Below are 61,890 nucleotides of genomic sequence, written 5' to 3' on the forward strand. Positions count from 1 at the left end.
TGTTTAGTCTTCCTAGTCCTCCTCACTGTAACAGACTTACATTACTGAAATTCAGTGCATTCTTTGAAGTTAATGGAAGTTTTGTTCTTAATTGAGTAAAGGGCAGTATAAAAACAGATTAAAATATTAAAATACTCTCAAAATGATTTTCGTAATCCATAGATTCATTTTTTAATGATGAAAAGTTTGCTAAAAAGACCTTGTTCTAGTAAAGTTATCTTAACCATAATATAAAAGATGGTTTTTCAGTTGCCACACACAAAAAAAATCATGGAGTGCTTCAGACTTCTAGAAGCACTCCATCTTCCAGGCTCAAGAAATCTTGTTTGCTACTATTATACATATAAAGGCCACATTTAAAAGCATTCTGATTACTTAAACGTTTTGGTTTAAAGCTTACTATTTAATGAATCATCATTCACTACATGCACTCAAGGTGTTAATGCAGCTCAAGATGAGTAATTTCTATTATGGGAAAGGTTACTATACAATTAGATAGTTTTTCATTTCTTTTTAAAAATTACTATTTAGTAATTAGTTACATCATTAGCTTTAAATTTTAAATGAGCTAAAAGTTAATTTTAAATGAAGTAATTTTAACATAAATAAAGAATAAGTGATTACTAAGAAACTTAGTCAAAATGTTTTGCCTAGAGCAAAAATTTTTACTATTTTTGGAATTTTTATCCATATTTTCCACAGTAATGTATAAAAAATAGGTCAGCTATTATATATATAAATGGATAAAGATATCTGGCTAAGGGTATACAGGTGTTTGGCAATCTTGTTTAAGAACTCAGATCTTTGCAGTCATTATTCGCTGTACTATGGTTTTATCACAAACAGCTTCTCTAAAATATAAAAATGATTTAACCCAAATTTAGAATTTTGTTGATTCCATCTGATTATATTTCCCCTTTCCTCACATTCCTCAACAACCAGCGATGTGCACATGCATGCTCATGTGAGTACATGTATGCAGGCATGTGTACACACACACACACACACACACACACACACACACACTCACACACTAACTCACCCCCCCCCCCCCGCCAAAGCATGGTAATCAAGATGTTAGGAGACCAGAGTGCTAGGCTTGCTTCTACTTATTCAAGTATTAAATTTTTGGGTTCTGCTTTCCCAATTGTTTCTCCTAGTTTCTTAATTCTGTTCTAAATCTTGGAACACATCAAATCCTTCAGCCTGAATAATTAGTCTCATCCAACATAAATATTATAAAGGGTGTCCACTGAAAGTTAAGTCACATTTTATGTTATAGCTGTTTAACTTTACAAGTAGGCACAGGTGACTATACTTTAAATTGCTGTTAGATACCTAGTAGTTGAGCTTATGCCATTTTGGACTGATGGAAAATTTTAAGATTTAAAACTGTAATAGTAAAAATAGTCTACTTCACATTTTGGGCGACAAATATTTCTCATCTGGTCAATTATGGTATGAATTCACTCATGTGAAATTAATTTAATAATATAAAAAAGTTGACAATGTAAATGTTTAAAATTTTATAGTGACATAATTTATATTCTTCTATTCATAAACACTATTGAAAATACTTACAAGAACCTAGAAAATGTACAAGTATTTGAAAATACAATTAAATATCCACTTCAAAGATACACAAAAAACACATTCAAATGTGACTTTTGATTGAATTAATTCTCTGGGGACTTCCTTCCCTATCATTTCTGCTTTGGAGGAATAGTGGTTCAGGGTAAAAGGGCAGAGGATAAGCTTCAACCAAGAAATCCCCCAGGTCCATGAAAACATGTACCTTCTTTTGCTCCTTCTGAACACACATGAAAGGAAAGATGATAAAAAACTCTCATCCACTGTAAATATACTGGTATGCCCATGAGCAGTCAACATCAACCTCACATTTGTGAATGCTTTCTCTATTTACAAGCTTTTTATTTTCATGATTCACTTGATTCTTAAAATAATTCCATGAAACTCAATAAATGAGGTTATTAGTCTTTTTTTTATGGTGTTGGGGATTAAACCCAGAGGCCCTTGACCACTGAGCTATATCCCTAGACCTTTTCATTTTTTATTTTGGGATAGGATCTCACTAAATTGCTTATGGCCTTGCTAAATTGCTGAGGCTGGGTTTGAACTTGTGATCCTCCTGCCTCAGCATCCCAAATTGCTGGGATTACAAGTGTGCACCAATATGCCCAGCACTAGCCTTGTTTTATAAATGAGAAAAATGATGCTTAAAGAGATCAAATGACTTCCTTATGGTCAAATATTGGTAAGCAAAGGCAAGTTTAGAACCAAGTTTTTCAATTTCTTGCTAAAATATTCTTTCTGTTATACTATTTTGATTTTCAAACAAATGAAGAAACTATAGTTCAGTGGTAAAAATTTTATGCTTCTAGAAAGGCAGCTTCATTTGGTAACTCTTTGTAATAAGAACAGTTTACAGAACAAAATGGACATGTATGTCATAAAAAATATTTGATAGTATGCTCAAAATGTCCTAAAAGAGAAAGTTTAATCAATAAATTCAAAATTAGAAAAGTTGAAAGTCATTTTACATTCTTAACTGATTCTCATCCATCTCATCTATCTTTACTTGTACTGGGGAGATTGTAAAATACAATTTGAATGCTAAATTTATCAAGCATCTAACCCATTTTCCTTGTCCAGAAAAGTCTTTTTTCTACACTTCTATTGTATTGAAATGGGAAAATTTGGAAATTTACTTGGACAAAAATGCTGTTACTAAAAACATTCTTGTGTCTATATGGAAAATTTTGAAAGTGGTTCAAAGTTAATTCCCTTTTTCATGGAAAATGTCAGTATATAAACAAATTTTGTATTTTCTTGTCTAAATCCAGACAGTATACTACAACATCAAAATATCTGCGATTTAGTGGTCCTTCATTTTTGTTTTTATAAATATTTGCTTAAAATATTTTGTCTGAGGGCTGGGGATGTGGCTCAAGCGATAGCACGCTCTCCTGGCATGCGTGCGGCCCGGGTTTATCCTCAGCATCACATACAAACAAAGATGTTGTCTGCCGAAAACTAAAAAATAAATATTAAAAAAAAATTCTCTCTCTCTCTCTCTCTTAAAAAAAAGTATATATATATTTTGTCTGAATCCTTATACATCTTATAAAATAAAATTTTCAAGAGCAATAAATCAAGCAAAAAATGGGTATAAAACTTATTTTCCCACTTTCAGGCAAAAATAAGGGAGGATAAGTACTCCTGAGAATCGTAAAAAATCTGGGATCTTAAACAAGGAACAGCTACTTTTGTCCTAGTCAATATTTTGAGGGCTGGGTTGTAGCTCAGTGGTAGAGTGCTTGTCTACCTTGGGTGAGGGAGGCCTTCCTGGGTTCAATCCTCAGCACCACACTAAAAAAAAAAAAAAAAAATTAAAAAAAGTTAAATTCTTAAAAAATACTTCCGAGACTGTTTACTTTGCAATTGAACAGCATACTTTTAAATGCACTTTATTATTCAATATTAATTAACTTAAGGTAATATAACTCCTAATAAAATCTTCAATCAGACAAAAAAATTCATTTTGGACTGTCAAGAAAAGTGCATAATACTGACATATCTGGACACTAAGGTCAGCTATATGCTAACAAGGTAAGAAGTAAGAATGGAGGGAATTATGTAGATACTCCAGTTTCAAAAAGTTGTCTGCCTCGCCTGATAATTTAGCAAAATACCCAATCTTGTAGTGTAACAAGCATAGTGCTCTGAATCAAATAGCTTACAAAATAGTGTTAGTATAGGCCTAACTTTTTAAAATGCTATCATTGCATCCTTCTGCCATTAATGTTATATTTATCCTGAAGTGACACCCAATCTGTTCTTGTTCTTTGGCATGTTTGAAGTCAGCAAAAGCACTCCTTCCTGGGCTTTACTGCTTCCTCAGAAGAATGCACAGTATTTGGAACAAAACCACTTTTAACTCCTTCCCAGCCATCCTGAATACAAATTTCTCCCTTTTTAATAAGTTCATATATGTCTCTTGTCAAGATTGTGAAGGATTCCTCTACATTTGTAGCATCTTTTGCTGAGGTTTCTATATACTTCATTCCACAGTCTGCTGACAATTTTTCAGCTTCTTCCCTTGTCACTTGACGTTGTGAAGCTAAATCACACTTATGTCCCACCAGTAGAAATACAATCTGAAATGGCTGTACGTGCATTTTTGCTTCTTCTAGCCAATCTTTTACATGTTCAAAAGATCGTCGGTTAGTAATGTCAAATACTAAAAATCCACCAACTGAGTTGCGGTAATAGGATCGAGTTATTGATCTGAAAAATAAAGAGAAAAGGGGTTGTATAAGACAATGTATTATCTTCTCTCCTTCAAACAATGTAATACCATAAATAAAATTTGAAGATATTTTAATGTGATTTAACTAGAATTTACAAATCAAATATAAGGTGTCTCAAGTGAACAAAAGTATTCTATAAGACTAACATGCAAACCTGTTTCATACACTGACAGAACATTAATATTTTTAGATGGATATGGTATGTTATCTCACATGATCTATGATTATGTTTTTAAATATCTGATAGCATAATTATTGCATCATTATAGGTAAAAACAGTCATATAAAAAGACTAGAGAGGGTTGGGGTTGTGGCTCAGTGCTTGCCTAGCTTGCATGAGACACTGGGTTCAATCCCAGGAACCACATAAAAATTAACAAATAAAATAAAGATATATATATAAGACTAGAGAAGGACAGAGGTTGCACAGCAAGGTGAATCCTAAGAATCTCAGCCTGTCATGTAATTCAACAACTCCCCCCACCAAAAGTTTAGAAAAAATAAAAAAGAGCAGTATTATGGACTGAATGTTGTGTTCCCTTCCCCCAATTTTTATGTTGAAATCCCAATCCTGATTGTGTTGATGTTAGGAGGTAGGCCTTTGGGATATAATTTAGGTTATGAGGAAGGGCCCTTATGAATGGGATCAATGCTCTTATAAAAGAGACCTCAAAACTCTCTAGTCTTCTTTCTACCATGTGAGGCTACCACAAAAAGATGGCTGTCTACAAGCCAGAAAAGAGTCATCACCAGAACCAGACCATGCTGGTACTCTGATCTTGGGCTTCTAGCCACCAAAACTGAGAAATACAATTCTGTTGGTCAAGCCTCCCATTCTATGGACACTTGTACTAAGACAGAAAACATGTTTCAATGTTAGCTACAAGTACATGCCTCTGCTATACCTATTCAAGAAACAGGAAGTTATTTGAACCTAGGATATGAATCTGAGATGTGCTAGTGATTCTCAGTTTGCCCCTCCAAGGACTCGTCTCTACTCTTTTCTCATCTTTAGGAATCTGGCCTTTGGAGAAAGCTCTCCAAAAGGAGGTCAGCCAATGGGGGATGCTAGATGGGGACTGGAGAGGAAAGGGAAATAAGGATATCTATTTCTTCCTTTGTCTCTGTTGGGCATGGCACAGCAGTGGTTGTATTCCTCTGCTTCTGGTCAAGGTTCCTTTTGGGTAGTCCCTTTCCCATGGCTACAGCTGTCACCAAGTTTTGATAGTACCATTCTATCAAATATTTCTTCCAGCCAGGTAATTAATGGCCTCACACTGTTGTATTCCCTAGATGCTTCAACATCCTTTGTTACTGCCCTTGACTTTGAAACTCTGGAAATAGTCACTTTATTCAGCTCTTTTCAGTTAACCTACTATTGTGCCACCTGTTTCCTGGTTGAATTATGAGGTAACGTGGCAAGACAGCACTGTTTTTATTTTTTGTTTGTTTGTTTCTTGCCCTTACCTATGTTATTTTCTCTACTTATCATGCCTTGTAGCCCTTTTCTGTCTAGCAAACTTCTATATCTCCTTCAATAGTCAGCTCAGGAATTATATCATCTGGAAGGCCTTCCCTGCCACTGACTCTTAGGCTCTGTCTTAGGCACTCCTTCTCTTATTTCCACTGAACTGTTGTTACCTCACTGCCCTCATGATTATATCAAATTCCACAATGTGCTGACTGGATTTGTTGGTATGTCTCCTACTCAATTCCAAGTTCCTTGAAGGTCAAAAAAAATAATTTTAAAAAATGTGTGTACCTAATAATCATGTTGCCTGGCAAATACAGATGTTATTAAATGTTTGTTATACTGGATTAGTGAATCATCTTGGAGAGGGAAAGAGCTAAGTGTTCTGAGTCAGGGATCCTGTGTGTGTGAGTGTGTATGTTTCCCAGTTGCCAATGCTTCTCATAAACCCACCTGACTACTTGCCTGAGGCACAAAGATTTTTATGAAGTGCCAGTGGATTGTATGGTGCTCTCCTATTCTCCACCTTTCATACATCTTCATTATCCTTATTGCTAAAGCTACAGCTCAGTTCAATGACCCAATACCACAAATACTTTTGTTGTCAGAATGTGAAGAAAGTATTTTACCTCGCTTTTCTACTTCTCCTGCCTCCCAGTTTCTCCTCATAATTCCTAATAGGTTCTTTTTTTTTTTTTTTAAAGAGAGAGGGAGAGAGAGAGAGAGAATTTTTTTAATATTTATTCTTCAGTATTTGGCGGACACAACATCTTTGTTGGTATGTGGTGCTGAGGATCGAACCCGGGCCGCACGCATGCCAAGCGAGCTCGCTACCGCTAGAGCCACATCCCCAGCCCCCTAATAGGTTCTTGAATGACTATTTCTAAAACACTATTCTTGAGAATTACATTACTGTACAGTAATTGCCAATAAGAAAAATCTCCCACAATCTTTAGCAGGCTATAAATAATGCCGTTCATTTAAGTTGTTGCTGTTTTTTTTTTTTTATTTTCACAGGATAGTTAATTTGTTATTGTTTTGCCACTTCATCTTTATATGTTTGAATTTAGGCAGATGTGCAGTGTCATAAGAGAAACTTAATTAAGGCTGTCTTGTTAGACTGAAAGCTTTAATTTATTCAGGCACCAAGTTTGCATTATTTTACACTCTCCCAAATTTAATTTGCCATTACTATAATTTTTTACAATTTGCCTTTTGTGGTTGAAAAGTCAATATTGAAATGCTTATGTAGTACACTGAGGCATGTCTTACACATGTAGGAAATACCATGTTTTCTAGTCCCTGGTATTTAAATTTGGAAATCAAATTTGGAATACAGTTGGAAGATCATCCTATAGCAAAGTATTTGTAATACACTCTACAAAACTATCCTTATTAATAGTTGGAATAAAGGTCTCAATATGACATCTGACATTTTCTATGTAATAACCTGATCTCCAAGTTCTGTGTGTGAGTCTAGATATTATGTTTAGAACTCTGACCTGTGAGAGCTGGAGATGTAGCTCAGGGGTCAAGTGCTTACCTAACCCAAATTCAATCTTCAATCCCCAGTACTGAAAAAAAAAAAAAAAAAGAAAAGAAAAGAAAAGAAAGAAAAAGAAAAAGAAAAGAAAGTATAATTCTGGCCTCATTAGGCTTGGCTTCAAATTTATATATAGTTGTCCATGGGATACGGTTTTTCCTGAAACAATAGGGCATCCCTGGTGTCAGTTAGGGAAAGGGCAGGCCTTCATATAGAAAACTTGAACTTGAAAGGGAGGTCTTGCAGGTAATGAGGTAATGAGGAAATTTTTTCTCTGGACCTTCCTCTTTTAGGTCTTTAGAAGTTTTTGAAGGTATTTTGAAGAGGTAGGGAACAGAACTCAAAAGAACTACATATGTGGTTCTCCCACTAAGGAACTTAAGAATTCATGATAAGTTCTTTAAAATATTTAAAATATTCATGATAAATTCTTTAAAAGCAACAAAACTTTTTTTTGCATATTACTTTATATTTATTTCCTTCTGGGCTTTGAAAGCCTCACTGAATGAATGGATGACTTAAAGGAAAAAAACAGAGGAAAGGCAAGAAGAACAGAAGGAAGAAAGGGAGAGAGTAATCCATAAATGGATTGTAAACTGTTCTCATGTGTATAAAGGTGGAATTAAGAGCTGTGAGACCATCCTCTGGCAAGAATGATAAAGGGGTTATAATGATGTGATACGATAGGAAAGGTGAGTTATAGAGCGCAGGGAGCAGGGCTACAAGCTCTTAGGAGCTCCTTGTCCTTCCCAAGATTTTTTTTTTTTCCTGGTTTTGGGAACTGAACCCAGGGTTTCACATGCTAAGCATACACTCTGCTATAGAGCCACACTACTATCCCCTGGTTTTGATTATAAAAGAAATCTGCTTGTTCTTTTATACTCTGAAGGCTGTACTATCAGCATATATTATTTCATTTCCCGAGGAACAGTTTCCTCAGAATGTTTTATCCAACTCCTGAAACTTGCTTTCTCTGCAGCACATTCCTGTTGCTTATTCTGTAGGATCAGGTGGTACTGGCTAATGTTTCCTCAATACCACATCCAGATAGTTATTCCCTCCCAACCCTTATTGTAAAAAAAAATCCTCCTCTCCTGAGAGGCTTACACCATCTGGCTTGTCATCTGCCAACTGCTTGGTCATTCTCCATGTATTCAAGATTTTAGCAGTTTACTTTGTTTTTCTTTCTCAGTTCCTGTCCTTTTGCCTACTGATTTCAACATCAATTTGTATGAGTTTTCCAATGTCATCTTCTAGTCTCTTGAATTCCACTCATAAACTTTCTCCTACATTCTTCCTTTCTTCTTTTATCATCAGCAGAAACATTCACCATCTCCAAGTCTGCAAATTCACAAAGTCCATTTGTGAATCAAACTCTCACTGCCTGCCTGCATATTTTTACCACAATAATTCTTTAATTTCTTTAAGATTTGTAATCCACTGACCAACTCTATCACTTTATGTCATTAATATCCACCTAGCTGTACCTTTTTCCATATATTAGATTCTGTCACCATCATCACTGTATGGAAACAGCTAAAATCCCAAGCCCTTCTCCCTCTAACATATTCATCTGGGAAAACTCTATTTCTTGATCAGTCCATCATGCAACTGAAAGTTTCTGGGGAATATCACTCAATCAGGCAGACTGGTGTCAGTATGAATTAATTATAGATAATCCCAAGTGGGTATTTGTCAGGAGCTGCCCTGGATGCAGATGCCTTTAAGTCCTGATGGACGGGGTTCTGAACAATTATTGCGTTCAGTCTGGTTCGATAGTGCCAGGTCTCAGTAACTTGGGTGTTACCCCAGCTTAGATAACAAGGCGTGACTCCAGGAATAGGTGTCACCTGCTGGGGTTGAGTTACACTCACCTGTTCCTTTGTAATCCTACACCTTTGCCCTTTTTGGGATAGAATATTCCATGGAACCTCCTCTTGTGTGTCCCCTATATAAGAATAAAGAATTACAGTGGCTCTCTCTATTTTCATGACCCTTAAGGTTGGAGAGCTGTCTCGGATTTTGAAAAGGTACTTCTATGTGTTTGAGTGCTTTCGTTGTTGTTTTCTTATGTTATTGGAATAGTCAGATTTTGTGAACCCAGCACAAAATTAGGTTGCCAGTTAGGATAGATGGCAATAGATTCAATACTGCTGAGGAATACTTCTAGAATTAAGAGAAATTCTTCTCCCTCTTTTCTCACATTTAGATTTCTACCCCAGGAAGAAATGGAATTTCCATTAAACTGTTCTTTACACAAAAGAGAACTGGAGGAACACTTTAGCCCTTTTATGAATTCCTCTATAGAAGGACAAATGGCTGCTCTGCTTGGTTAGAGTCTAATTCTCAGGTCAGGGGACAGGGTCAATGTGTGTTCAAAAACTTTCAACTGCATCATGGACTCTGGCAAAGCATCTTTTCTCCTTCCTTTCCATTTTCTGCAACCATGCTACTGGCTTCTTATGTGACAGGCATGCAGGTGCCATGTTTAGTTTGCTCACTGGTGAATACCCAGTGGTTTACAAGTGCCTGGTACATGAAGGGTACTCAATCTATCTTAGTGAGTTAATGAATAGTTGATTTCAGAGTCATATACATAGCTGTTGGGGAAATAGGAGAAATGACAGAGTAAGGAAATTTGAGGGAAAAGGCTAACAGCAGTGCAAAAAAGAAAATTGTTCAATAGTAGATCCATTAGTAGTGTGGTCTTATATTCTCACACCAAGGTCACTGAATTGCTATGAGAATATCATGTAAGAGGTAAATCAAATATTCAGAAACACACACCCCATGAAAATATACTAGCCAGCAATCTCTGCTGTTTCTTGAATGAAGGGGTTCTTTAATCAGGAACAGGTTGAAGAAAAGAAAAAGATAAGTTTAATATATTATGTTCCCTACAAGAAGAAAGGTACATAATACCTGGTGAATCTTTTTGAATTTTGGAGGTAATTTGTATAGTAAAATGTGCTTCTCTGACCCATTAAGTGGGCAACCCAAAAGGCTACCCACTTTAAGAGGACTGAAAATGAGAAGTTCCTTTGGTTGGTCTAAACTATACTGAAAGCAATTTGCCATTTGGGTCATGGGCCATCAGATCTAATGGTAGCTGTATAAAGTGCCTACAGCAGACTGGGATGTTCAATTAAGCCCAAGGAAACCTCTACTGGACAATTGTAGGAGTGGCATTTTGGAATAAAGTTATGCTTTTTGTCAAAGGCTATTATGCTTTGGAAAAATAGCTCTTGGTTTATAACCTGGCTTTGATAAAGAGTAAATGCCTGGCTACAGAACACCCAATGACCTTGCAATCTGAGTGCTCACCAGGAGCTGAGTGTTCTGTGATTCACCAGACTGGAGCTTCATCACCAAGCAGAAGTCATATATACAGGCAGGAGTATAGGGTGGGACCTGAACAAACCTGGAGCAACAAGACTTATACATCACCCTCTGAACCCACAGCCATATCTATATTTCCCTATATTTATTTATTTTTTTTTTTGAATTCATCATTTTATTTATTTATTTATTTTTATTGGTTATTCAAAACATTACAAAGATTGCAGAATCACATTGGTTACACATCCACATTTTTACATAATGCCATAATAGTAACTGTTGTATTCTGCTACCTTTCCTATCCTCTACTATCCCCCCTCCCCTCCCCTCCCATCTTCTCTCTCTACCCTATCTACTGTAATTCATTTCTCTCCTTATTTTTTTCCCATTCCCCTCACAAACTCTTATATGTAATTTTGTATAACAATGAGGGTCTCCTTCCATTTCCAAGCAATTTTCCTTTTCTCTCCCTTTCCCTCCCACTTCATGACTCTGCTTAATGTTAATCTTTTCCTCCTGCTCTTCCTCCCTGCTCTGTTCTTGGTTGCTCTCATTATATCAAAGAAGACATTTGGCATTTGTTTTTTAGGGATTGGCTAGCTTCACTTAGCATAATCTGCTCTAGTGCCATCCATTTCCCTGCAAATTCCATGATTTTGTCATTTTCAGTGCTGCGTAGTACTCCATTGTGTATAAATGCCACATTTTTTTTATCCATTCATCTATTGAGGGGCATCGGGGTTGGTTCCACAGTCTAGCTATTGTGAATTGTGCTGCTATGAACATCGATGTGGCAGTATCCCTGTAGTACGCTCTTTTGAGGTCTTCAGGGAATAGTCCGAGAAGGGCAATAGCTGGGTCAAATGGTGGTTCCATTCCCAGCTTTCCCAGGAATCTCCATACTGCTTTCCATATTGGCCGCACCAATTGGCAGTCCCACAAGCAATGTACAAGAGTACCCTTTTCCCCACATCCTCGCCAGCACTTGTTGTTGTTTGACTTCCTAATGGCTGCCAATCTTACTGGAGTGAGATGGTATCTTAGGGTGGTTTTGATTTGCATTTCTCTGACTGCTAGAGATGGTGAGCATTTTTTCATGTACTTGTTTGCTGGGAGCCACAGCCAATTAATATGATGCATGGCATTTTTGATTGAAAGGTGATGCCAGCTAGCCATTGAGATGATATGATTATGTTAAAAATTACATTCTTATGGATACCGGACTCCTGCTGTTTACCTTGGCCTGCTGCGGGACTCCTGGAGAGTTCCCATTGGTTGGGAAAGTGCAGTAGGAGGGAATTCCGGGGGAAGCGCTTGCCCTGGGGTTCCGGGAAGGGACCGGCAGAACGCCGCGTGGGTGGATCGGGAATCTTCCCGGGCACGAACGTGGTATTGGCGGTTATTTTAAATAAAGTTTGTTCCTGTGTGAGTGGCTCGTGATCCTGTGCCCAGCCAGACTGCGGCAACTGGTGGCCCTGTACGGGGAGCGCCTGAAACTTGGAGGTGAGTAAAACTGCTCGCCCCTGAGGGAAGGCGACAGAATGGGTGACCATTTCAAAAAACAATGTGTTCTTCTTTTGATTTATTTTGTTTTTGTTTCAAGCTGCCTATCCCTAGAATTTTCTCAGGCAAACTGGGAAAAATGGTTGGCTCAAGGCTTGAAGTTGTTTGGCCCTGAGAAAGAGAAAATTGATACAACTATTCTTTGCTCCGTTTTTGTTTCATTCTGTTTCGGTTTTGTTTTATGCTACCTTATTGGGTTGCGTTACCTTTATAGTAGATTAGAAACTAGTAAAAAACAAACCGAAAAACTGTTAAGTAAATTGTTAGAGGTCTAAACTGTGGTAGAAACCATGTCAGGTCAAGCAAAAGAGAAGGTCTCTCCAGCTAGTCAGACAGAGGAAAATTTGAAGAAAGAAAGCTTAGAGGAAAAACGACCATCAAGTGGGGAGTTACAACAGGAGGCTGCTACTAACTCCGTTCTATCACCAGAGGGTGTAATTCAACCAACAGCTCCACCTACAGCTGAGCGGCCCTCAACTCCCGTAGTTGATGCACAAAATCCTGAGGCAGGATCCCAAAGATTAGCATGCCCTGTACTTGAGCAGGCAGGAGGGCAACGAATTCATCGTGCTTTAGATTTCAAAACAGTAAAGCAATTAAAGGAGGCTGTAACAACCTATGGCCCGCAAGCACCCTTCACCATAAGTATGGTCGAATCTATTACCAACTTAGATATGACACCAGCAGATTGGGCTAACATGTGTCGATCTGTGCTAAATGGAGGACAATATTTGTTATGGAAGGTTGCCAATGAGGAATTCTGCATGGAGACAGCTAGGCGAAATGCAGCAGCCGGTTACCCTCAAAGAAATCTGGAGATGTTGTTAGGAAAGGGACCTTATGAGGGTCAACGGCAACAAATTGAATATGATCCTGGTGTATACGCACAAATTGCTGCAGATGCGGTTAGGGCATGGAAAACTTTACAGGGGCATGGAGATTTACAAGGACAGTTATCTAAGGTAATACAAGGAACTAACGAACCTTACGCTGAATTTGTAGATAGGCTTATTCAGACAGCTTCTAGAATATTTGGAGATGTAGAACAGGCAATGCCATTTATAAAACAACTGGCTTATGACCAAGCAAATCGTTGCTGCAGAGAGGTCATTAGACCATGGAAACATGAAGATTTAAACACATATATTAAATTATGTAGAGACATTAATGAACAAGGACAAGTCTTAGCAGCAGTACAACAGGCTTTAGATGCCAGGCCAAAAACATGCTACAATTGTGATCAAACAGGACATTTTAAAAGGAATTGTCCCATAGGAGGAGGGTTTAACAAAGCTAGGTATCAAAGGAATAGAATACCAGGTATTTGCCCACGATGCCGTAGAGGGAGACATTGGGCTAATGAATGCCGTTCTCAAACCACCATAGAGGGCACTCCGTTGTCAAAAAACAGACAAGGACCAAGTGTTTACCCACGATATCGTGGAGAAAGGCATCAGGCTCCATTGCCAAAAAACGGATTGGAGGGCCCAATGCTCCGGGGCCCAAAACCACAAATATACGGGGCAATGGAGGAACCCAGCAGCACCATCAAGGTAGTGCCCAGGACACATTATCCATTAAATCCCTCATCAGACAAACTAGAGGGAGCGCAGGGTTGGACATCTGCGCCTCTGCAAGAGCAGTACTAACTCCAGAGATGGGAATTCAAATCATTCCCACAGGAGTAAAAGGACCTCTTCCCCAAGGAACGGTAGGTTTATTATTGGGACGCAGTTCTTCTACACTAAAAGGACTTATGATAAGTCCCGGGGTAATTGATCCCGATTATGAAGGTGAAATAAAAATTATAGCTAGTTCTCCAAGAGGTATATCAGTAATCTCACCAGGGGATAGAGTAGCACAGTTACTAATAGTACCCAGCCTACATGATAAATTTTCCAGTCGTACTGTAGAAAGAGGTACCAGGGGATTGGGCTCCACAGGTGTAGATTGGGCTATGCTGTCTTTAAATTTAGATTCTCGCCCCATGCTAAAACTAAATATTCAAGGACACGACTTTAATGGGCTACTGGACACAGGTGCAGACCTTAGCATCATATCTAGTCAGGAATGGCCAAAACATTGGCCATTACAACAAGCCACTCAAATGCTTCGAGGCCTAGGAGTGGCTACTAATCCCCATAGAAGTGCAATGGTATTAGATTGGAAGGATCCTGAAGGATGTGAGGGAACTATACAGCCATATGTATTGGATCATCTTCCTATAAATTTATGGGGACGAGATGTCCTAGATCAATTAGGTTTGACGTTAACAAATAACATCAATCCTAATGCGCCCACTACTAGGGCTAAACAAGGTTTTAGAAAAGAAAAAAGATTAGGAAAACAAGGACAAGGTATAACAACACCAATGCAAATAGATCAAGGAACAGACAGACATGGGTTGGATTTTCAGAAAGGGCCACTGAGACAATAAAAATTAATTGGAAATCAGAAAGACCAGTGTGGGTTCCTCAGTGGCCCCTGACTAAAGAAAAGATACAAGTAGCCCATGATCTGGTCAAACAACAATTAGCGAAAGGACATATACAACCTTCCATATCTCCCCATAATACTCCCATTTTTGTCATTAAAAAAAAAATCTGGTAAATGGAGATTATTACAAGATTTAAGAGCCATTAATAATGAGATGGTTATTATGGGACCTGCTCAATTGAGCAGGGATTCCCCAATTGTCTGCTTTACCAAAAACCTGGTATGTTTTAGCTATAGATATTAAAGATTGTTTTTTTTCAATTCCAATTCATCCTGAGGATAGTCCACATTTTGCATTTACTATCCCTGCACTAAATCATGAAGGTCCTGATCAGAGATATGAATGGAAAGTACTCCCTCAGGGGATGGCTAATAGTCCAACTATGTGTCAAATTTATGTTAACAAAGCAATCCAACCACTTAGAAATCAAAATCCTGAACTACAAATATTTCACTATATGGATGATATGTTATTGGCACATAAAGATAAAAACACACTGCTAGAGTGTTATGCCACACTTACAAATTTATTAAAAGGTTATAATCTAGAGATAGCAATAGATAAAGTACAATTAAATCTTCCAATTAATTATCTAGGAGTTCTGTTATCCTCAACCATGGTCCGTCCACCAAAAATTCAAATACGAGTAGATCAACTCAAATCACTTAATGACTATCAAAAGTTATTGGGAGACATAAATTGGATAAGGCCTTATCTAGGCATACCAACAGGAGAGCTAGGACCTTTATTTGATATCCTAAAAGGTCCATCAGATCCAAATTCACCCCGCATGTTAACGCCTGAAGCAAGAAAGGCATTAAAAATCATTGAAACATATATGGAAAATATGCACTTGGATAGAATTGATATAAGTTTGCCTTTATTATTTATTGTACTACCAACAAAAAATATTCCTACAGGAGTATTTTGGCAAGAAGGTCCATTATTGTGGATACATTTATCTTATTCTCCTAACACTATTCTTACTAGGTATCCTGAGGCTGTAGGACAATTAATACTCAAAGGAATAAAAGCAGCAAAGGGAGTGTTTGGGATTTCTCCCAATAAAATTATTACTCCATATACTATGGATCAAATTGATGAGTTAGCCAATGAGTTAAATACTTGGGCAATAATCATGTGTAAATCTAATGTTTCATTTGATAATCACTTGCCATCTAATCCTTTGTTGTCTTTTTGGTCTAAGCATCCTGTAGTTTTTCCAAAAATGACAAGAAAGACCCCTATCATGAATGCTCCAAATATATTCACTGATGGGTCAAATAATGGTACAGCAGCAGTAGTTACCCCTGATCAAACTTTTACATTTTTAGTACCCAAACAATCAGCTCAAAAGGTAGAGCTTAATGCAGTATTACAAGCTTTTATGATGTTTAAAGATTCTGTATTTAATTTATTTTCTGATAGTCAATATGTAGTTAATGCTATAGTATCCCTTGAAGATGCTGGTAGGATTTCCCCTTCTTCTACTGTTTTCTCTTTGTTTTCCACTATACAAAGTCTAATCTGGGACAGAAAAAATCCATTCTTTATAGGACATATCAGGGCACATACAGGATTGCCTGGAGCCCTTAGTTTGGGCAATGAATTAGCAGATAAATCTACACATGACATACATATTTTCTCCACAATAAAAGAAGCTATAAATTTTCATAAAAGGTTCCATGTCAATGCTAATACTTTACAAAAGCGTTTTAAAATAACTAAAGAACAAGCCAGACATATAATAAAACAATGTCAAAATTGTGTGACATTTTTACCACAAGTTAATCTTGGAGTCAATCCTAGAGGACTGATACCTAACCATATTTGGCAGATGGACGTCACACACTTGCCAGAATTTGGAAAATTAAAATATTTGCATGTCACAGTTGATACTTCTTCCGGATTTTTGATGGGCTCCCTCCATGCCGGAGAAAAAACTAAAGATGTTATAGCTCATTGCTTACAAAATTTTGCCACTGTGGGCGTTCCAAAACAGTTAAAAACAGATAACGGTCCTGGTTATGCTTCTACCTCTTTTAAACAATTCTGCTCATCATTTGGCATTACTCACATAACAGGAATTCCATACAATCCACAGGGACAAGGCATAGTTGAAAGAGCTCATCAAACTATTAAAATGTACTTATTAAAACAAAAGGAGGGAATTGGAAAGGGGTATATATCCCCCAAAGATAAACTTAAAATAACCCTCTTTACTCTAAACTTTTTAAATTTGGATTCATCAGGACTTAGTGCTGCGGAAAGGCATATGTATCCAAAAAATGTGCATAAGCCTAAAGTTCTTTGGAAAGATATTCTAACAGGACAATGGAAAGGTCCTGACCCAGTAATTGTCTGGAGTCGGGGCTCTGTTTGCGTGTTTCCGCAGGGAGAACAGCAGCCGATTTGGATTCCAGAAAGACTAACCAAAACGATTTCTACAGATCAAAAAAAAAGATGATTTGACTCAAATCCATAACAGCTGATATCCAGAACTCCAGCTTGGCCATTCTTACATCTGCGACAGTGATTAACCAGGATGCTTTTTTCAATATCTATTTTATTATTGCTTTTTCCCACATCATAAAGTTCTATTTTATTTTTGAGCTCATACAGACCTAGGTTGATGTTTTTCTGATCAGTTTTATTTTTTGACTGTGGAGTTTTTAACATTGCAATGGAGATTTCACCTAGGTGAAACTACAAGGCCTTTACTATTGTCTTATGTGTTGTGTTATATGTGCACACTTCTGTTTTGTGTTATATGTCTATATGTGCGTATGTCCATAGATCATATATGAGGAGTGCTCATAAAAAAATGGATCCAAGTATTTTTTATTATTCACGTAATTTTAATGGTTTAATTTAAATTGGGTAAACAGCTGTTAAAAATTATTTTAATATGTGTACAAATAAGCAGGTTAACAGATCTGTTTGTTTATTTTCATCTTTCCTTTTCATTATATTTAATAATTCTGTTCAAGATAATGTAAATTGTTCTAAAAAAAAATGTTTTCTTAGTACCTGTTGAAATGTTACATTTTTTTTCTTTCTCTCTTTAACATCATTGTCAGAATTCCTATTTTTCATCCCAGTGCCGGTGAAGACAAAGATGAAACCAAACTACAACTTCTTCGATAATTATCACAACAAACTGTATAAACTGATACATCAATGAATAATAACTCAACAAGTAATGCTCAATTAATGAGTCGATTTATCTTGGGAGGAAATGGACATATTGATAGATTCCTCCACTTTGAACTGCTTACAAAACTTGCCTGGACTATGTATCACTTGTATGCACTGTGATCTATCTGTTGATGCAACAAATTATGGTAATGCTGGCGTATCTTTGCTGATGTGTCACCAGTGGTGCAATTTTCCCTAGGAGTCGTCAATTGATTTGGTGTCGTGGCATTTCTGTATCCTCCTCCCTTCTACTAGTGATGGTCTAACTTTGGGGGCCAACAGAGGTGAGGCAAAGAACCTCACCCCCCCACTGGCACCAAGGCCAAATCTGGGGGCCAACAGAGGTGAGGCAAAGAACCTCACCCCCCCCTGGTGCATAGGCCTATCCACAAGTATGGCTATATGCTGGACCGGTAGTCAGTGACGGGTATGATCCAATTGCAGTGGTATCAACCTAAGACAGGAGGCTGACGCCTAAAGGTCAGTTTTCCAATGACGGGTAAGAACCATATGTTGAATTGGACAAACCTAACAGGCACGGTCCCTAGCCACATTACTTGTTGCTTAATTAAACAGAAGGGGGGAGATGCTGGGAGCCACAGTCAATTAATATGATGCATGGCATTTTTGATTGAAAGGTGATGCCAGCTAGCCATTGAGATGATATGATTATGTTAAAAATTACATTCTTATGGATACCGGACTCCTGCTGTTTACCTTGGCCTGCTGCGGGACTCCTGGAGAGTTCCCATTGGTTGGGAAAGTGCAGTAGGAGGGAATTCCGGGGGAAGCGCTTGCGCTGGGGTTCGGGAAGGGACCGGCAGAACGCCGCGTGGGTGGATCGGGAATCTTCCCGGGCACGAACGTGGTATTGGCGGTTATTTTAAATAAAGTTTGTTCCTGTTTGAGTGGCTCGTGATCTTGTGCCCAGCCAGACTGCGGCACTTGTTGATTGATTGTATGTCCTCCTCTGAGAATTGTCTGTTCAGGTCTTTGGCCCATTTGTTCGTTGGGTTATTTGTTTTCTTATTGTTTAATTTTTTGAGTTCTTTGTATACTCTGGATATTAGGGCTCTATCTGAAGTGTGGGGAGTAAACATTTGTTCCCATGATGTAGGCTCCCTGTTTACCTCTCTTATTGTTTCTCTTGCTGAGAAAAAACTTTTTAGTTTAAGTAAGTCCCGTTTGTTGATTCTAGTTATTAACTCTTGTGCTATGGGTGTCCTATTAAGGAATTTGGAGCCTGACCCCACAACATGTAGATCGGAGCCAACCTTTTCTTCTATCAGATGCATAGTTTCTGATTTGATATCAAGGTCCTTGATCCATTTTGAGTTAACTTTTGTGCATGGCGAGAGAAAAGGGGATTCAGTTTCATTTTATTGCATATGGATTTCCAGTTTTCCCAGCACCATTTGTTGAAGATGGTATCCTTCCTCCATTGCATGCTTTTAGCCCCTTTATCGAATGTAAGATAGTTGTAATTTTGTGGATTGGTCTCTGTGTCCTCTATTCTATACCATTGGCCCACCCGCCTGTTTTGGTACCAGTACCATGCTGTTTTTGTTACTATTGCTTTGTAGTACAGTTTGAAATCTGGTATCGCTACACCTCCTGATTCACACTTCCTGCTTAGAATTGCTTTTGCTATTCTGGGTCTTTTATTTTTCCATATGAATTTCATGATTGCTTTATCTATTTCTACAAGAAATGCCTTTGGGATTTTGATTGGCATTGCATGGAACCTATAGAGAACTTTTGGTAATATCGCCATTTTGATGATGTTAGTTCTGCCTATCCACGAACAGGGTATATTTTTCCATCTTCTAAGATCTTCTTCTATTTATCTCTTTAGGGTTCTGTAGTTTTCATTGTATAAATCTTTCACCTCTTTTGTTAGGTTGATTCCCAAGTATTTTTTTTTTTTTGAGGATATTGTGAATGCGGTGGTTTTCCTCATTTCCAGTTCAGAAGATTTGTTGCTGATATACAGAAATGCCTTTGATTTATGCATGTTGATTTGATATCCTGCCACTTTGCTGAATTCGTTTATTAGCTCTAGTAGTTTCTTTGTAGACCCTTTTGGGTCTTCTAGGTATAAAATCATATCATCCGCAAATAGTGATAATTTAAGTTCTTCTTTTCCTATCTTAATGCCTTTAATTTCTTTTGTCTGTCTAATTGCTCTGGCCAGTATTTCGAGAACTATATTGAAGAGAAGTGGTGATAGAGGGCATCCCTATCTTGTTCCAGATTTTAGAGGGATATTTCCCTATATTTAAAGAATAAACCCGCAAATCAGTCTCACAAAATGGCTCTAAAAATATATATTAGCATCAGTCAGCACCCCTCTATGGTGATCTTGAAGATTAATGGAAAAGAGAAACTCTCCAACTTGTGGGGCTTCTAGTGGTGCAACTCATTGCCTACTTTTTCCAGGAGGGATGGAGGCATACAGGTAAAGATCCACACCAAACCATGAGCAGAGGCTAATAGGATTGATAGGTTTAAAAACAAAACCCCCAAACCAAACTAAACCAAAACAACAACAACAAAACATAATTGGAGGACTGGTAATTGGAGATTTGGGGAAGATGCATGAGTCTAGAGTATATCAATACTTGTATCTTATGTGAATGCTCACCAAAAACTGCCTCATGGAGTTCTTATCATTAGTAGAACAGAATGGACCTATAGTTATTAGTATTGTCATTCCAGTTTGAACTCAAAGTAATCATGGTACAGAGAGGGAGGCTGTGCCTGAGCTCAGTAGAGACTTTCTCTTACCTGCTGGCCTATACTATCATTGGTTACTACCCAGTTTTCCGGTAGCTACTGACAACTTGGATGAGGTGCCTTACTCATGGAGTGGATGCTGACATGTCCCCATTGTAAGGTATTTAATCTGGAATCAGGCTGTGCTAGTAGGTAGTAGAATTTAGGAATACATTATATACGGTTATGATGGTCTACATGTTGCTAACAACTAAAGAATTCATTTAATAGTGGCAGAGACAGAAAAAAGGGATGATGCCAAGGGACTCACTGATCTTATCATGTCACTAACACCTAGAGACATACGGCCCTATAAAACTGGGTTAATAGGACTGATTTATGTCCATGTCCAAGTTATGACACCTTGTAAGATTTTGGTCCAATCCTTCAGGATATACACATTCTAAAGTAGATCAAAACAGTAAGTGGAGTTTTCCCTCATAAACAGAAGCTGTAGTATGGGAAGCAAAGGGTGAAAATTGGGTGATGGTGCCTCTCACAATTGCACTTAATGAGTCACTAAAATTTTTTGTTGCATCTAATCCCTGTGACTCTGAACTTTGCTGATACAACGGTTTTAGTATTCAAGGGTGTTTTAGTCAGCTTTTTTGTTGCTCTGACCAAAAGACCCAACAAGAACAATTTAGAGGAGAAAAAGTTTATTGTGTCTCATGGTTTCAGAGGTCCACTCTATGGTTGGTTAACTCTGTAGCTATGGGCCTGAGGTGAGGCAGAACATCAAGACAAAAGGGTGTGGCAGAGGAAAGTAGCTCAGGACGTGGGAACCAGGAAGCAGAGAGAGAGAGCTCTGCTCACTAGAGACAAAAATATAAAACCCCAAAGTCATGCCCCAGTGACCTACTTCCTCTAGCCACTCCAGATGTCCAGTTAGCATCAGTTAATCCATATTAATGGATTAATTGACTAATTAGGTTATAACTTTCAAAATCCAACCTTTCTACCCCTGAACATTCCAGCATGGAGTCACACCTGAGCTTTTTGGGTGGGACACTGCATATCCAAATCATAAGAAAGGGAGAAATGCGTTCATTGGAGGATCCTGTTGAATTAGCAGCTGAGGTTGCCAACTGGCCATGTGGGGCTTCTTTTTTTTTTTAAATATATTTTTTAGACATTAATGGGCCTTTATTTTATTCATTTATTTATATGCAGTGCTGACAATCAAACCCAGTACCTCACACATGCTAGGCAAGCACTCTACCATGAGCCACAATCCCAGCCCCCATGTGGGGCTTCTTATGGTAATGAGTAGGCAGAAAAGGAGCAATTGCATCATGAGGACTACACAGACTTCCTGTGGTTCTGATGCTCAGAATTCATGGGATCTTTTGGTTCATTTTAAGCATGATCCTCTAGCTTTCTTACAAGTTTCTGTGACTCAGACATGTTTCTTGTTTCTTATACTTTTGATTATAGTCCTCAAGTTGGTTTTGTTGCTATCTACCAAAGATCTAACTGATAAAGTCAGCATAGATTTTTTTTTTTTTTTTTTAGTTTTTAGATGGACACAATATCTTTATTTTCTTTATTTATTTTTATGTGGTGCTGAGGATGGAACCCAGTTGCCTCACATGTACGAGGCAAGCACTCTACCACTCAGCCACAGCCACGCCTTCATAGTTAATTCTTTTTTTTTTTTTTTTTAACTGTGACTACAGGTAATGTTAATGTACTATATATTTCAAAAATCGAAAGAAAGGGTTTTAAATGTTTTCACCATAAAGAAATACAAATTTGGAGCTGGCTATGTAGATCAGGGGTAGAGTGCTTGCATAGTCATGCACAAGACTCTGGGTTTGATCCCCAGCACCACATGAAAGAAAGAAATGTGGGTGATAACATCCTCCTGGGCCCTGGCAGGGCTAGGAATGCACAGCACACAAAGAACCCTGGATAAATAAAATTTAAAAAAGAAAAAAAGAAATACAAATGTTTGAGGACATAGATATGTTTAATCTAATTTAAACATGTACAATATATACACATATCAAAATATCACATGGTACCTGATAAATATGTACAATTTTTTGTTTATGAATCAGCTTGAAGTTAATTTAAAAATTGTGAAAAACACAGTGAGATCTATCCACTTAACAATTTTTAAGTGTACAGTATCGTAGTGTTAACTATAAGCACTGTGATATACAGGAGATCACTATCAGTTCCTCATTTTGCATGACTAAAACTTTATATCCACTGAACAGAACTCTTCCTCTTCCCCTCCCCTGTCCTTTGACAATCATCATTCTACTCTGCTTTTTTAAAGGTAAATAAGTATTTACCTCGTATAAGTGGAATCATGCAGTACTTGTCCTTCTTTAAGTGGCTTATTTCACTAAACATAATATCCTGAAGGTTCATCCATGTTTAGTGTATGACAGTGTTGCCTTCTTTTTATGGCTGAATAATATTCCATTGTGTGTATGTAGCATATTTTCTTTATTCATCCACAAAGTTCATTTTCTTTCTTTCTTTGTTTTTTTTTTTTTTTTTTTTTTTTTTTGGTGTGTGTGGTGCTAGGGATTGAACCCAGGGCATTGTGCATGTGAAGCAAACACTCTACAACTGAGCTATATTCCCAGCCCCCACAAAGTTCATTTTTATATATGTATTGCTTCAGAATAACAGAGAAGAAAAATGGTTGTCTTGTTCATGTAAAAAGTTTTAATTGTTTAAGTTCCCTCTCTTTAATTTTTTCCCCTGAAATAATATATAGACAAGTGATTATGAGACAGCACCAGAGTTTGCTTACATTTTGTTAACAGTGGTCCACTTTATGCTTTGAATATAAACCTTGCTGCTCTGCCACTGCAACTTATTTTAATTTTTTTTAATATTTATTTTTTAGTTACAGATGGACACAATATCTTTATTTTTTATTTTATGTGGTGCTGAGGATCGAAACCAGTGACTCATGCATGCTAGGCAAGCACTCTACCTCCAAGCCACAATCCCAGCCTTGCAACTTATTTTTTATGTTTTTTTCTCTTCCTCTCTCCCTGCTCCTCCCTAATCTCCTCCCTTCCCTAATGTCAAGGGAATAAGGATTACTTTTCTTCCCCATTTTAGGCAGATTTATCCGTCCCTAAGTAGACACCTACCATAGGAATGAAGTAATCCAGACGTTGAGGATGGTACCAGAAGATCTCAGAAATGACTATCTTCCAAATGAACAAGTGAATTACATCTCCAGACAGAGAACAAGTGTAACGTAATAAGTCACCTCTTAAAAACTTCCTGGGATGGGGTTGTGGCTCAGTGGTAGAGCGCTCGCCTAGTATGTGCGAGGCACTGGGTTCGATCCTCAGCACCACGTAAAAATAAAGATATTATGTCCAACTACAAGTAAAAAAACCCAAAAAACAAACAAACAAAAAAATAAAACACAACTTCCTGTTCCTGTTGATGGGCAGAATCACAGTCTTTGGGACAGGAGTCCCCAGTGTTTCTCCTTTGATAGCAAAGTAATAAACCTTCTCTTTTCTTTTTTCAAAACGGTGTCCTTCTGTTTTCTTTTTTCAAAACTGTGTATAAATACCGCTCCTGTCCTACAATAAATGGCTTCCACTCCTGCTGTATCAACGTACACAAGTTGTTCGTCACCCCCCATTATTTTGCTGCAGCTGGACTGCAGCAGTACTAGGAGAGTTCTTTGTTTATCCTGGATACTAGTCCTTTGTCAGATTTGTTTTGCAAATATTTGTTTCCAGCCTGAAGCTTGTCTTTTTATTTTTTTTAACAGAACCTATTGAAAATAAAAAATTCCAATAAATAGTTTTTAAAGCTTTAAAAAAAAAAAAAAAAACTGTGTCCTCATTATTGGATTGGCATCAGGGACAAGGACCAAGCTTTCAGCAACACATTTACAAAGAATTACTTAATATATGATTAATTCGATCAAGTGTGAATGACAAATACCTTAGCAAATTTGTAATCTTTTCTTTTACTGGGGATTGAACCCAGGGCACTTTATCACTGAGCCACATTCCCAACCCTTTTTATTTTTTATTTTGAGACAGGGTCTCACTAAGTTGATTAGGCACTGAGTTGCTGAGGCTGGCCTTGAACTTCTGACCCTCCTGCCTCAGTCTCCCAAGTCACTAGGATTATATGTGTGCAAAAGCACACTCAGCAGGGAATTTATAATCTTTTTGACACAAATGATATGATTATTGAGATTCTAAAAAATGTAAATGATATCTCAGACAAGTTATCTATTTTCCTGGTAGGCACAGAAAACAAGATGCTATTGTCACATGAAAGACAAATTCTATAGGCATCTGAATGCTCAAGATTATATTTAATTTTTTCCCCTGAAATAATATATAGACAAGTGATTGAGACAGCATAATCTTATAAGTTACTTATAAGTAAAATTTTAAATGTAAGTGGCAAGTTTTATATATATTATGTACTATCTATATCTATATATCTCTCTCTATATATCTTGTATGTTATGAGCTTTGCTATGGACATAGAACTCTTTAAAAGAGCCACAAAATATTGAGCACTTGCTGACTTAGATAAAAAATGAACCAGATGTTTCATCCTGGAAATGCCCTTCTTGTGGTTTGGCCAACTTTAAAATAGGCACTTAGAGAATGCCAAAGGCTGTTGGCAGCTAGTAGCCTATGAGCACATTAGCCTCATGAGTGCCTCTTATTCACCATGACATTATATTCCTCTGTCCTTCTGGGAATAGTCACTGTGTTGATGTTTTATTTACCTGCTTCTCTTGCCTTGTAAAGCTGGCCCTCGGAACTGATTTCCAAAGACCAAAATATAAGTCTCCCATACCTTTTATTACTACTGATTACTATTGACTAATCCCTGCCCCTGCCTAAGATCCTGAAACCTGGCACTTTACACTTAGGGTGATTCTTTTTTTTTTTTTTTTGATACTGGGATTGAACCCAGGGGCACTTAACCACTGGGCCACATCCCTAGCCTTTTTTTGTATTTTATTTAGAGACAGGGTCTCACTGAGTTGCTAAGTGCCGCGCTGTTGCTGAGGCTGGCTTTGAACTCAAAATCCTCCTGCCTTATCCTCCGGAGTCACTGAGATTACAAGTGGGCGCTATCATCCAAACAAACATCAGAACTCTTTTTGTTGGTATAATTCCAGGGTCTTTCTATCAAAAACCTGGTCTATGATTGTAGAAGTTTTATATAATACTGACAAGACCTAATAGACCATATGGATACATGAACCAATTGTTCTGTGGCCACCTTTTATTTTCCTTTCATGACAGATCATCATTCATTCCATCTCTAAAATTATCCAGCTTTTATTTCCAAGTCAATTGAATAGATGGGGTTCTTTGTCTTCTAGTTTCTCTCTTTTATTAGGTTTGTTTTCGAAGTTACCTGTGTACTTATCACTACCTGTTTCCCACTCTTGAACTTAACAATATTGTTATACCATAATTTTGGTAAGATCATTTATTAACATTTACGTTATACTATCCATATAAATTTGGTGAATTCTTTCTTGTTTAATGGTGCTTCTTACCAACCCAGCAGTCTCTATTTGCCTTTTATACTTTATTATTCTTTGTTATGATTAACATATTCTGACATCCTATAATTTTTCCAGCTTATTTTTTATAACCTGACTCCTCCCATTAGAAGACAACTCAGAATAAAGGACTTTTTTTTGGTGAGGGATACTCTTTCCCTAGTGCTTAAAACTGAACTGTATATGCAAGTGTACTACCAATATTTGTAAATAAATAAACAAACAATTGAATTAGTAAATTCATACCCTATTAGGTTGAGGAAATTGGAGAATAAAGAGTGAAATACAAAAAAAATCTCACCTCCTTTTCATACTGAAAGTAAGGTCAAAGGGGGTCATAGATTGAATAATTGCACACACCATAAACTTATAGTTGAAATTGTCCACATTTTCTAAATAACTATCAAATTGTCCTTTTTAGTGGATTTTGGAAGGTAGAACAAGTTATGTGTAAAAACTGAAAGTTTATCTGGAAATTAATGAGAAAGGTTTCTAGCTTCACTGTCTTCTAGGTGAAAAAAATGAGTATTTTCTATTTGGAAAGGCACTTATCCCAATGCTTTCTGATTTTCTGTTTCCATAACAATAATGAGATGTCTAGCTTCTCAAGGTTACTTTATTTTCTATATAACATAGAGAGGATTATATGATCTAACATAAGGGGTATGTTTTCTTGGGTTATAATTCTCCTACCATTTCTGTGACTGCTGTCTGCTTCTATATGGATTTCTCCATACTGCTTTGTTTCATGACTTCCTATATCTCTCTATATCCTAGAATTTACAATTGACGTTTATCCTTTTCTCACTTCATTCCATCTCTAAAATTATCCAGCTTTTATTTCCAAGTCAATTGAATAGATGAGATTCTTTGCCTTCTAGTTTCTCTCTTTTATTAGGTTTGTGTTTTTATCAAAGTTACCTGTGTACGTTTCCCATTCCTTGAACTTAACAATATTGTTATACCATAATTTTGGTAAGATCATTTCTTAACATTTATGTTATACAACCCATATAAATTTGGTAAATTCTTTATTGTTTTGATTTCTCCTCTCTGTTTTTTTTCTGATCTCTTTTTATGGAATGCCTAATACTTGTACACTGAACTTTTTGGACTGACTCTCTTATTTAAAATAAACAATTTTTCCCCTCTGCCTTTGTCTTTTGTCCTTTTTTTTTTTTTTTTAGAGATTTTCTCAACTTCTTTTTTTTTTTTTAAATTTTTAGTTGTAGATGATTGATGTACACAATATCTTTATTTTTTTTAATGTGTTGCTGAGAACTGAACCCAGTGCCTCACCTATGCTAGGCAAGTGCTCTACCACTGAGCTACAACCCCAGCCCCTCAACTTTTTTAAATATTTTTTTTCAGTTGTAGTTGAACATAATACCTTTATTTTATTTATTTATTTTTATGTGGTGCTGAAGATTGAACCCAGGGCCTCCCACATGCTAAGCAAATGCTCTACCACTGAGCCACAACCCCAGCTCCCCCTCAACTTCTTTTTTTAATGGTAGTTTCAAAAGCTCTTTTGTTCTTATAATATTCTTTTTTAGTATCCTGTTCCTTTTTAATGATTGCAATTTTTTTCCGTTTATTATCTCTCTGAGGAAATTAAAGACAATTTTTGTTTAGTTTTTAAATATTCCCATCTCCTTTATTAAGTTTTTGTTTCTCCAGTTGTTTCCTGTTGGTTTGTCTCAAGGTTTCACATTAAAGATTTTCTATTATTTCTTATAATATTCCATTGAGACTAAAGGCCTCATTATAAGATGATTAGTCAGGATTATTTAGTTGGTGGAAACTCTAATATTGGTATCTTTAAGACTTTCCTTGTGGCTTGGTCAGATTCGTCAGAACTGACTTCACCAATGTCCTGTCTGAAGGGTGAAGGCTTGACTACTAGCATTCTGGGAGCTATGTCTGGATAGAGGGCAGAGGGCATCTACCATGCATATATTCACTTAAAGTTCTTACTTTTTAACAAGGGACCACAACCCCAATCATTTCTGGTGCTTTCATCCAAAGGCCTTATATTTAATTCTTTTCAAGAATTAATTTCCAGTTTTTTGACAACATGGGGGAAGAAGTCCCTTGGCGTGTAGAGGATGTAAGGGGATGTGAAGATCCAGTCTTTCTTAAACAGACTGACAGTGATCCATCCTTTAGCACTCCCACTTCCAGAAGTATCTGGTGCCACCATTTTGTGAGTCTTTGGAGGATTCAATGGTATGCCTCAAGTGGTTTTGGATTTTTTTCAACCATTAGTTTAGAAATCATTAAAAAAAATTTTTTTTCCAGTGCTCAAGATTGAACTCAGTGCCTCATGCATATACATTCTACCACTGAACTACACAGCCCCATAATTCAGTTATCTTGAGTCTGACCATTCATTTATCATGCCCCAATAATTTTCCTTCTTCCCAAATTTCGTTGCTTTATCTCTTTGTTCAGGAGGGTTTATGGTTTAAAAAAATTATTATTGTGATTTTAGCAATTTCAGGAAAAAAAAAAACTAAAGGAGATATAGCTGTTCAGTCTGCTATCTTTACTAGAAGCCAGGTCTTTTTCTATTGTTATTGTTTCCTACTGTTTTCAATTTATTACAGACATATCCATCATGTCCCAGCATCAAGCACCACCTTCTTTGGGATACATCTTCTGAAACTGGCCTTCACTCTAAACACAGATAGCAATTCCTCCCTCTATTTTGCCATTGAAATTTATTTTAGTACTTACTATCCCTTACTGTAATTATTTGATTATTTTTCTTTATTAAAATCTGCAAGAGGGCTAGGGTTGCAGCTTGGTGTTAAAGTGCTTGCCTAGCATGTATGAAATACTGGGTTCAATCTTCAGTACTACATAGAAATAAATTAAATAAAAGTATATATTTTTTAAAGTCTGTAAGAAGGACTATCCTAACTGTCCCCCAGAATCTGTTCTACTATTTTCCTTTAGTAACAAAACCCCAAAAGTTTTAGCTGGTACTCAGAAACCCATTTAGAAATTATGTTCCTTTGTGTTTCTTGCAGTTATTTGTGGTCATGGCACTACTTTGAGTCACAGGATCTGATAAGTAATGTGTGCAGTCTAACTAAGGTTCATCTACTTGAAGAAGAAGCCATTTGTAAAGACATCCTTTGCCTGTTCTTGCCTGCTAAGCAATGGCAATGTTGGAGATTCCTGGAAACTGATGTTGAGGCAAAGCCACCATAATTACCCAGGAGTGCTCATTCTATAATATATGATTCTATTATAGGAGAGAGTAATTAGGCTCTATGTTATTTAAGTTGCCATATTTTGGTGGTTTCTGTAATAGCAGTACAGCCTGTTTTCTATCTACTACAGACACTACAAGGACTTTAAATGTGAAACAGTATTATTTTTATACCTCTAGTGACTGGTATGTAGTTAAGCTAAATAAATGTATATATTTCCACAATTAAATTACTATCTTGGTTAATTTTGCTTCTAAGCAAGCAAGCAAGCAAGCATTTAAGGATTGGAAAGCTATTTCACTGTACTTATAAAACTTTAGAACACTATATCCAGTATTTGCTCTCCAACACCTCTCCTTGTCTAATGAGGCAAATACCTCATGTAAGTTTCTCCACTTCAGTGTCAGTGTTCATTATCAGTACTGCTACTAATATGTAAAGCTATTTTCCCTTTTGTTGTTTGAATACAGCAATAAACTCAAGGTTTGGGTCTATGGGGATAAGGAGTTGGGTTGTATGCAAACAAAAATACTTTCAGGATAGAAATTGCACAGCACTCATTAAAACTCATTTCAACCGTAACAAGAAGTCTAGTATAGTAGAAAGAGCACTGACACAACATTAGGAGAACTGGGCTCTTGTGCAAACTACTAACAAGCTATGAGGCCTTGGGTAAGTCAAAGGTTCTCTGGATATTAACCATATTATTTTAAAAAATGATACTTTTATATCAGATCATCTCTATGTCCCTGGCAGATTCTGTGGCTATAGTTACTTTTCTACCAAAAAAACACAAAATGTTGAGCACAGTGTAGCTTATCTCTGTAGTTTCTTTCATGTTTTTTCCTCCTCACTTTCTTGGACTTTGTTTTTAATTCTTCTCTAATCTTCTTCACCTTCAATAATTCTCTGCTATAGTATTAATTATACCTTCTCTTCTACTTTTGATTCTCTTTTCAGTGTGTAGCCATCTGTTCTCTAAAATTTTTCTTAAATTTCAGCTATTTACTTCATTAATTTTAAATTTTTTTATCAGTGTATTATTGTTATACATAATAGTGGGGTTAGTTTTGACATAATGACATATGCATGGAATATAATTTTTTTTCATTTCAATTCCCAGTACGTCCACCTTCAAACCTCCCCTCCTTCCCCCGATCATCTTCCTCTACCCCACTGATCTCCCTTCTATTTTTATGGGATCTCCCCGCCCCCCCTACTTTTTATTTGCTTATTTCTGTCTAGCTTCTACATAGCTTTATTAACTTATGTTTTCCTATTCCCAAAGCCTTTCTGTAGTAATTTTATATCTAAAATATCTAGTTATGAATGTTTAACTATTTGCTTCTTTATATTCCAGGTTTTCTAGTGGTTTTTATTTGAAGGCTTTGTGCTTAAAACAAATACTAATGATTTTTATGATCTGTGTAAAAGTTTGACAAGTGGCTAAAAGTCACACAAGAACATAAATCTTTTAGTTTTGAATGAAGGACAAAAATCAAAGGACTCTCAAGAGCTTCTAGAAGTCTCCCTAACATATAATAAATCAAGTATTTAAAAAGGAAGCCTTGATGATATCCCCTAGAAACATTAGTAAAAGTGACATAGAGAATCATGAGAGAAGAAAGGAACTGCCTACACTTTAAAGTATAAGTCCAAAAATGCATTCTGTAGAACGTTATTATAGCAAAATCCTCTCTGTAAAAGCACTCTGGACTGGGAAACACTATATTTACCTCAGGGGGTCACAACGTATACTAGTATATTAAATGACCTGAGAAAGGCTCAGGGTGTAGCTCAGTGGTGGGTGCTTGCCTACCATGTATGAGGCCCTGGGTTCAATCCCTAGCATCAGAGTGGTAGTGGTGGGGAGCTCTGAAGAGTACTGCAATGACCTGGCATTTCCAAAGGTATTAGATCAAGAAAGGCTTTTCTCAAATGACACCTAATAACATCACTTTGAAAAATGCAAGCCCAAAGAAAAATGATAGGCAATGCCTATAATTTGAGAATCTATAATTTTTCTTCATATGGCTTTCTCTTATAGCTAGGATGTTCTTAGTATCTACTAACTCCCTTTTATGGCATTCTCTCTTGATCTCTTTGCAGAGAAGAGGTTTCAGTTGGACCATTCACTGTTCTTTTGTATGTCTATCACCAAGGCTATACTTCAGTTTTATCTATTTGAGGACATCCCACCCTAAATCCTGTGAAAAGGAAATACTTTTGGAGAAGCTAAAGAATCAGAAGAAAAGCCATTTTTCACATTCTGGGTAGAAAAAGATAATTTTAAAACATATTATGACCAATCATACAAAAAGTAGAAAAAAAATAGGAACAGTGCTCACAGTTTGTCAAGAAAAGTCTTTGATGACCTTTTGTATGTATTTTGATAGAGAGCTTTCTCATTTGACTCCTGATGCACTCAGCTAAGAGAAGTCTCCATTTCCTTATCTCAATATTTTTGGCACTGAGGTATTTTTTTTTTTTTTTAAAGAGAGAGTGAGAGAGAGAGAGAGAGAGAGAGAGAGAATTTTTTTTTAATATTTATTTTTTAGTTCTCGGCGGACACAACATCTTTGTTTATATGTGGTGCTGAGGATCGAACCCAGGCCGCACGCATGCCAGGCGAGTGCGCTACCGCTTGAGCCACATCCCCAGCCCAGCACTGAGGTATTTTTGATGGTGCCCTAACTATTGATCAGCATATGGTCTTAAAGACTTTCTGTCAATAGTGTGATCATTTGCCTTAGCAAGATGTCCCTAAATTAAAAATCAGTCATTACCATAAGAAGGAAAGTAGAAATAATCATTATATTTTAAGAATGTTTAAGAGAATACTATTATGATTTTAAATCAAACTAAGATAATATGCCAGCTAGCTACCAACACTTAACTAGTAATATATATCTACAAAACTACTATCTGCACTTTGGTGGGGTTGGGTGGGGTTACCAGGGATTGAACCCAGGGGTACTCTACTGGAGCTAGTCTCCAGCCATTTTTATTTTTTATTTTGAAATAAAGTCTCACTGAGTTGCTCAGGCTGGTCTCAGATTTGTAATCCTCTTGCCTTAGCCTCCTGAGAAGCTGGGATTATAGGCGTGTGCTACCATGTCCAGCTACTATCTGTATTTCAAAACTCTTTTATAGCTTAAACTAAAGAAATCCTTTTAAATTTAAAACATATTTTGTCGGGGCTGGAGTTGTGGCTCAGCGGTAGAGTGCTTGCCTAGCATGTGAGAGGCCCTGGGTTCGATCCTCAGCACCACATTAAAATAAGTAAATAAAATAAAGGTATTATGTACAACTAAAAAATAAATATTTTTAAAAAATAAGACATATTTTGTCTTCTACATCACATTTTTCTGGAGTTCCTATAGGCAAGTACAGAAATTAATCACATGTTTTGTAATAGGCCAGGAAGACTGTGTGAGGTAGCAATTTTTAAAGTGAATGTTCTTGAATCATATATTGTCAGAATTGATTACAAGTTACTGACACTTAGATGTAGATTTATTAAAATCATAAAGTATAGGCTTTATAGGTATTTTGTTTTAGAAAGAATTAAAGAATACATATATTTTTCTTTTCTTTCTTTTTTTTTTTTTTTTTTTTTGGAGTTGGGGGTGGTACTGGGGATTGAACTAGGGGCTCTCAACAACTGAGCCACATCCCCAGCCCTTTTTAAAAATTTTTATTTAGAGACAGGGTCTCACTGAGTTGCTTAGTGCATCAGCAAAAGCAAGGAACTGGCTTTGAACTCGAGATCCTCTTGCTTCAGCCTCCTGAGCCCTGGGATTACAGGCATGTGCCACAACCATGCTTGGCACTAAAAATAATCTTGAGAGTATAAAAACGTTTGGCTACATGGATCATCTTTTCACATTCTGTTACACTTGTTAGAAATGATGTTGCCTTATTCTTACATACATTTTACTCCGAAACACCACAAAATAGTCATTTTGGGATGAGACTGCTCACTTTCCTCTTCTGTCAATTTTTCTTTCCAAAAAAGTGTACCATTACAGACACATTTGCATTATGTGACTCATAATGCCTACATAGTGTATTTATATTACAATATAATATTGTATTATATGTGAGTGCATCTCAATAATCTGACTGCAGGGGAACTGATTCACTGGCTAAACACCCAATTAGATTATCTCCTTCAATAATTTCAATAAGAGGCTCAGAGACAGAGAACTGGGAGTCAACAAAGTTCAAGAATAGAAACAGACTAGTGGGGAAATCCATTTGGAATTTTCATACTTCCAAACACACAGATGTTTGGGAACTAAAGAAAGAGTTAAGAAATATGGTAAAGAAAAAGATACACAGCAGAAGAGGAGTTGAAGGAAAGGAGTTGAAGAAGTATGTGGTCGGATAGGGAGAAGCCCAGTAGATCGAGTGGTATTGGAAACCACCCCAGGTTTGGGGAGGGGGTGCAAATAAAAGGCTGACTCTTATGTAACAGGTACTATCTATACCACTTTGCCAAGTTAATTAGCTGTCTAACTAATGTTTGCATGTCTTCCATTACTCCAATCTTTAAATATGTAATAATTCTGCCCTCCCACCATCCCCAAGTGACTGAAGCAATTCATCATCAGAGGGAGCTTTTCCCAAATGACAGTCCTTAGAACACTGTCATCATAGATTTTCATATTTTGAAAATAGCCCCTCAAATAAATTTGGGAAATGGAGTTTAATCAAAGTTAAGCAGTTTTCTTTGCTGCAATTCTTAGAGCTTGGATATGAATTTTAAAGGAAATGTTATATGGAATACAGAAATATCCAAACTTATATGATCACAGAACTTATCTTTCAAAAAGAATCACAATGGATATGATCTGCAGAAAATACCCTGCAAGCACTGCAGGAGGAGGACATTATTCTCTGACCTTTATATTCAGTAGCTATAACTATAACACCCCAAGACCACAGACAATGTGGAAAAAAGGCCAAATCTGGCTTGAATCCTGGAGATTTCATATTCCTATCATCAACATTGCTACTTCCTTATTCCACTTTATGTATTAGTTCATTTTCTGTTACTATAATAAAATATCAGAGATTTTATAAAGAAAAGAGGTTTACTTAGTTTACTTTTGGAGGCAAAAAGTCCCAACAACATGGCTCTGGGAATGGTGAGGCTCTCCTTGACTACATCATGTCATAAGGGATGGTATCATGGTGGAAACATGTAAGAGGGAGAGATCACATGTCAAGATAGGAAGCCAGAGAACAGAGAGGAACCGGACTAACTCTTTAATAATAGTTCACTCTTGTGGAACTAACTGGGGTCCCATAAGAATTACTTAATTCTTTTCAAAGGTGATACCCATAATAACCCCAAAATTACTTTATACTAGGGCCCACCTCTTAAAGGTCCCACTATTTCCTAATACTGCCATGTAGGGAACCAAGCTTCCATACATGAATCTTTGGGAAACAAACCACATCCAAATCATAAAACTTTATATTTTTATTACTTTAAATGTTTTTATGGAAAAAGCTCAAAATTTATATTCTTATATTTAATGCTTTCCATATTTCCAGCCTACTAATATACTTACCCTCATTAGTACTGTATTAAACATTATTCTTATTTTCTTTACTGTGACACTTCTCCTGTGATTAAAATTTTTAAAAAGTGATGCTAGGTGTGGTGATACATGCCTATAATCCTAGAAACTTCAGGGCTAAGACAAGAAAATTTTAAGATTAAGGTCAGCCTGTACAACTCAGTAGGACCTTGCCTCAAAATTTAAAAAATATTTTTAAAAAGTGGTAGAGCACTCAGGGTTCAATTCCCAGTATTGGCGGTGAGAAAGAGAAGAAAAAGAAAAAAAAAAAAAAAACTATTTAAAGTAGTAATTGATAGTGTTCCGAACAACAATGCCAAACATCTTCCCTACCTCCTGGGCACATGGTTGCCTAGTCTGTGTGGCCTTGTAACTAAAGTTCTCTTTAAGGAAGTGACGGTCTAAATGGTCTGTACCATGTTGTCCTCATTTTCTCAAAAGGAACATCACTTGGTTTAGATCTCTTTCCCCTTGCTCTGAGCCTACACAGTGTGCCTGCAATCCAATTTTTGTGCATGCAGATGATGAAAATGTCCTAGGGATGGCAGAAAACTAAAAGATAAGGTATCTGAATGATAGAGAGAGCAGAACTACTACACAAACTTGAACCACTTACCTTGAGATTATTATGATTATATTATTATTACATAAGAGATGGGGCCTAGGTATTATATGAGAGAAAAATAAACTTCTATTTTTATTGAAGGCATGGTAATTCTGAGTTTCCCTAATATAGAAATTTAACATTTTCCTTCATTAAAGAAGTGTTAATAACAGAAAATTAATATCTAAGTTTATATTATAGTTTAGAATATGGTCACATATACACTTGTTTGAAAACTTTTTTCACTTTGAGTTTGTTCCTTTTTATGTTATATAGGTAGTTATCATTTACTAGAATACGTTAATCTAAAGACTGAAAACAAAAGCTAATCATGATCATAATTATCAGCTGTTCTATTGTTCTGAGCCATATTTTTTATTTGTTTATTTTTATTTATATATGACAGCAGAATGCACTACAATTCTTATTACATATATAGAGCATAATTTTTCATATCTTTGGTTGTATACATAGTATATTCACACCAATTTGTGTCTTCATACCTGTACTGTGGATAATAATGATCATCACATTCCACCATCATTACTTACCCCATGCCCCTTCCCTTTCCCTCCAACCCCTCTGCCCTATCTAGAGTTCATCTATTCCTTCCATGCTCCCTCTCTCTATCCCACTATGAATCAGCCTCCTTGAGATTGGCTAACTTCACTTAGCATTACCTTCTCTAACTCCATCCATCTACCTGTAAATGCCATGATTTTATTCTCTTTTATTGCTGAGTAATATTCCATATTTTTATGTCAAGCTACTCCATAAGCTTCTAAAGTAGGATCCTTTTGTAAGTTTATGTCTAACCACCAATAAACCTCCAAATACAGTTTTTTTTTTACTATTTTTTTAGTTGTACATGGACATACAATATCTTTATTTATTTTAATGTGGTACTGAGGATCGAATCCAGTGCCTCACACATAGGAGTCAAACATTCTACCACTGAGTTATTAGCCCAGTCCCCCAAATACAGTGTTTACCACAAATTTCTCATGGTGTTATTATGAGAAATCACAAGAATGTATCTTCAAGTATCATTTTTTATGAAATAAAATGTGCAAGAATATCTATTAAAGTAAGTATATTTTTCTGGATAAAGATACAAGATGATTTAATAGTAATCACTTTAAATGCAATTTTATAGTAAAACATTCTGCTACATGATAGAAAAGCTAAGCATTTGGACATAGCTACTGAAATATGTATTTGTGAATATATCTTTGGTAAAGAGCCAAACAAAATAAAGTATGACTCATTGTCAGTAAACATTCCCTAAATGTCCTTGCATTACAATGAAAGAGTTACTGTGTGCTTTTAATAATGTATATAAAATGAATTACTATTTACATTCTTCTCAAACGCATTAAAACCCAATCATCTATTTAGCAAAAAGGTCTTTAAAGTCAAACAAATTAATTATCCTTTACTTTCTTGTCAAAAAGTTGAGGAGCCACTTACTTATAAGCAAACAATTAGACACAGTAAGATTTTATTACCTATGTATCTTGTAGTTGTAACTCCTAGAAGTTACTTGAAGTTGAAGGCACAAATGTCATGTTTTTATTGTACTGTTTAGAGGATAGAGAAAGAGTTACTTAATAAAAGTTTTTTTCTACACCTGAAACATTTCAAAGTTCATCTCTGATTGAGATCACAAGTGAAAAATTTACAACCAACCTGAGATTTAAAACTGGGAAGAAATCTTTGAGATCATAATGACACCTGCCTTTCGAAGATGAATGACAAGTTTGAAAAGCTATTTTAATTAAAGACTTCTTGAAAAAGAAACAGAATTTCTTCATGGAATCTCAAGTATTGTATAAATCAAATCAATAAGTTTTCACACCTGTCATAAGATAGGCCTTACCAACTTTCCATTTCATACATAAGAAAACTAATGTATAAGCAAGCTAAGCAGTTCCCTTATTATCTCTATGAATCAGTGTCACAGCTGGGAATGAAAGCCAAAATTCTGAATATTGGACATTCTCAAGATGTAGGCTGATCTCATTCGGATGGATGCTAGCTGGGGGTGAGGGGAAGCCATGTTTGGGAAGTCCCCTCAAGGAACACTGTATTTCACGAACAGAGTATTTGCTGAGGAACACAAAATGCTTGCTTAAATGAGTTTCAAATGATAATGTGATCATTAAGAACCAAAACACTATAAGATGCCTGCTTTCTTACCTTCCTTTAAAATAAAGTGTCCTTGAATCATAGGATTTGAAAATGTGCTTTAAATTTGGATCAATCTCAAATACCCAAGAAATGCGCAGAGTTTCGTTTACTATTTAGCTACATGAGCTGCCTTTGTGAAATCCTTTAGACTCCCAGTGAACCTTTAGAATGAGACTATTTGGGTCCCTCTTTCTCTATTTAGAAATCTATTTTCTGTTCTATTATCACCCTGGTACATTAAGAAGCGATCATAAGTGAAATAAAGAAGCTCCTGACAAATTTCTCCCCCCCCCACGCCCCCGCCTCTCTGTAAGTAGATAGATATATCCCCACACCCCAGCAACGAACCAATGGTGACAAACTTCTAAAGACAATTCGAACCTTTAAACACCCCCCACCCCCACCTCACACACTCACACAACTTCAGCAGTGCCAATGTCCCTGATGTTGCATGTAGTTGTCCTATAAACCATTCCCACGGGTCATGGCCCAGTATTTTCTGATGACCACATTCGGTGCTGTGAGGTGTTCAAACCATTACCGCATCCGTCTCCCTGTGAACCCTGCCCAGTGAGCTCATGCAGTAGCCTGGGTTGGGACTCTGCTTGCTGTCAAGCTTAAGGATCAATCACGAACCAGGGAACACTACTTCACAGTTCTCCCCGGCCGCGTAGACAGGGCGCCTCTTGGTTAGGGCAGGAAAAGGGGCACTTGGAGGAGGGTGATCGGATCGCAGAGTGCTCAGACTGGAGGCCGGGTAGGGGAGAAACCAGCGGCGGAGCCCCAGGGGATCAAAATGCCATCAGGGGCAGAAAGAGTTGGGGAAGAAGGGAACGCGAGGGTGACCCTGGTTCAGGCGGGAAAGGAGAAACAGAAACGGGGCGCAGGAAGTGGGCGCCAAAGAAAGAAGTGAGAAATTGCGGAGGAGGAAGTCGTCCCTGGAAGAGGAGGGGCAAAGGGGAAGCAAGAATGGAGTGTTTGCACTTTCAGGAGGGAAGGGCCAAAGCCTCCCCGGACCAGGGCTGGCGGGGACGACGCTCGGGGAGGGGCCGTTCGGGCAGGCGGGGTGGCTGCCCGCCCTCTGGGTCCCCGTGGTCTCGGCGCAGGCGGCCCTACCTGAACCGCTCCTGTCCCGCCGTGTCCCAGAGCTGCAGCTTTATCCTTTTGCCCGGCTCGATCTCCAGCAGGCGGGAGAAGAAGTCCACGCCGACCGTGGGGTCGCAGGCAGGGGAGCGCAGCCCGGGGAAGCGGCCCTGGGTGAAGCGGTGCAAGAGGCACGACTTGCCCACGGTGGAGTCCCCGATCACGATGAGGCGGAACTGGTAAATCCAGATGGTCTCCATGGCTCACGTGCCCCACCGGCTCCGGGCCGCCCCACCCGCGCTCGGCCGGGCAAGTTCGGCGGCGGGAACTGTCCCTTCAGCACCTCCCGGGCGCCAGCCTGCCGGCTTCCAGCATATTCCTGCGGCTGTGGCCGCCGCCTGGTCCCCGCCCTCTTGGGAGGGAGAGGCGGGGCCCGGCTGGGCGGGGGCGGGGCCTCAGGCTGGGGGGCGGGGCGGGGGCCGCGGCGCCCGAGAGGGGGAGACAGGCTTGCGGCACGCCAGTTCCCGCCCCTGACCGCTGTAAATCACTTTACTCCAAAGCTCACTGGGCGGTGACGCGAAAGTGGGAGTGGCGAAAGGACGTGACGGCAGCAACAACCAATGAAAATAAATCAAGGTCTCAACTCCGAGAGGGTCAGCCAATGAAAAGTGAGACTGATTATCTTACGGGCGTCCCGGCGGGCTTGTCAGATTAGGGCTCTGATTTGGGAAGAGCGGGAGGCCATAGCTTTATTCTGTTCTCCTGCTTTTTCTTTAATCGATTTGTTACATTCCGCCCTTCTGAAGGTCCCGCTTGGCGGCTTTCTATTGTCTAGTCTTGTTGAGCGCCACCTCCTAAGTGTCCTAAGGCAAAGGAGTTGAAAACATGATCAAAATAAATTTGCGGAACAAGGACTACCCATTGCTGTTTGCCACCGTGGTCTCTTCACTGTCTTTTGAGAAAAATATCGCGTATTTCCTCCATGTCCTTTGGGGCCCACGACCTTGGAGAAGGAAGGGAGAAAAAAAGTGAAATGTTTAGATGCTCATAAAAGTTCCAGCTCTTCTTTATAATGGGGGGGGGGGTGGGGGGGGGTGGGGTGGGGGGAGCGGGGAGTCTACAGTTAGTCTCGGATTGTTTGGTCAACCATCTAAGAAAATAAAGCAAAACTAAATTCTAGAGAGAATTTACTACCTTCTCATGCCTTTCCTCAAATTAAATAGTAGTGAATCCAAAACGTATTCTTAAGAAGTTAAATCTAAGTTAAACGACTTTTTTTTTTTTTTTTAATGAAATTATGGTGCTGCTGGTAAATGGATGGAAATGGAGAATATGCTACGTGGAATTAGCCAAACCCAAAGATCCTATGTCTTCTCTCATATGCGGAAGCTAGAGTAAGATAAAGAAGAAGGGGAGGGAAGGATAAGATTAAATGAAGAAACAATCAAATGCAAATTAATAGGTGAAAGGGAGTCTAGTAGAAGAGGAGGAAGGGGGATCATGAACTGAAACCGATTATCATACATGTATGAGTTTGTTGGGATGACCAACTACTGTGTATAACCATAAAGTGCTAATAAAAAAATAAATAAACCTAAAAAAAATGGTTTTAAAGTTCATGCTAACTGAAGCAAAATTTTCAACAATTCCACTTTTTTTTTCTTAGATACATTTAACTGCTACCACTACTGTTACTTGTCCTTACTTCCTTTCTTGATTTGGAGTAAGAGGTGTTACTTTTAAGAATGCCTTGTCATTTATCTTTTTGGGCTTTCCCCTAACAGTTGACCTTTATTTTATGCCTTTTATACCTCAACTCTCTGGCTCTCCATTTGTTCCTGTCTCTCAGCCTATAAACTTAATACAATTATCCACAATCTTAAAACCAAGCAAAACACCTCTTCATTATGCCTTTCCTTCAGATTTTTGCTTTCTCCATTAATTCTCCTTTTCACACATCAGAAAGAACCATCTATTTTCATTTCTCACCTACTAATTTGTCTTCAGTAAGTCTAGTATAACCCTAATATATTTTCTATGCCTAATATACCCATGAAACAATTGCTTTAGATAAGGTTGCTAGGAACTTTGTAATTATTAAATCCAACTCCCCACCTTCACTATCCTCACTTCCCACACCACTATCATCTATCTTTAGCTATCATTCTCCTTGACCTCCTACCATTCCTTCAGTTATGGATAACCAAGTGATGGAGTTCTGACCATTGAGGTGTGTGTGTGTGTGTGTGTGTGTGTGTGTAGTGTCGTGTCTTGTAAAGTTCTTCTTTTTGTAAGGGCATGGCACCCTTCACTTTTTCTTCTTTCTTACTCCCTGGAAGGTGTAACAACCATCTTGTGCCATGAAGATGGTAGGAGAAGGAATCAGGGTCCCTGATGACTTTGCTTATGTGTTATACCAGTTCTGTACAGCCCATTGAGACAAATAAATTAACACCCCTTGCAACTAATAGTGGCTCAGTTTTCTGTAGTACAACCTAAACACTTATATTTCTTGGTTTCCACAAAATCATTTTTCCTGGTTTTCTGTTCTTTTTAAACTTCTTCACTGACTCCTCTTTCTATGATCCATATCTTAAATATTGAAGATTCTTTGATCTTCATCCTTCATCTCTTCCCCCTTTTTACTTCATCTCTTTGCACCTTTATGAAGAACTTCATCTACTCCAGTGATTTCAGTTACTCCCTTACCCAAACTATACACTCTCCTACAACTTCTGCTTTAAGTTTAGACTTGTATTTCCAACTACTCTCCTCTTAGAAGTTCACATTTTATACTCAATACATCTGTGTTGTTTAGGATTCTTTGAAACAAACTCCAGTGAGGGTAATATAAAAAGATGAGTGCACTTGTCCTAAGGATGTAGACATGTTTTTATAGAATTCACAAGCAGAAAAGCTGCTGACATCAGAAAGGTATTGGGACCAAAAAAAAAAAAAAAAAAAAAAAAAAAAGAAAGAAAGAAAGAAAAAGAAAACTACACTACAGAACCCATATCTCTCCATCTCTCTCATTTTTACTTCCTTCTAACATCTGCTTATTTTTTTCTCTGCTGCATAGTCTATAGGGAAGACTATAGCTGCTGCATTAATTTTGTGTTAGATATTTAGACACATACAGAGTTTAATTTCTGTTCCTCTATAGAGACAGTTTTGTTGGTTCTGTTTGGAAAAGGTGTTTATACGGGCTATAAGTTGGACCTTAAATGTTCCCCAAAGGTTGTATTAAAGGCTTGGTCAGCAGCTTGGCACTATTCAGAGGTGGTGGACCTTTAAGAAGTGGGATCTAGTGGGTGGAAGTATTTAGATCATTGGGGAGTGTGTCTTCAAAGGGGATTGTGGGACCCAGTCTCCTCCCTCTCTCTCTTTCACTTCCCAGCTATGCAGTAAGTGGCTTGACTCTACCATATGCTTCTGCCATGATGTGCTGCCACAGGCTTAAAACTATAGGGCCAACCACTCAAGGACTGAAATCTCTAAAACTATTTGCTGGAGTTAACCTTTCCTCTTTATAAATTGATTATTTCAGTTATCTGTTATAGTGATAGAAAGCTGAATACACATGTTAAAATATCTGGTTTGGGCTGGGGATGTGGCTCAAGCGGTAGCGTGCTCACCTGGCATGCGTGCGGCCTGGGTTCGATCCTCAGCACCACATACAAACAAAGTTGTTGTGTCCGCTGATAACTAAAAAATAAAAATATTAAAAAAAATAAAATAAAATATCTGGTCATTTGGATAGGAACATGTACTAGACCATCTGCTTTGATTGGATGTATGAAGTAGTTGTAGTATTGAGGAAAGTGGGGTCAATGTCTTGCCTTTGTTGGGGGAAAAAAATACCTATTCTGTACAATGTCCAAAAGTGAACTCAGTATCATCTTCACATGTTTTCTTTTTCTGTGTTTTACAGATTGGTTCATGGCTTAAGTATCTATTTTAGCTCTCTAGATAAGTGAGAGCTTGTAGTATTAAATCTGAGCTGTAACGGGGTGGGGGTTGTGCTGAATCTAGTGAAGAGACAGAATTGATCTAAAGGTGACAGAATTCATAGCTAAGAATAATTTCATAGATAACATTTGAGACAAAACTAAAATGGGAAAAAAGTGGGCAGGTCAACTAAAGTCTCTTAAAGGGACTGGATATAAAGAACAGGATATTGTAAAGATATTATAAACCAACATAATGAAAAATGGAATTCCAGCCCAAAGAAAGGTTTGAATAAAAGGTCAGAAGCACAGCTTGATTTGTTAACACTATCCAGGGGAAGTCGTAAGGTGATATTTATAAGATCCCTGGCCTTGGGAGAAATGTAACAAAGACACCAAAGTAGTTAAGACACCACTTAAGGTTGATTAAGATAGAAAAAAAAGCTTCTTCTATCTTGGACTCCTCCTTCTTCTTTGGCATATTCAGTCCATCACTAAGCCCCCTTCCTTCCTTCTTTCCTTCCTCCCTCCCTCTCTCCCTTCCTTCCTTTCTTTCTTCCATTCCCTCTTCTTCCTTCTGGAGATGGAGGGGTCTCATGACATTTTCAGGCTTGCCTTGAATTCCTGAGCTCAGGTGTTCTACTTGCCTCAGCCTCCAGAGTAGCTGGGTTTACAGGTGACTGCCACCACACCTAGTACTCTTGTTTCTTTTACCTCATTAATGTCTTTTAGATTCATGACTTTTTATGAACAGCACAGATGTAAGGTTTGGATGTAAGGTGTATCCTCAAAAGCTCCTGTTAATGCAGGAATATTTAGAGGCAAAATGATTGGGTTGTAAGAGCTGCAACTTAATCAAGCCATCCTAGTTTGAATGAACTTACTAGGGGCAGGTAATTATAGGCTGGTAACTGTAGGCAGGTCCAGTGTGGTGGGGGCAGGTCCTGAAAGGGTTCATGTACCCTGCAGCCCCTTCCCTTCCCTCTTGGCTTCCAGGTTCCCATGAGGGGAGCAATGCTCCTCTACCATGCCCTTCCACTATGAAGTTTGGCTCCACCCACCCTGGCCCAGAGCAGTGGAGTCAGCTGACCATGGACTGAATCTCTGAAACTGTGAGCCTAAATAAATGTCTCCTTTTCTGTGTTGTTCTTGTCAGGTATTTTGGTCACAGCGATGAAAAGCTGACTAACATATCTCACTGTCACTGTTTATATCCAATTTCTGTTCACTTTAAACTATATCACTCAATATACTTTGCATTAATTTCCTAAGTTTGCTGTCATGGAATATAAAAAAAGGTACAAAGTGGCTTAAAATAGTAGAAACTTAGTGTGTGTGTGTGTGTGTGTGTGTGTGTGTGTGTGTTTCCCCCTGAGGGTAGGGACTACTGAGAATTTAACCCAGGAGCATTTACCATTGAGCTATATTCTCGGTCATTTTTTTTTTTTTTTAAATTTTGAAACGGTCTCACTGAGTTGCTTAGGCCCTCGATAAGTTGCTAAGGTTGGCCTTGAACTTGTAATCCTTCTGCCTCAGTTTCCCAAATTGTTGGGATTACAGGCATGCTCCACCATGCGCCACCACAAACTTACCATCTTATGGTTCTGGAGGCTATAAATCCAGAAGGTGTCAACAGGGTTGCTTTTTTCTGTAGGGAAGAATCTGTTTCATGCCTCTTGCCTAATTTCTGGTGGTTTTCTAGCCATCTTGGAATTCCTTGGCTTGTACGTGTATCCCTCCTATCCTCCACCTCCAATAGGATTATCGTCGCAGTCTCTGCAAGTCTCTGCATGTCCATTTACCCTTTCTGTAAGTACACCAGTCATACTGAATTAGGACTCACCCAACTGGCTTTATCTTGACAACATCTCTAAAGACTGTTTTCAATTATGTCACATTCTGAGGGATTAGGGGTTAGGACTTAAACATGTATATCTTTTATGGGGGACACAGTCCAACCCATTATAGCCTCTCATTTAGTTTCTACACTGCTTCTAGAATTGCTTTATTAAACAGCTTTGATGACTCACCTAGGAAAGAGTCTAAACATTTGATTATGTATAACCAGTCATTGGTATCCCCGATCTAATGAGGTGATTCCTCTATATGACATGCTATTTATACTATATGTTTTTTCTTTTTTCTTTTTTTCATGCTTTTCCTTCCTCTTATAACCCTTTTAGTCTTCAACTGGTTAGTAAATTTCTATTCATCTTTCAAAGCCTAGAACAAATATGACCTCCCTTTTGAGTCTTTCTGAACCATCTATAGCTTCCAGGAGAACTGATTTTTCCTTCATCTATGTACCTTCAGCATTTAAACAAAGAGTATTCTTTGCTCTTAACCATCTATAATAAATCTCATATTAAGTTTTGGTATTAGTTGAACTCTCTCTCCTGCTAGATTGTAAGTTCTTGAAAGCCAGAAGAATGCATTCATTCCCTGTTATTTTGCCAGCACAACACAATTAGCACACAGTAGATGCACCATAAATGTTCATTGAGTTGAGGTGGATATATTAACCATAATTCTGTGTTAATCTGAACTTCAATGTGTGTGCAGTGTAAAATCTCATGAGCTTTATGATGAACTAAAATTTGATATAATTTTATGATTATTAAAATTTACCTTTGAATACTCTGTGAATGACTTTAGTTTTAAGTATATTTGGATGACAAATATTATAATGTTTGTGTTTATAAAAGTTTCAGTTTTGTAAATAAAACTAGTAGGTAGGGCACCTTTTAGAAAGCTAATTAGGGTGTTTCTCAGGAAATTCTGTTTTAATATAAATACTTTTAAAAGAAAGTAAAAAAAAAAAAAAAAAGGAAGTGCTAGAAAGGAGGTTCTGGCTTCTTTTTGTTGTGGGAAACCCTGGACCAGGTGTCAAAAGAACCGGTTTTAGTTCCAGCATTGTTGTGAAATCTGGGGAACATTTGAAAAACCATTTGATTTCTTGGTCTGTTCCTCCATTTGGACAACATTGTTTTTCAAATTGAAAACAGGATTTGAATTGAAACAAAACATCAAAGTACACCCTACATAATCAAGATGCTTGTTCTGTGAAATATGTTTCAGTGATACTCGTGTATGTATGTGTGTGTGTGTGCGCTTAAGTATGTGCATGTGTAAATGTGTGTACTTGGCTAAGATGTAAGAATTTATTTGTTTATTTATTTTGGATAAAAGTAAAATATTTCAAAAGCCAGTGAGCTAGGGCTAGGGTTGTGGCTCAGTGGTAGGGCACCTACCTAGCACATGAGGCACTGGGTTCGATCCCTGGTACCACATAAAAAGAAAACAAAATAAAAGTACTCTGTCCTTCAACTAAAAAAAAATTTACAAAAAAGCCAGTGAGCTAGATGGTCTCTAATGCATATTCTGGTTCTGAGATTCACTTAAAATGCTAAGAAGTTCCCCCATGTGCTATTTATCCGCTCTTCTCTTAGTCTTCATCTCCTTAGTAAATAGAAGCATTTTTCTTCTTATTGCTCAGGCCAATAATCTCAGCCTTAACTCTATTCTTTCTTATGTCCCCCCTAAGTATTCCATCAGTAAAATCTGTAGACCCCATAATCAACATATCCGTATTCCATCCATTTCTCTTACCTCTTCCACCTCAGCCACATGGTCCAAGCTACCATTATCTCTAGTCTCTTTTGTAAATAATAGTTTCTACTTAGATTTTGTCCTCTATTACCACTGCTAATTTCAACCTAGCAGCTAGAATGAGCCTGTCACAAGTCAGATCATATTCTTTGCTCAAGTCCTCTAATGTCTTCTCTTACCTCTTGGGTCCCATCTTCTACTCTCCTCTTACAGTCTCCATAACAACCATACTGGCTTCCTTGATGATCCCCCAGCATTCTAGGAGGCTGCTCTCCGAGAGCCTTTGCAGTTGCTGGTCCCTCTGGCATAGTTCTTTCCCTTCATCTTTCTCTGTATTTTTAAACCTTTGCCTCATTCAGTTTTTGCTCTAAAATCCATGAAGTTTTCTGTGTTGCTCAGTTTTTCAGTCACTGTGACCAAAATACCTGACAAGAACAACTTAGGAGAATAAAAGTTTATTTTGGTTCATGGTTTCAGTCCATGGTCGGCTGACTCCCCTGCTCTGAGACTAGGGTGAAGCAGAACACTGTGGCAGAAGGGCATGTACAGAAACATTTCTCCCCCACCACCGGGAAGCCAGGAAGGAAGAGAAGGGACTGGAGGGAAGGTGCACCCTTCCAGAGTAGCCCCCAGTGATCTACCGCCTATAGCCATACCCCACCTACCTAGAGTTACCACCCAACCAGCCCATTTGAAGTAGGATGGACTGATTAGGTCTCAAGATCCAATCATTTCATCTCTGAACATTTCTGTATTGACACAGGAGGGATATCTCATATCCAGATGTACACCTTCCCTTCCTACTCTGTAAAAGTAGTACCCACATGCCCTTCTCTGTTTTACTTTCCTTCCTAGCATTTATCACCATGTACCATATATTTTACTTATTGATTCTGTTTATTGTCTGCCTCCCCAAAGATAATGTGAGCTCCATGAGTGTAAGGATTTTTGTTTTGTTCTGTTTTATTTACCGCCATACACAAATATGGTATCTGAAATATATAGACACCAAATAAATATATATATATAGTACAAATTTAAAGTTTCCAAAGATTTTGACTCTAGAAGTCAAAATCAAGATAACTCGTCTTTAAATAAAAAGATAGCCATCACATGATGGTACATGCCTATAATCCCAGCAATTTGGGAGGCTGAGGCAGGAGGATCACAAGTTTGAGTCCAGCCTCAGCAATTTAGTGAGGTCGTCAGTAACTTAGTGAGACCTTGCCTCAAAATAAAAAAAACAAAAAGGGCTGAGGATATTGCTCAGTGATAGAGTGCCCCTGAGTTCAATTCCCAGTACCCACCAAAAAAAAAAGATAATAGTATTTTATTTCTGACATGAAGATAGAGGACTTTGGATGAAAATTTAAAAAAAAAAAAGGAAAAGAAATTTCTGTTTTTGGAGAGTGAAGACAGGATGTCACCAGTTGTAATTTCACATTTATGAACAGAGTGTTTCATAACCTTTTCCAACCAAAGATAAATTTTGATAATAAATTTTATATCAGAACTAATATTTTCCTAGTGACTCCACCTGAGAATCATGAGATGGACTATGGAGGGGTCCATATGAAATGATTAATACCTTCACTATTTTTAATATCTGGTTCTCACAATCCGAGACTGCTTAAGCTGGAACCAAAGTTCTAATTTGAACTGATTAGTTAGTCTCATCTATCTACTTGGAGTGTTTGAGACAGAATTTTTCCAGGGTTTATGAATAGAATGAACTGAAATTATTTCATAAAATTAGAAGTTAGGTTTTGAAATATATGTTCTTGCAATTCTCAATACTCTAAAAAAATTACCCAAATCTCTTTTTATTTCTTTCCTTCCTTCTTTCTTTCTCTCTCTCCCTCTCTCCCTTCCTCTTTTCTTTATTTTCTCCTTCCTTCCTCTCTCCCTCTTTCCCTTCCTCCCTCTCTTTCCTTCTTTCTTTCTTGATACAGAGGATCATAATCATTTTCTGAGTAGGAAAAACAATCAGAAATGAACAGAAAAGAGTACAGTGAATCAGAAACCAAATTATACTTTAAAATGCAGTAATACTTTTCTATCCTGTGTAGCTCTTATATTATTGTATTATATTTGCACTTATGAGTATATTAGTGAGATACTCCTCTGCACTTTAAAATTAAGACTCAGCAACTTAGCAGGACCCCAAGCAATTTCGTGAGAGTCTGTCTCAAAATAAAAATGCTGGGAATATAGCTCATTGGTAAAGTGCCCCATGTTCAATCTTCAATTCCTAAAACAAACAAACAAAATTAAGACTTTATAGCCATTGTATTAGTGAAGAACTTTATTATCTCTAACCTGAGCTTATATGCAATTTCACTCTCCACCTTCAATCCAATGAGCTCATATAAACATCCAGGTATATAAATAACCTGAAAAATATGGGGATGGGGAAAATTCCTGAATTGAAAGTTTAACTTTAGCTGGGCGTGGTGGCCCATGCCTGTAATCCCAACCGCTCAGGAGGCTGAGGATAGAGTTCAAAGCCAGCCTCAGCAACAGCCAGGCATTAAGCAACTCAGTGAGACTCTGTCTCTAAATAAAATACAAAAAAGGGCTGGGAATGTGGCTGAGTGGTTGAGTGCTCCTGAGTTCAATCACTGGCACCCCACCCCGTCTCCCCCACCAAAAAAAAGGAAAAGAAAGTTTAACGTTATAATAATTATGAAAAATATCTTAAATAACCACAGTATATCATCAGGTGGAGTGGAGGCTCAAGATGAAGACTAAATTGAACTGTAGAAAGATTAAGTTTCAGTTCATTTCCATGCCTGAGTGAGTAGATTGAAAATATCTTGCTTGATATGAGAGGAAGAACTGATCCATATTATACCTGACATGTAAGAATCATTTAAATTTCTGTACACTGCACTAAAACTATGCACATTTATTCAGACCTAATGTGCACGTGAATCTCAGAACTTTCATGAGAACTCTGTATGGCGGTGGTAAATGATTCATCTTTCGCTTGGGTTGCTGCATTTTTTCAGGTCATCTCTCTGGAATGTCATTTCTAATATCAGCTGTTGGTAGTCTTGTAATTATGCCCATCTATTATTTCTGAATTCATTTAGGTTGATCCGTTCTGGTCAATTCTACTTGTCTGTGTCTTTCTAACTTATCTTTTCTTTGCTTTTCCAACACTGTTGTCCTGATTTTGACCTTCATTGTTTCTTTCGAGAGTTGTTCCTCTAGTCTTGCTCACCTCCAAAACCCATCCATCATATCACTTGAAGAATCTTTCTAACTTAAAATAGTCTAATAATATTACTCCTAGCTCAAAATGCTCCAAATCCCTTCTCTGTGTGCCCACACATTGCTGAAAGGATAAAATTTAAATTGATTGGAATGGCATAAAAGACAGACTTTGATCATTACTGATTTTCTTTCACCTTCAACTTCCTTCTTTTTGTTCTCACATTATTATACTATATGGTCAGGTCCTAGATTCCCCTCTGGATATAGTTTGGGATTCACTACAGCATGCAGATGAAAGGGCCTTCCAGTCCCAAAGTTATATATAGCAGAGTGTAACTTTAGTCACTTAAACTGAGAAACTAAATCCCTATCTCACCCATTCAAAGTGAAATACCTGTAGGTAACCCAATGGGTAAAATTGTGTAAGTTTATAATTGATAGGCAAGGTAAACTTTAGTGTTTGTCTTTCAAATGTAAGAATTTATTTTCAGAACTGTTGACTTTTTAGATGCATTTCTTATTTGAAAATAGAGAATTGCAGCCAATTTGTAAAACAGTATAGAGATTCCTTGGAAAACTGGGAATGGAACCACCATTTGGCCCAGCTATTCCTCTTCACGGACTATACCCAAAGGACCTAAAAACAGCATATTACAGGAACACAGCCTCATCAATGTTTTTAGCAGCACAATTCACAATGGTTAAACTGTGGAGCCAACCTAGATGTCCTTCAGTGAATGAATGGATTAAAATGTGGCATTTATACACAATGGAATGTTACTCAGCAATAAAAAAAGAATAAGATCATGGCATTTGCAGGGAAATGGATGGCATTAGAGAAGATTATGCTAAGTGAAGTTAGCCAATCCCAACAAAACAAATGCCAAATGTCTTCTCTGATATAAGGTGGGTGACTCAAATGGGTTTGGGAGGGAGAGTAAGGGAGGAAGATTACCTCTAAATAGGGAATAGGGGTGGGAGGGAAAAAGAGGGAGAAGGGGAATAGTATGGATGGTGAAAGGAGACCCTCATCATTATACAAAATACATGTATGAAGATGTGAATTTGGTGTCAACATACCTTATGTATAATCAGAGATATGATAAATTATGGTATAATGGTGTATTAAGAATTATAATGCAAAAATAAATAAGTAAACAAATAAATAAATAAAAATGAAAGACATAGGGAAAAAAAGAAAATAGAGAATTGCTCAATGATAGCAGAAACATTAATAGTGATTCATGTTTAAGATTAAGGGTGGGGCTGGGGATGTGGCTCAAGCGGCAGCTCGCTCGCCTGGCATGGGTGCGGCCCGGGTTCCATCCTCAGCACCACATACAAACAAAGATGTTGTGTCCACCAAGAACTAAAAAATAAATATTAAAAAATTCTCTCTCTCTCTCTCCCTCTCTCTCTCTCATTAAAAAAAAAAAAAAAAAAAAGATTAAGGCTGATTTCTTGTTTTTGTTTGTTTGTTTGTTTTACAGCCAGGGGCCAGTGATGTATTCATCCAAAGCAGTATCATGTCATTAAAGTGCAAATTTTTAAAAAAAAGAGGAGCAAGGACACAATTTTTCTGTATTACATTGGAAATTGATATCTGATTTATTAAAAAATTATTTCTACCTGTGAACAGCTTATTTACAAATAAAGAAATACAAATGGCTATTAAGGACTAAAAAATGTCCAACCTAACTAGTAATCTAAGAAATGCAAATTTAAATCAATGATACATAATTTTTGCTAGGCGTGGAGGTGTACTTCTGTAATCTCAGTGGTTTGGGAATCAGTAAGCTGCCACTACAGTTGCTGGGACTACAAATCCATGCCAGCAAAATCCAGATGCCATCCATGTATGTCATATTCTCATGCTTCACTTAGCCTAGTTCTAGATTCAAGTCCTGTGTGCATGCATCTGAATAACAAAGTGAAGTCTTCAATTCAAAAGCATTGGGAAAAATGTTAAGATTTCTGGCCTCTAGCTAGGCGTGGAGGTGTACTTCTGTAATCTCAGTGGTTTGGGAGGCTGATGCAGGAGGATTGTGAGTTGAATGCCAGCCTCAGCAACTTAGTGAGGCTCTAAGCAACTTAGTAAAACCCTGTCTCTAAATAAAATATAAAATGAACTGGGGATGTAGCTCTGTGGTTGAGTGCCCCTGAGTTCAATCCCCAATAACCCCTGCTCCCGCCAAAAAAAGATTTCCACCCTCTATTCTAGAAATACACACTAAGAGAAGGTTAGAATCGTTTAATGAGTTAATCCCCTGCATCTGTCATACCACATTTCCTTTCTTTATATACTTTTCAATTTGGCAGATCACATTTTCCAGGTTTCCCAAAAAAGAGTGTATAGCAAGCAATTCTTTTGAGAACTTTCATGTCTATCTTCCCTCATACTTAATGTTTTCCCCAGATAAAGTTAGATAGTTTTAAATAATTTTGAAGTCATTCTCTTATTATCTCCTAGATTCTAGTGTTGTAATTGAGAAGTTCAATGCCATTCTCATTCCTATTATGTTTGTGCATAACCTTCTTACCTTTTTCCTCTCTGGAAGTTTTTAGGACATTTTCTCTATTTCTGTTTTTATAAGATTTTTACAGTGATGTGCTTTTTTGTTGTTATAGGCCCTTTCATTCTCACTTTTCAAGGATTTTTTTTCTGTGAGAATTTCCTTTTCTATATTTTTTGTTTTCTTTCCTAAATTTTTAAAAATTGGAGGTAATATCTTTTGAATATATTGTCTGATTTCCTCAATGTTTATCCCATATTTTCTATCTTTTTGCATTTTTAGTTTTTTTTTGCAAATCCCCTCAACTTTATCTTTTGATCCTTCTGTTGAATTTTTATTTTTGCTCTCATACTTCAATTTCTAAGAGTTTTTAATTGTTTTCTTTTTATGTGTGTGCGCACATGTGTTTCTCTGTATATGTATGTATAGTACTGGGGATTAGGCAAGTGCTCTGCCATTGAGCTATATTCTCAGCCCAATATATGTTTAATAAGCTATTTTAAGATAATTTTCATTTGATAGGTGAGGAACTAATATCCAGGGGAGTGAGGTGCTTTGCCCAAAACTAGTGTATGACAAAAGCCAAGGTAAATCTAAATTCTGATTTAACATTCAGGACTTTTTTTTTTAGTACTGGGGGTTGAACCTGAGCCATGTCTCAGCACTTTTAAACCCAGGGCCTTGTGCATGTAAGGCAAGCACTCTACCAACTGAGCTATATTCCCAGCTATATTTTATCTTGAGACAGGGTCTTGCTAAGTTGTTTAAGGCCTTGCTAAGTTGCTGAGGCTGGCTTTAAACTAGCAATCCTCCACTTTCAGCCTCTCAAGCTGCTGGGATTTCAGGCGTGCGCCACTGCACCTCTCAAAACGATTACCAATTTCTGCTTTCCCACTCTTTCTCTCCTATCATTAACACTTACGATGATTTAATATTCTCCTATGTGTTGTCTCATTTCCCTACCCCCTCTTCACTACTGTACTTGGACAGTGCCTTGCATGAATTAAGATCTTCATAATTAATTGTTAAATGATTGAAAGAATGAAAAGGTAGGTGACATGCATCTTAGATTTCCCCTCAGATTATACTTTTGGGGAAGATGATTTCTCTGGGTGATGGCTGATGAAAGACATGCACACATTTTGACTCGAGGTTTTAAAAGATCATGCCTAATGTTCTTTATTGAAAGCAGAAAATAGGGTAATTAAGAGCGTGTCATTTAAAGACAGAGGAGGACTTTGTACCTGGGTTAGAATTCTACCTACTTCACTTGAAACCCTGTGCAACCTCTTTCTCCTTTTCAAGTCTCAGAAGGTAAGAGAATCTGACATATAAAGCCTCAGATCATTCAAGTGTGGTTAAATTTGCCTATAATTCCATGACTCAGGAGGCAGAGGCATGGGGATTGCAAATTCAAGGCCAGCCTCGTCAACTTAGTGAGTCCCTAGCAACTTAGTGAGACTCTGTCTCAAAATAAAAAAAACCTGTGCTATCTACCTGAGTCAATTAGCTAATCGCATTTTTTTTTCCAATAAATTGACTAAGCTAATTGAATTAGCATGTTGGGTTGTCTTAGAATTATGTGGGCTGGAGATGTGGCTTAGTGGCAAAGCCCCCCTGGGTTTAATTCCCAGTAACCCCCTCCCCCACTCCACAAAAAACTCTCAGATCAGTGTATTTTCCTCATTTCTCCCTGCTGTTCCCTCCTTAGAATCCTTTTCTCCCTTTGGAGTTTTGTGGTTTTTTTTTTTTTTTTAATATTTATTTTTTAGTTTTCGGTGGACACAACATCTTTGTATGTGGTGCTGAGGATCGAACCCAGGCTGCAAGCGCGCTACCGCTTGAGCCACATCCCCAGCCCCGTTTTTGTGGTGTTTTTGAAGAAGGGAGTCATTTCTTCTATTTGCATAGGTAAGTAACAACAATGTTTTGTAGAATGTGTGTGAATCTAATCCCCCAAAGGTTAAAAATTCATTTTTCATTGTCTTGGTGTTTTCCTATAAATTTTCAGATTATAATTCTTAAAAGTGCTTTTATTTTTATTAACACTAGCTAAAAATTAAGATTTTTAGCACTTTTGACTAAAAATCATGGGAAGATAATATAACAAGTAATTACATTTTACTTTTAATCCTTATATGTGTTTGGTGCATTTCTTCTTGGTAACTTAATGAAGCTTAAAATATAGTCCTTTCAGATTATTGAATATTTTCTTATGTCACACAAAAGTATTATTGTGAGAAGTACCAGACTATGGTGGAACTCCCAAAAGATTCCTTAAAGATTACATAAACTAAGAATCCATTGGATTACTCTGGCCACCAAGTGTTTGAATATGTATAATGCTGCCTAAAACAGTACAGTAGATGACTTAATTTTAATTCTGCTATTGCAACTTGGATACACATGGAGGCAGTACAGTCTAGTGGAAAGAGTCCAAGTTTGGGTGTCAAACTGGCATTCACAAGGCAGCATCTGTTGGTGACTAGGTGTAGGATTATGGACACTGGTGTAGCTATTAAATCTATGCTTTTGTTTCTCCATATGTAAAAGGATGTTTTGTGAATAAAGGAATATTCACTCAATATTTGCAGATACTAAGAAATCCCTTCTGAGTAACTTTTTTTTTTTTTAACCACTCTGTTGTGCATCTCCATCATGATGTCTTAGAAGCATCCCAAACACGAAGATTCCAATGTAAAATTCATGATTTTCCATTTCAGACCTACTCATCTTCTTAGAGTCTTTAAATGGAACAAATCATCTTCTATGCAGTTGCCTTAGTCAAAGGGCAGGGACTTGCTAGACTTCTCTACTCTTCTACCCATGACATTCAATCAGTGCCAAACCTCGTAGATTCTACTTCCTAAGTGTGTTCAAACTCTATCCCCTCCACTCTACCCTTAGTTTGGGCTTTTATTATCCTTTGTCTGGATTATGACAATTGCTTCCAAACTAGTGGTTCTGTCCCATCCTGTGTATCATGCTCATTAGCGACAGAGTGATCTTGACATTCTCATGCTTCCTGGTTCTTCGACTTTTCAGGAAGTATGGAGTCCTCTGTGGCATGGAGTCCTGGATGAACTTTCTGACCTCATTTTTTTACTATATTTTTTCTGTGCCTTTTGTGAACCAAGCAGCCCTTTGTGTTTGAATTTTTGTGTGTGTGCTGGAGATTGAACCTAGGGCCTTGTGCATGCAAAGCACTCTATCACTGAATTACTGAGTTACATCCCCAGCCCCAATTTCCTCTTATTTTTTAAAAGTTTTTTTTTTTTTAAAGGGGGGATAGGAAGGGGATAGGAAAGGCAGCAGAATACAACGGACACTAGTATGGCAGTATGTATAAACGTGGATGTATAACCAATGTGTTCCTGCAATCTGTACACGTGGTGAAAATAAGAATTCATACCCCGCTTGAATCAAATGTATGAAATATGATATGTCAAGATCATTGTAATGTTTTGAGCAACCAATATATTTATATATATATTTTAGTTGTAGATGAACACAATACCTTAAGTTATTTTATTTATTTATTTGTGGTGCTGGGGATTGAGCCCAGGGCCTCTTGCATGCAAGGCAAGCTTGCTCCAACTGAGCTATATCGCCAGCCCTATTTTATTTATTTTTTATGTGGTGCTCAGGATCGAATTCTGTGCCTCACACATGCCAGGCAAACACTCTACCACTGAGCCACAGCCACAGCCCTTTCCTCTAATTTTTTTAATTTAAAAAAATTTTTAATTTATTTGTTCTAATTAGTTATATCTTCCTCTCTTTTTTTTTTTTTTTTTTTTTTTTACCATAATGTCCTTTCTATTACCTTAACTGTCTACCAAATTCCTACTTTTTTGGTGGTGCTGGGGATCAAACCCAGGGTCTTGCATATGTTAGAGAAGTGATTTACCACCAAGCTACATCCCTGCACTCCAATTCTCTGCTTTTTCTACTTTGTCAGCAAACTCATTCTTTTTTTTCTTTTAAAATTTTGTATTTGCTCTTTTTAGTTATACACAACAGTGGGATGTATTTTGACATATTATAAATATATAAAGTATAACTTCCCATTCCTGTGGTTGTGCATGATGTGGAAGCAAACTCATTTGTGATTCCTTTTCACCTTTTCTGTGCTATCTCTTGCCTTTCTGCATCAAGAAGTGCTTCCTTTCTACTTCCATTGCACCTTTTAATCAAAACTCTATCTGAAGACTGCATACATCTGTGTTTAAGAGCCCAGATTCTGCAGTCAGCAAATCTGGGTTTGATTTTATCCCTTAGTAACTAACTATGTGACATTGAACAATTTATATGACCTCTCTATGCTTCAGTTTCTTGTTCTATGAAATGGAGACTATATTTAACATATGGTAAGCACTTAATAATAATAATATATATTTTTTATTTTTGCATTATTTTATTAGAGATTTATATACTTAGTTTGCTCTGCTATCCAATAGCATCCGAGGTCAGAACTTCATTAACAAATTATTCAGCATTAATTAATTAAGCACTTAATGCACATATATCAACTCATGTAATGCAATTCTTTTTAATGTTCTTAGTCTAAATTTGCCTGACTATCAAACCTGTGCTATTTTACTATCCAGCCTCCTGGTTTTAATATTATTAGATAAGGATATTTACTGTCTTTAAATTCTTCCAATAATTTGGTGGTTCCATAAAAATATTCCCAACAACAGTCTTATGCTTATATAAGGCAATTATTCACAAACATAATTATTGCTTGACATAATGCATAAATGGGACAAACACATTCAGAATTCAGAGACTCAATGGTTGAGTTGGTTTGAGGATTATCTGTACTAAGTGAATTATTAGAATTTTACTATGCTGTATTTGAATGTTTGGTTTTGTCCAGGAGACCATAAAATTCTAAGACAATCCAACATGCTAATTCAATTAGCTTAGTCAATTTACTGAAAAAAATACAATTAGCTAATTGACTCAGGTAGATAGCATAGGTTATTTACTTATTGTGAATAATTTTATTTTATTCTTCCTAGAATTTCATATAAACTTAAATATTTGTATACATATACTTTATTAACCTTCATCTCACCCAAATGACTGATATACATTAACTTAAAAACACTGCAACTTTATCTATCTCTGTCTCTTAATATATCATTGTTTCTGTTGGTCTAATTCCTAAAAATTTGGTGTCACTCTTCCTTTTTTGTTACCCTTTAGTAAATTTTCAATATCTTATAGTTTCTTGAATAACATTGAGGGACAAACTTCTAAAATAATACTCATTGTCATCATCAATGTTACATATTTTTATTTTATAATTTAATTATTGTTTTGGCTTCCATGATGGCCTTTTTTCCTCTTCCTATCTTCTTGTTGCTGAAAGCTCGGTCCTTATCTCAGATGCCAATCCAATAATAAGAACTCAGTTTTGAGAAAAAGGAAAAAGATGGTTTATTGCTTTGCTAGCAAAGGTGAAACACAGGGACTTCTGTCCCAAAGGCTGTGATTCTGCTCATCAGCAGGAACAGGGGTCTTTTACAGAGGTGATTCAGAGAAAATGAGATTAGGAAGGAGAAGATCAGGGAAAATAAGTTCAGAGAGGAGAAGTTCAGGGAAACGATCAGGGAGGAGAAGATCAGGAAGGAGAAGATCATCAGGAAGGAGAAAGTTAGGGAAAAGAAGACCAGGGAGGAGACATCAGGGAGAAGAATGTTGGGAAAAAGAAAAAAAATATATGAAAGTTTCAAAGCCACAAGAGATATAGTCAAAGCATCAAGTGAACCCCTGTTACATTGTGCGTAAGGGCATTTTCTAGGTTTGGTTATGTCTTTCTCAATTTGCATTCTTATTTTCAGAGACTTTGTAGTTTCATTGGCTTAACCATCCTTTTTAGGCAAATGAATCCCAATTTTTTTTTCTCTAGTGTTATCTTTTCAGGCCCAGACCTGACTCCTGGAAAGCTTTAGTGGTCCTTAAAATACAGCATGCTTAAAAGTCAAACTCATTCTCTTCTTCACAAATTGACTCCTGATTTCTCTTTTTCTGTCCCTTGTATATTCTCTAAATTCCTCAAAACCTTCAGGTTTATTGGGAGCGGTGATGCATACCTGTAATCCCGACTGGCTTCTCGGGAGGCTGAGGAAGGAGGATACAAGTTCAAGGCCAACCTGGACAATTTAGGGAGACTCTGTCTCAAAATTTTAAAAGTTTCAGGCCAGCCTGGTAACTTAGTGAGACCCTGGGGATGTAGTTCAGCGGTAAAGTTTCCTTGGGTTCAATCCCCAGTACCACAAAAAAGCAAACACAAAATAAAATAAAATAAAAAACTTCAGGTTGGGTATACTACATTTTGTCTATGGACATTTAGCTTGTGTCCACATTTTGATTATTATGAATAGTGCTGCAATACATGAAGATTTGTTAGTATCTCTTTGAGGTCCAGATTTTAATTCTTTTGGATAAATTCTCAGAAATGGGATTGTTGGATTACGTGAGTTTTCTTTTTAATTTTTGAGGAACGTCTGTATTGTTTTCCATAGTGGCTGCACCATTTTTGTATTCCCCTCAACAGTGCTGAAGGATCCTGATTTCTCCACTCCTCATCAACATTTGCTTTCTTTTTGATAATAGCCGTCCTGATAGATGCAAGGTGACATCTCATTGTGATTTTGACTTGCCTTTCCTTGATGACTGGTGACTTTGAGCATAGTTTTATATGTTGGACATTTGTGTGTCTCCTTTGTAAAAACGTCTATTCAAATACTTGAAACACAATAGATAAAACAATATAATTCGTGAAACTGAAAAGTGGAATGGTGGTTGCTGGGGGTTTGGGGGAAAGGGAAGTAGGAAGATGCTAATCAACAGACATAGAATTTCAAATAAGAAAGATGAATAAACTCTAGAGACCCACAGCGTAACCATGCACCTATAGTCAACAAAATAAAGTATTGTACACTTAAAAATATGCTAAGGTAGCTAGGCACAATGACATATACCTGTAATCCGAGCAACTAGGGTTGCTGAGGCAGAAGGATCGTAAGTTTGAGGCCAATCTGGACAATTTAGTGAGATCCCATCTCAATGAATGAATGAATGAATGAATAAAGTGATGGGGTTGTAGCACAGTGGTAGAGCACCCTTGAGTTCCATCCCCAGTACTTAAAAAAAAAAATTGCTAGGATAGATTTCACATTATGTTTCTTACCATAATAAACAAAATAAATATATCCTCTGTGTTATCTTTCATCTTTCATCTCTTCCTTTTGCTTGCCAAGAAATCACCAATTCTATAGATTCTGTAGAAACTTCTTTTGCTTTGGTTCCTTCTTTTGTACTCCTATTACCATGACTCTATTGTCTACAGAATGAAACAGAAATTTCTAGATTTATAATCTAAAATGTTTCACAATTCAGTCCCAGCTTATCTTTTTTTTTCTTGTCCTCTTCAGTGTCCTATCATTGAAACCCCTTCCTTCCACCCAGCTGTTTTGCTTATTCTTCCATGTTAGATAATACACTCCACTTTTTCCCTGGCTTCCAAATTCTCTCTTACTCATCACCTATCTATGTCCTAAACAGCATTTAAAGCTCAGAGAAAGAAACTGCCCACCCCTCAAGCTTTCTCTGATTTAATCCAGAGCCATCTTGTCTAGCTCTAAATCTGTATAATTTACAGCACTTCACATTTAGTACCTTACTTTGTCAGTTAATTTGTAATGCATATGCCTTATTTCTCTAATAAATTTCTTATTTCTTGACACCAAGAACATATATCCATACACCTTATATTACATTTAACAGTGGTAGAGCTCATGCTTAGCATTCACTGTTCCTGGGTTTAATCCCTGGTACTCATTAAAAAACAGAGAGAAAAAATACACATGTTTTCAAGCCCAGGGACTGTATATATTTTCAAAAAGTTTGAATATATGTTCTGTGAAAACTTTTCTGTACTCAAGAGAACACAGGGCTACCATTCGATTTGGGGTACTTGTAACTTGTGGAAAATCCTCCCAAGTTTCATGACCAGTTTTTAAGTCCCTTTTGTCAATATTTTAAAGTTCGTTTCTAAAATGTTTTGTAGAGCAATAAAGATGGTGTTATCTGGCATATATGAATGGAAGATTTAACAGTTTTTTAAATTATATCTGATTTAATGAGAAAACAAGTAAATCAAAGTATGAAAATAAAATACATTAAACCTCAGTATATTCTTAGCTGATTTATTTTGACAAGTGTTTAAATTATTTAGCTTTTCTGAATTTATTTGATTTTAATTATTTATAACAATACACTGTAGTGCATTAGTAAATGTCTTGAAGAGTGTTTTGTAAAAGTAGGCAGCATCTCAGTAATAATATTGCTATAACTCTGCCATTTAATTTTTGCTGACAAGTGGCCTGAGCTTGTGAGGATAATTGTAAGAAACATTAAGGGACAGTACTTATGCAATGGATGTAGAATGGCACTGTATTTGCCTTTCCAATTCTGTGTTCTACTATAGTTTTTCAATAATTTTCAAAACTGTCAGCAGTTCAATAAGACTTTTAGCTCATTCTTGAGCTTAAAATATCTTTATGTGCACTCCATGAAATATGTCCAAATTTCTCAAGTGCTTACCTACTTACTTTTTAACAACAGCACTTCTAGATGATGTTTCATTATATCCCAAAAGTACAAACCTCTTCTAACTGCTTGCATCGTTTTTAAAAGCACTTAAGTATTTGAATAATAAAGCAACAATAATAATATCTCTAACATAGATTTCACATGCAACAACTCTAGGTAATGAGACTTGTTTTGCTGTGTATTTTTCCCTTGAATTTCTTTCCTTTGACATTTTCAGTTAGGCTGTTTAGTTGTTCCTCAATGAGAAGAAGATTTGTAAAGAGGGTTATGGTAAGGTGTTCTCAGCATTTATTGGCCTTGAGAACAAATCTGAAAAGACTAAAGAACTAAATGCATTAATGAATGAATGAATTAATTCAGTGAATATCAGCTCCAAGAGTATCCACTCTAAGATTTATTGCTAATAAACTCTGGGACTACGATGTAATTCTGGAACTGATAAAATAACCATAACGATGTGAATTCCAAGCATTATCTAAGGGAGACACTGTATTTTACAGATACAAATATTCCAGTTACTAGAGAGAATTCATGTGGGACAGGGCCTTTCTAATTTATATGTCATCTGTTTGTATTTTATTTGTGTGATGATGTGATGCCTTAGCACTTGATGTCCATCCAATTTCTTCCTAGTATTCCTTCCTCAGTTGCAAAGGCTGGAAAGCTAAAAATTAAATTTCCCACACTCCTTTGTGGCTTTATGTCTTTTTTAATATAATTTTTTAATTTGTTCTTTCTAATTTTATGTCATTAAAAAAAACCTTTTTAGTATGGACATTTTTAAACAACCACCTACAAAAGTAGAAAGAATAGTAGACTCCACATAGAGCGAAAGATTTAAAATAAAGTCAAATGAGTGTGCTGAAAGAGATCAGATCTCAATTTTATTTTATTTATGATATTTTTTATTTATTTTCCTGATTGTTTACTTTTTAAAAAATATTTATTTTTTAGTTATAGGTGGACACAATATCTTTATTTTATTTATTTAATTTTTATGTGGTGCTGAGGATCCAACTCAGTGTCTCT

At 37.1% G+C, this 61,890-nt stretch overlaps 1 protein-coding gene across 1 annotated transcript; it reads right to left on the minus strand.

The window, feature by feature from the left end:
• Window positions 1-3,718: 3,718 nt before the first annotated feature.
• Window positions 3,719-39,205, minus strand: Rab39a (RAB39A, member RAS oncogene family). The gene is made up of 2 exons (XM_076843799.2): window positions 38,979-39,205; window positions 3,719-4,308 (listed from the first exon to the last, which is right to left on the minus strand). The coding sequence occupies exons 1-2, from the start codon at window positions 39,203-39,205 to the stop codon at window positions 3,882-3,884; spliced, it is 654 nt and encodes a 217-aa protein (XP_076699914.1). The 3' UTR covers window positions 3,719-3,881.
• Window positions 39,206-61,890: the final 22,685 nt, after the last annotated feature.

Source organism: Callospermophilus lateralis, chromosome 2 (assembly GCF_048772815.1).
Source record: "Callospermophilus lateralis isolate mCalLat2 chromosome 2, mCalLat2.hap1, whole genome shotgun sequence".
Classification (NCBI taxonomy): domain Eukaryota; kingdom Metazoa; phylum Chordata; class Mammalia; order Rodentia; family Sciuridae; genus Callospermophilus; species Callospermophilus lateralis.

Coding starts and splice junctions, on each gene's coding strand:
- Rab39a (XM_076843799.2), bottom strand. CDS start 39,205: ATGGAGACCATCTGGATTTACCAGTTCCGCCTCATCGTGATCGGGGAC. Junction 4,309..38,978: donor GCGGGACAGGAGCGGTTCAG/GTAGGGCCGCCT, acceptor TTTATTTTTCAG/ATCAATAACTCGATCCTATT.